This window comes from Lampetra planeri, chromosome 40 (genome assembly GCF_965212315.1).
Source record: "Lampetra planeri chromosome 40, kcLamPlan1.2.h2, whole genome shotgun sequence".
NCBI lineage: Eukaryota > Metazoa > Chordata > Hyperoartia > Petromyzontiformes > Petromyzontidae > Lampetra > Lampetra planeri.
This window is the reverse complement of record NC_136146.1, coordinates 1,363,457-1,435,545: the sequence shown is the minus strand read 5'-3', so window position 1 is coordinate 1,435,545 and position 72,089 is coordinate 1,363,457. Positions and strand designations below refer to the sequence as shown.

The 72,089-nt window shown below is 43.7% G+C and overlaps 1 protein-coding gene across 4 annotated transcripts; it reads left to right on the top strand.

Annotated features, from left to right (window-relative positions):
- The first annotated feature begins 55,966 nt into the window (after positions 1–55,966).
- Positions 55,967–70,527, top strand: LOC144731715 (microphthalmia-associated transcription factor-like). 4 transcript variants are annotated; one of them, XM_078612899.1, is made up of 7 exons: positions 55,967–56,099; positions 58,880–59,009; positions 62,677–62,733; positions 63,160–63,235; positions 63,960–64,013; positions 66,597–66,744; positions 68,902–70,527. In XM_078612899.1, exons 1-7 carry the CDS (start codon positions 56,037–56,039, stop codon positions 69,466–69,468), a joined length of 1,095 nt encoding a protein of 364 aa, XP_078469025.1. In that variant the 5' UTR covers positions 55,967–56,036; the 3' UTR covers positions 69,469–70,527. The 4 variants fall into 4 exon arrangements, with proteins under 4 accessions (XP_078469025.1, XP_078469024.1, XP_078469026.1 ...); XM_078612898.1 differs by having other exon boundaries at positions 63,960–64,019; XM_078612901.1 differs by lacking the exon at positions 55,967–56,099 and adding an exon at positions 56,108–56,634 and having other exon boundaries at positions 63,960–64,019.
- Positions 70,528–72,089: the final 1,562 nt, after the last annotated feature.

Below are 72,089 nucleotides of genomic sequence, written 5' to 3'. Positions count from 1 at the left end.
CTTCAATAGGGCGCAATGCTTACTCAGAGTTTCCTTGAAGGAATCCTCCACTATTAGAGAAGTATCATTGGGCAGCGGTGTGAAAAGCACAGTTGAAATGGGGGCGATGCAATGCATTTATTATTATTATACCGTTTTGATGAAGAAAAAAAAAGACATCTCTGGGTGTTTTTCAACAGAGCATCACGGAACGATTTGAAAGAATCGCAGCCGAGATGTCGGTGGGCACCTGGAGGTCTCCCGCATCTCACTGCCGCCTGTGCCGTCAAGGCTGCAGAGAAAGTGCGGACGTTGAGAGGGTCGGAACCCGTTCAGCGACATCTCAATACGACCAAGTCTTCTTGGTTCTTTCGGTAAAGTCACGTAGAAGGGAAGTAATAAAAGAATAAAAATAAAACACAATAAAATAATTCTCACGACGTTTCGGCAACAACGCAAGCAGCCGTCTTCAGGTGAAAACGACCAAGTCTGTGTGCGTGCAATTTCTTCAACCTGAATCCCAGCTGCTGTTTTAATTCATTTTCATGAATTTTTTTTTTCTGTCAATGAAGCTAAAGCTGGTCGAAATTGAAGGAGGTTGTAACAGCATCAGCACCGAGTGTTCGTTGTTTTTGATCGTTATATTATAGCAGGCAGTAATAATTCATAAACAGACACTTTCTAGGAATGCATGAGTGTTGGAAAGCGCTCCAGAATTCATGCATATGCATGATTTTTCTTGTTTGTAAAAAAAAAGCGCTGCAACGCCTCAGCCTGCACACATCACCAGGTGTCCGTGTCATGCTGGGTTCGTGTAAAAAAAAGGGCTCTGTCCACTCACAGAAGTTGAAGCGTAGGTCATCTGGACAGGAGTTTGACCTCCGATGACAGACGATGCTTTCTCCCAGTAGCCAGCCGACACACGGCTCTGGATCAGCCGCCGTTTCTCGTCCGAACAAAGTTCACCGCCAGTGACCGCTTCCAGATCGATTCCGGTCGAACTTTACCAGACACTCGTTGCAGTGCTAGGTGGAAAGTTACGAATACATTAAACATATATTGACACAGCTGGTCGAGGCGGCTGCCTTGATCCAGAGAGGTAGTGCATTCATCTCGACGACCGATGTCCACCGGTTGGAGCGCCCACCTGCTTTACCCAGAGATTCTGTTTGTTATTCCAGACACCGCATAAAAAAAAAAACTGCTCGCTCGCTTTGAGAAGTTTGGCTGCCTCCTCCCTTCCCCGTGGACACGTTTCCGTGACAGCTTTAAAGCTCGCACGACGGTTTTCACTGCGGCATTTGTCGCAGAGATACCGATGACCCCCCGACGCCCCGCCCCACCGGGGCACTGCATGAATGTGTTTCTAATAAAGAATTTTGGGTTAGATCGCGTAATTATGAATGTGTCGAAACCCTCCACCACCCGACACAGCCAATCAGTGTGTTGGAGAGTGAATGTTGTGGACTCGCTCTACAACACACCGGTGGGCTGAAGTAGTAAACTAATTTGCGTTTTGTTTACGTGACAAATCCCTTACTGATTGGCTATGTCGGGTGGTGGAGGGTTTCGACGCATTTATTCTAACCCAGAAACCTTTATTATGAATAATATTGGTCGCGAAAGCCTCTGTGTTAAAATGAATTTGTGTGTTTATACAAAGCGGTTGATTTTTTTTTGTTTCAATTTACTCGCCCAAACATCGATTTGCCACATCTAATTTAGCGAGCCGTCATTTTGGTGGTATGTAGGAGCGCATCCGTAACCCATCTCAAGCAGACGTTTCTTTTCCGGTGATGGACTCAAATTGCAAGTCGTCGGTGCAAATTACGAACAACATTGCGTTAATTTAACTGCGCATTCTTATTCGTACAAAAGGATTGATTATTAAATTACATCACTGGTCTCTGCAATACGTCCAGAGGTGGCTTTTTATTTACTCACATATAAAATAAATGTAGCGATATTTACTATTCTGCTTGTAAGTGTGTGTGCGTGTGCTGCTTCACAAATGCACTTACCATATGGGCATGTGCCAAACATTATTCATTCATGCTTTTCGTGTGGGTTTGATTTCCTCTCTTGGCATACACTACCAGCAAGCAAATGCCGCTGCCAAAGATTATTATTCGAAAATAAACAAGTAATTACGAACGTAAAATAAACCCATGCCAGTTTATTCCATTTGGACAATTAATAAATAATGGCTTGCATTAGACGCTTTGACAATGCACAATCAGAGTATGAGTTGTGCGCCTTTTGGCGTCATCTGGTCCAACACCATGTGAGACTAGGCTCTAAGGAAAGCTGTCTCGGGTGTGGACCAATCAACTTCAAGGACAGTGCACATTATCAGAGTTATGTTTTTTGTTTGCATTATGACTGCAGGTATTGTGGTCTATGCAAACATGACTCCTTATAAAAAAAAGTGTCAGTTTTGTTGCCAGATAGAAGGGTAAAAAAACAATTATCATATATTTTACGGGCAACCTCCGTCGCCTTGCCACGCGACCTCCAGGCCGCACTCCTGCTCTGCGGTGGTCGAAGAGCTTGCCAGGCGGCTCCGTCCTGGCAAGCCGCTTGTTTGCAGACTCTATCCAAGCTCTTATTTTTCACCTGTTCTGCAACAGGGAAATCTGACCTCTCGTCTCACTCTCTGCCGCCAAACTCTTTGTTCGTGCTCTGACCTTCACCCAGCCGGATTCCCGCAACCTCCGAGTAGCACGGTTGGCTACGTGCAGTGCGAATGACGTTCAACACACATACGTGCGTAGTGTGATTCTCTTCTAATGGGTCTACCTGCCTATGCTCTCGCTGCACTCCGAGAAATTCGAAAGGCTTCGAGCACGGGTCGTTTTCCATCTACGCTTTCATTCTCACACTTCTCATCTCCTTTTTTTTACGATCAGAGGAAACAAGAAGATGCTCGGTGTAGTCGGCACTTTGCTTCGTTCATCATTTCGTTTTTTTTTATGATTTGCTTCATGTAAACCCTTTTTAAATTAAAGATTTCACAAAATATGTCATGCTCTGCTCTTCTTACCCCTTCCCTCTCTATCCCTCGCTGTACCCCCTCTCTCTCTCTACCCCCTCTCTCTCTCTACCCCCTCTCTCTCTCTACCCCCCTCTCTCTCTCTACCCCCTCTCTCTCTACCCCCTCTCTCTCTCTACCCCCTCTCTCTCTACCCCCTCTCTCTCTCTACCCCCTCTCTCTCTCTACCCCCTCTCTCTCTACCCCCTCTCTCTCTACTCCCTCTCTCCCTACTCCATGTCTATGTTCACCCTCTGTTTCCTATGCAATATTTGTAATAAAAAAAAACTTCCCATCTCCTTCAACGTCACTGGCACGCCGTTTACTACCGCTGCCTTTTCAGATACCTGACACCAGTCTCAACGTCTCTGCGTGGCTTTGCCCTGCCTCGTCTTGCCTTTCTCGTCTCCTCGGTGCCCCCTCTCGGCCTATTTGTTCTCAATCCTCGCTGTCTCTCTATCTTCCTCCTCCCGGTGCACAATCCTGATTTCAGTCCTCCTTTGCAACCCCTCCACTGGAATAAACTTGCCCTGTACGTTAAGAAGTCTACCCTCCTTACACTCCGTCCATTCCTCTCTTAAAGCTCACCTCTTCGCAATTGCCCATTCTCTTCATCTTCCCTCCCCTCGTCCCCCCACTCCTTCCCGTCCCTCCCCTGCCCTTTGGTGTCCCCCCCAACTAGCCTCTATGGCGGTCAATCATTCCTTAACCCTTGCACACCACAGCCATCTAAATCATTCTATTTTGCTACCGTTTTTGCAACCATATTAAGCGCCTTGAGTGAATGTGCTCTATACAAAAACAAGATAGGAAGCTAAAAAACATCTGGTGCGACCTGAAGCCACGCGGCAAAGCAATACAGCACAACCGCGAAGACTTGCGCGGCAGTCTACTCGAAGTCGTCACAGGTTTGTATCATCCACGTGACTCCTGCATCTCAAAATAATTTGACAGCTGTGAAGACTCTCCAAAATGTGCAAACCGAGGCACGTACAATGGCCAAAAATGTTCAATCCTAACATTTTCTTTTATCGTAAAATGCAGACGAAGATATGTGTTCACAGCGAGCTCATCTTTTGCCAACATGTATAATCTTAGGGGGGTTTATTTAGAGAGCTGAGCTGCATAGTTTGCTCATGATTGTGATAACAAAACCAAAACACGAAACACACTGGGATACTCAAGGAATCTTCCACGGAGATGTGGAACTTGACGTGAGTTGACGCAGTGTGACTATGCACATCTGTTGATGTCTTGTGTATCCGCAGGAGCATTCACTGCCATGTTCCTACGAAGCATTACGCTGACAAGCAGCGGTCGTGCTGCTCATACGCAAACTAATAAGAGCAAGTTGAGAAACACTCAATAGCTCAAGGGGGGGGGGGGGGCGCGGTCAGACCTTTGTGACGACGTGTGACGAGGGGGGGGGGTTGAGAAATGTGACGTCACACACAGGCAACTGCACATTGTTGGATTCGAGGGAGGAGTACGGCACAGCGCTTAGCATGTTATACAAAACCATGAACCCGGCGGCTTTAGTTCAATTCTCATCCACATCGAACATCAGTGAAATCCGAACCTATCCAGGTCGCTTCTGAAAAAGATCTGTGCAGTGTTTCCCTCGTTATTCGCGAGCTTGCTTTACGCGATTTTGGCCATCCGCAAATCGCATCGGGAACTCGACACATCGACTGCATCGAGAGGGATAGAAAGAGATGAAGAATGTGATAAGATAAGGTGATGAAAGAGAATGGGATGCTAGAAAGTTATAAGATAAAGTGATGAGATAATGTTCATGCATTTAATAGCTTACTTTCATGGTAATTAATTATAAAAATATGTTTTCGTAGACCAATACCATTATACACGAAATGTCTGTTCACGGGCATCTCCAGAATGGATACCTCGCGAATAACGAGGGAATACTGTATAGTCAGTCAGTGGACCTTGCCTGATTAAATAGAAAATAGTTCACAGTTTTATCATTCCCCCATTCCTCACCCTCCCCCCCCCGCATCCTCCTTCCCCTCACTTCCCACCACTCCTCACAACCAACAGTGACCAGTGCGGTGCCTGAATTGATGCTTAGTCACAAATTCTGTACGAATGCACAACAATCCGGCCATGATTCGATGCGTACAATAAACTGGTGCTCTTGGCTTGACGTCATGAATCACTTCTCAGTTTTTTTTTTAAGCTGACGAGAGTGGAAGGCCGTACCTCTATCGCACATGCACAATGCCACCATGACAACATCAGCAATTAATGATAAATATATGAACACAAAACGTATCACTTTTTAAACATTCAGGCTTCTGGGAATAAAAAGAAAGGCATCGCTTTGAAGAATCAGCATTATGAAAGTCACATGCTGTTCATACAGGGGCGTAAGTTAAAGTCCATTATGAGATTTTACGGGGTTTCTATATCCTGCCAAGTTGGGTTTTTCGTGTGTGTATGTAAAGGACATCTGATAAGCAGCGCATGCTGGAAAAGTCTGCTAATTCAAGGGACTACCAAAAACGAACACGTGCAAATAGCATTAGCTGCTTTCATTAAACAAATTATATATTTTTGACTAAGCCAGCAAAAGCCTATGTTTGTCCCGCACCCACCCGACCATCCATTCTGTGCCTCACCACATGCCTCCCTCTCTACCCACATTAGCGCAGTTGGCTCATGCAACAACATTGTCAGTTTAACACGTAGTAGTAGGCTTTTGCAACCAATATTATCCATAATAGAGGTTTTTTGGTTAGATCGGGTAAATAAAAATGCGTTGTTAAACCCGCCACCACCCAACACAGCCAGTTAGTAAGGTTTATCACGTAAACAAATCATGCCAATTCGGTACTAGTTCAGCACACTGGTATGTTGGAGAGAAAAAGCCACGACATTTACAATTCGAGTACGACGTTTCACCGGTAATTACAACCAGCATCATAAGGCAACAGCGAGAGTTGTGGAGAAATCCTCCTGAACTAGTAACAAATTGCCGTGTTTTGTTTGCGTGGCAAACATTACTAATTGGCGGGTTTGACGACACATTTATATTTAGGCGATCTAACCCAAAAGCTCGATCATGAACAACATTGCCCTTTATTTTCCTGCATGGCAGCCCTCGGCCCCGTCCTCTGTTTCAGCTCACCGTATTTCACTTTTTGTTTTCCCCACCAGTTTGTCCTTGACTCCTTCTTACTCGTCAGCATTGCTGAGTAAGGAAAGACGTAAAACAAACCAAAAAACCACTAAAACGATAACTACAACTCTAAAAACTGTTTGAGTAAAACAATATTTCCCTACTCGAATGAACAATGAGGTCACGCTCCTCTCCTGTTCACATTCCCAGCCAGTGCTGGAAATTCCTCATTCTTTGGTGGCACTGATTTTATCGACTCCAGACGAATGATGGGCCGAGTCAAACCCCAGCCAGGATTTGAACTCGCAAACCTTCCGATTGCGAGCCGCTCGATCGACCGTTGCACCACCCGGATGCTGCCACGGTTTGATAGTTATCAGACTAGACTTGCAATCCAGATATCTCTGCGTCCATCGCCTTTGCTCAGCAGCTGAAACAATGGGCAATTTATTGGCATACCCCCCCCCCATCTCTGTCCAGACAAAATCTGTGAATGGGTATACGAGGTTGTGAGTGGTGGGATAAACTATTGGTGGGGGCACCTCTTCTGAAATGCCTGACAAGCGTGAAAGAGTCGGTCGAAATACCGTTGGCCTTCTAGTGCCCCCTCGAATGAAGTGGCGTGAGCCAGCGACATCTGGGCTGCAACCTTCACCTTTGACTCGGCGCGCCCTACATTGCATTTCATGTGAGCAACTGTCTTGCATATTGCAATTCTGCCTAGAATATTGGCAATGGGGAGGACATTTCCGTGATAAAACGAAAACCTGGATAACGAAAAACATGTATAAGTTAAGGTATTCCAAATGTATTGCTTACTGATGGAGGACAGGGGTGAAGACATAGAATAAGTCCTGTGTTTTAATTGTCTTCTTTGAAAAAAAATGGTTACTTTCTGACATGTTTGCGATCATGTGGACACTGATCTTAACGAGTGAGGAGCAACTGTTAACCCTTTCGCACGGAATCGGAAGAAAAACTAAAATAAAGGAACGTTGTCGGTACGTCTTCCGAACCGAAGAAGTATCGGACGCGTGGCACAGTCTGCCGCTAGCAAAACAAGAGTGTGGTGGCCGTGTCGCTACAGTTCTCTATGGTGAGTACAATGTCTTAAAACACAAATGCGACATGCCTCTTTAAATAAAATGAACGCTGAGCCGATTCAGCGGTGAACGGGACCCATCCTTTCCCATTCCAAGATGTCTCGGAATGGGAAATGATTAATAGAAGCAGCATGTGTACGCCATTTTATTCTTCACAAGCACAGTTAAATTGCAATCGGCTAAACCGCCCATGAATACTCAAGGGTTAACCGTAGCCATTGTGATTATGAGTGAAATGTTGGGCTTATTTTTACAGGGATGAAATTCAATGCGTGGTTTTAATGCAGGAAATTAAATCAGACATCGTGAATTCACTTGTTAAAAGTTTCAGACAAGCACAACTATTTTATGAACGTATTGCAAATGTAAAATCCCCAAAGTAAGTTCAATGCAATTGTGCAGCTGTTTATTTTTTTACATCACAAAATAAACAACCCAGTGGTGCAAGGGTTGCAGTCAAACCATAGATAATTGCAATTGCACGTGCCAAACTTCAAATGCACGTGGCAAAAAAAGTGGTCATTTTATTTCTCAATCGAAGCTTGCTAACGTCTCAATTTTTAATCACGACTGGTTTAATAATAAAACATAAACTCCTCTTTCCATGACACAAAGTCTATGAGGCTAGAATTACATATTTTAAATCTCTCTTTGAAGATGTTCTGGGCAGTGTTAATAATCATGGGGAAATAGTCAGATTGTAAAAAAAAAAAGATATAATAATCGAGTATTTTTCTCTCCCAGAAAAGCTGTGGAAAACCGTGCTTATTATATGCCTTGTTTGTGTTGTGTGACAAAGAAAGTTCTCAAAAGGAATAAAAAAACAAAATGTATGACTGTGGAATATCGAGAAGCTTTGTGTAATGTCTGGCAGATGCATGCTTGTCACAAAAAAAAACATTCACGAGTGCTATTTCCTTTACACATGCGTTGCATGCGACTAAAAAATGTCAGCGTTTAAAACAAAAGTATATAAATATAGATTTGCAACACATTGCTGAGGTCGTCAGCGACGGCTCTCGACTCGGCGATTCGTGAAGGCAAAGTGGGGAGGGGACTGTGATGCTCATCTCCTGCGTTGTTTTTGGTGGTCATTATCAACATGCCAAACAGGGCAATATATTTTAAAAAATGTAAACACACGACTGGATGCTTCTCATGAGCCCTATCAGCTAACCTAAACCATCCTATTCCTAGGCCTAACCCTTTTAAGCCAGGGCTTGCAATTACAACTGCTCCGACTCTATATTATTACACACACGTGGATATGTGACCATCCGCTATTGTCGCTATGTGTGTTTCATGTATACTTTTAATAAAGAAAATAGAGGCCTAATATTAAATGACGTTGTATATAGTGTTAGTGGTGGTACAATGCATCCATTAAATTCGATTCTTAAGGCCATGAAGTAAGCAATCGCACACGCAAGAATCAAAGTTGTTCAATTCATAATGGGTATCGTATGAAATAGGATTGTCTGCCATGCAGACACGAGAGGCACTGCAATTCACAAAAAAGGTTCGAAAAAAAAATGTGCTTCTGGAATCGCGACCCATACTGTATTCTCATTCACACTGTGTTCCACCGCCACACAGTTGGCTATGCACGGTACATGTTTTATGCATACTAAATGCATAAAACATGTGTAGTGGGTTCACTTGAGAGACACACTAATCTAGGAGGCAACAAGTTTATTCTACGACCACAACGGGATAACTACATAACCGGTAACCACCACGGAGTAACTATATAAACGGGTCAGGTCAGTCGGCACACTGCCTGACCCACAATGCCGAGCACGAAGACCGGAGACCGAGGAGAAGACGCAGCACGGCGGGTTCCATTCCAGCAGACAGCCCCGATGGGACCCCGGGACCTCCCTTTTATGCCTCCCAGCATGGCCTGGCTTCGGCCACGGCCACGCCCCCTTCTGGAACTCACCATCAGATTCTGGGCCATACACCATGTGTCCCTTCTGTCACCTTTGGCCCACATCCTTACCCTGTCCTATCACGTGTCCTTGCCAGCCAACCGGGCTGCTACGTCCTCAGATGACCCCTCTGCCAGCCACCAGAACCATGCCCCCGAGGGACCTTTTCCCATGACATAGCATACCCTGCTGGCAGAGAGGGCTACTGCACTCCCAGTTCCCCTCTCTATCAGTAACTGGCGCTAGGCGCCGTAGTGACCCATTATATGTCACTATTCATGCATACAACATACATACAGATAACATACAACATACATAAAAATACATAAAACACACATAAAACATACTTACAACATACATACACCATGCATACAGACAACATATATACAACATGCATACAACATACGTAAAACATACATACACACAATTTACATACAGGCAACATACACACAACATGCATACAACATGAATACAAAACATACATTCATACAGAATACATACAAAATAAATAGAAAATACGTAAACACACACGTAAAACATACATACATAATACATACATGTGTAGTGTTAGTGATTCAGAGACGAGGTTTATAGGAGGAACCTTCTTTATTTAGAACATTCACGGTCTCGCCTGCACACTCTCCACAGTTGCTTAGCCTAGCCTATACACAACACTAGGCGTCTAACACTGACGGCGCTGACTGAGATAGCCAAGAACTTCCAGCAGGACAATATCTAGCAAAGACAGCAGCGACGACGGTGACGAGACGACAGCAACGACGAGACGAGTCTACTCCCAGAACCGGCAGCCCTGAGCCCCCCGCTCTCGGCTCCTTTTATGCTCCCAGTGCGGGCTGGCTCCGCCCTGACCGCGCCTCCCTTCTCGAACCCGCCAGCAGGTCCCAGGCGCATCCAGATGGGGTCCTCCGTGACCTTTGCCCCAGTTCCTCTGCCCTGCCAACACACCCGTGCACACGCTCACCGGCGTGTGTGCTGTCTGTCCACCACAGTTTTCCGCTGCTGTCCACCAGTTAGCGCTATTATGTTACACATGCAACATACACAACGACAGCATATAACATATGTACAACATACAAAATACATACATGTATAAAACACACATCAAACCTACATACAGACAACATTCATACAACATACATACAACATAAATACAGACCACATACATGACGACAATATACATACATACAACATATATAATTCAGGTCACGACCCATTTCCATTTCTGCTTTGTCCTTAGCACTCCCCGACGTTAGAATTGATTCCCATTGCAGATTCCCTCTAGGTCCCACAACCTTGTTCTAGTCGAGCAATGTATTATTATCTATTACAATGCCGATAGTGCTCTTTGTTGCTGGCCAATTATACTTAGGGCCTTTAGGCCTATGCTCAAAAATTATGGGAAAAAAGTGTCGATTCATTGAATTTCCAGCGGTTGAGTCAATTTACCCCTAAACATATATCTAGCAACAGTATATTACGCTTGTATTTTGCAAATTCAATTAACAAGCAAACAACCACGCACTCTATGGCCAAATGATGCGAACGAGAGCGAACCGAAGCCTCCGTAAACAGTGGGATATGCATGAAGGAGAAACTTCCCAAAACTCCCCAAACAAAATATTCCACTTTCGTTTACTATTCTCTGCATCGAGGCTACGTACGACAAACACAGGGGGAGCCTTTTTGAAGAAGTATATTTACACATCACCCTGCTGGATCATACCCGAAGAGGCAACTCAAGCAAATAATTTGATAGGTCAAGTTAAATTTGAGTTTCTGCCATGAGATGTTAGGATGTGAGAGTTATGAAAGATAACAAATGCCTTCACGACCAGCGCACTTCACGAACGCGTGTCCCCGAAAGTTACCCAAGTCACTCCGAAGCCGATTCGATTCTGTAGAAATTCCAAAGGCTCCAAAAAGCTTAAACTGAAGCGCCACCTCACTGCATGGCCGTCTTGTCCTGTCGTTTTTTTTTTATCTCGGATGATCAAAGCTTCGATAGTGGACATTTGCATCACGCGCTCTACTTGTGTGCGAGGTTCCAGAAAGTGCGACTGAATATTCAAACGGGATATTGAGCGCCAAGTTTAATGTTTTGTTCATACTCACTCGGTCAGTCGCCACCTAACTGCCCTTCAATCACGACTGCGATGGTTAGTGTTTCCGTGAACTTTACTTACTGATTCCTTCTCCCGTGTCGACAACTCGCTTTCTACGACAGACAGTTTCGTCCCGTCAGCCACACCGTGTTCAACTTTTCTCGTCGTGTTTTGTTCGTTGTCCACCCCCCCCGCTCCTCCAACTAGCACGGTTGGCTACGTACGGTGAGAAATAAGTCCGCCGCACTGCAGGTTGACAGCGCATCTCGTTATGCTTCTTAACCTCGCGTCGCACAACTTTGCAATTCTCTCCCGTCTCGCTGTGTTCCCAAACCCTTAAAACTCTGCGCGATTTAATAAATATTTTGCTGTGTCTCTCATCTATTACAACTTTAATAGTGCTTCTAGACTTGAAGCTTTCGTGACTGCAAGGACCCATACTCTTGGTTTTTTCGGTAAAGTTACGTAGGTAAAAAATGAAATAAAATTAATAAAAATAAAATAATAAAAATCACGACGTTTCGGAGGCAACACAAGTCTCCGTCATCAGGTGGGACCGTCACAGCCAGATTCGCCCTCACTTGATACAGCAAATCTGGCTGTGACAGTCCCACCTGATGACGGAGACTTGTGTTGCCTCCGAAACGTCATGATTTGTATTTTTTAATTTTTATTAATTTTAATTTCATTTTTTACCGACGTGACTTTAATAGTGCTGTTTGTTTGTGGCCGCTTGGAATTGTTGGACTTTTGGACTGGACATGTGCTCAGCACCCGTGCTAATATACATCTAATATGCTGTTCACAGGTTTGGCCATTGTTTCTTGTAGGACATGCGTAAAATAATAATGACAACACTGTGTCCTTACACACTTAACACGGGCAACTCTTCCTCATCGCTACGGGCTACTGTTACTTATATTTGGAATACATTCTGCCAGCTGTTCCCCCACAGCATTCAAATAGCGCATTCGTAAACGCTCGCAACCAACGATCCATGAAGCGCGCGTAAGTCAGCGTCAAAGCCGTACTTGTCAACATCGGTCTTCAAGAGAAATTGTTTTTATCCCGTACGTATGGCTATCGGCAGTACACTATCGCAGTCTTGTTGTCTGCTGTGAAACGAGAAAGGATGATGGCCTATGGTCAAGGAGAAAAAGAAAAAATCGGAGTGGTGGCCAAGCAATGGAATGAGTCCAAGAGGACTCCGAATGAGGCGGGTTGACATCAGTTCGTGTGTGAATTACTACAACGCAGGATTATGAGCGGTGGCGGAGGTAGCTTAGGGGAGGTTTTCATCCAGCAGTGGATTGACCATGGGTGGTGGTGGTGGTGATGATAATGGATTGTAGAAGCTTTGAACAATCCATCCACGGCACTCGAAAAATATGGCCACGTAGATTCAAGTAAATGTGAAATTCATTTCACTTCTCTGTGGAGGAAGAATGAATCTATGTATGGTGCTCGTATAACACACGGCAGTTGACAGGATATATTACTCATCGAAATTCATCAAGTGTGACACTTCGCTTACTTGCCTCTGTGTTTCTCATTCACGTGTGATATTTGCTTTCAAGACCCTCACAATGCAAATGAGCCTTGCATGACCCATCGCCACCAGATAAACGTTAACCTCGTAGGCTCATTGTACATTGCTAAGTAAGGCCCTACCGAGCTACGTAGCTTTGGGGCCGTCCATAAATGACGTCACGCGATTTTGGACGATTTTTGAACCCCCCCCCCCTCGTCACACGGCGTCACAAAAAGTCAGACCCCCCCCTCAAATATGACGTCACAAAGCTCTGCCCCCCCCCCCAAAAAAAAAAAAACATGCTTCAAATCGCTTTAAACTATTGTCATTGTAGTGCGTATTTAATGTGGCGCTGCACTCTGATGTTGTAGGAGAAAAGATGTATTACAAAGTCTATTTAATTAAGTAGAACGTGTTGTATATATTTATTTAAAGTTGTGCACTTTGATGTAACGTCACATTTTTCAACCCCCCCCCCCCCAATCGTCACACATCGTCACAAATGTCTGACCCCCCCTCTCCTCTAGGTGCGTGACGTCATTTATGGACGGCCCCTTTCTTTGCAGAAGCGACCTGGCCACAAATGATAGGTCAATGAAGCGGCTTATCCACGTGGACATTTATTGCAGCCAAATACTCTCCACGAACGTTGGTTCTAAATGCGTGGGGGGAAACAAAACCCCCAAATTAACCGGAGAAAAGTCCACGCGACCACGGGGAGAGAGACGTGGAAAATCCAAATATACAGCGGTAACCGGGATCGAACCAATGACCTCCTGCATACCAGGGGAGGTAGTTATCGTCTCGCCACCGTGGCTCCCCTACAGCCAGGTGAACCCCCCCCACCCACCTATTCCAACCAATGCACGCGAATAAATGCAACTACCGCTTTTGGCTTTAATAGCACTACTTTTAGGTTTTTTCGGTAAAGTCACGTAGGTAAAAAATAAATTATAAAAATAAATTATAATAAAATAATAATAGAAAAAAGAATATAAATATTTATATTGTTTAATAGAATAAAGTATATAAATATTTCTATTAGTTTTTCTATTATTTTATTATTAATATATATTTTATTATTATTTATTTTTTACCTACGTGACTTTACCCAAAAAACCTAAGAGTATGAATTCTTGTAGTCACGAAAGCTTCAAATCCAGAATTTAACAGCACTTCTCGTCCCGCCCTTTCACAGAGCCTCCTTGTGGCCATTGTTGATACGACACGAGGGATGCTGTGATAAGCCAACGTTGACTCGATGTGAGCAGCATACTCGGGTTGAACGATTATTCGATTTAAAATCGATATCGTTACTTGAAACAATGCGATTAACGAATCGCAAAGGCTGAGATTTTTTGCGATTTTAAAAGTCCTATTACTTTCTTATTGGAATAGATTTATTTTATTATTATAACTTTATTTATCTAACTTAACAATTTTTCTATGTTTGATTGTTCTATTTCAATTAAAACATTTTAATAAACACATGTTGGAAGCAATTCATGTATTGTAAGTTCTCATCCTGGCATTAGAATATATAGAACAATCTTGATTTGTAGCTTTATAGGACAGTTCATATTTTGATGGTATCATGTTGTAAAGCTCCATCACATGTTTAAAATCTATTACACAATGCATTTTGAACTGAAGCTTGACTTTAATTTTTTTATCGCAAATCAAATCTCAATCACAATATCTGTTAGAAAATCGCAATTAGTTATTTTCCCCAAATCGTTCAGCCCTACAGCATATGCCCCCTCTGTGTATTGTGACCTAAGCAATCTGGCGAGTTTGGTCTTATTTGTGGGCGGGGGGGGGGGTACATGCTACTAAATAGTTTGTCACTACTTTGCATGCTCATTTGTTGTCTTAACAGACACGGTTAAACTCTCAAGAGTTGAATCCCCCCTTCCATGTCGTCACCTCTGGAATGGCTCTTGGTAATGCCACGCGGGATGGAGCGTGACCTCAGAAATGCTCGCTGGCTACTGGGGGTGCGTGGCGATGGCGATTCGAGTATACGGCGAGTTTCCAAGCGAAAACAATTTGCCAAGGCCTCAAGTGAAGCGGCCCACTGCTCTCTTGGGTGGCTCGACAGGTTTGTTCCACGAATGAAGAAGACTAGTTCCGAGGCGTTCACTTAAAGCTATCCCACTGTTCACGATGACGTGTTTCTGTGTCCGATCGTGCCAATGTGTCCGCACACCCCACCTGTGGGTTTATCTTCTTGGTTCGACGTGACTTTACCGAAAGAACCAAGAAGATGAATCCCTGCAGTCACGAAAGCTTCACATCGATATTTAGTGCGGTTTGTCACGTGAACGACACGTGGCCATCTGTCACTGCGAAGAGTGGGTTCACGACGCATTTACATCGGCGCGATGTAGCCCAAGAAGAAAGAAAATGTTAGAGAGCCTCTCGAGAGGGTATTTGGCCTACCCTTCCATGCTGACCGGACATCGTGGGAGAGGTAGGAGGACCCACGTTTTACCCCACCACACAGAACCTGCCGATCGACTCACTTTTGGCACCGTATGCATCGCAGAAATCACCGCGCTAAGCCCATGACAAGTGTTTCTTTCCACCCAGGCACCGTGTTTGGATGTCCTTTTGAATAACTATTTTTTAAAACATGTGAAGATTTGTTTCAAGTATTTTCTCCAACGTGGGCTTAGCTTCTTCTTGGTTCTTTCGGTAAAGTCACGTAGAAGGGAAGTAATAAAATAATAAAAACAAAACATAATAAAATAATTCTCACGACGTTTCGGCCACAAAGCAAGCAGCCGTCCTCAGGTGAAGAATGAAACACCACCAAGTATGGAGCGTATATTTAAGCTGGGTTGGAGGGGGGGATGTGGGAAGAAGAGCGCCTTGACAAAATAATTTGCATATCAAGAGGAGCTTAGCTTTTCAGACGTAAAAATGACAAATACCATAACAGCTCCCTGACAAACAGATGTTGTCTTCGTTGGTTACAACAATCGAAACACAAAAAGCAATGATAAAGAAGTGAGTTTTTAATCTAAATTATTTAAAAATGCAAAGTTCCTGTGGCTTCCAAATATGAGAAGGAGGAGCGTTCCAGATAGCCGCAAAAAGCGCACCAGAAAGCGCGCGATGCAGTGACCGTTCTTTTGTTCGATGGCCAGCCAAAAGCCGCTGCGAGGATGACCGGAGTTTGTGTGATGGTTTGTGGTCCTTGACGAGATCAGCGAGGTATTGTGGCAAGTACTTGTGTGTGTAACGAGCGCTTCATCTGTTCCCGGTGTCTCTCTGGACACTCTGCTTTGTGTGGTACACATTATGTTCGCCCGTCGTTACCTGGCTAATAAAAAAATAATAAGTGCGAGTGCCAGCAAAAGTGCTTTACATTCTGTGCACTTTAACAACCGAGATACATTTGTTTGGGCGCATACTAATGATAATAATAACTGCAAAAAATACAAAGCCTAATTATGAAGAAAAAAGTTAACGTGATTTCCTGTTGATTTGAACATTGAGGCAGTGCATATACCCCCTGTTTACAGTGCTGAGCAAGTGGGTGGACATTCCTCATCAATTATAACAGGGGCGAGTTTCTTCACCGGACAACCACCGTTGACTTCCACACAAAGTGGTACCTATTTTATCGACCCCAGAGCTGAAGTGATCTACGAATTCACAAGCTTCAGATGACAAGCTGCTCGCTCTACCGCTGAACCACCTGAACAGTTAATTGATTTATTTATTCATGAATAAATCCCACTTTTTTATTAACGTAAGTGTTACTAAAACGTATTCATACTCTTCCGCGTATTAAACTTTTAGTTAATTTAGTAAATGATTTTTTAAAATGTATTTATAACTTTTTATGCTGAGTATCTGCTGCTTCTGCTGCTGTGTCCTGTACAGTGCTTTGCGATCCTTGATAAAAAGCGCTGTATAAATGGAATTATTATTTTATTATTTCAAGTGTTTGCACTTTTTCAAACTGTACCCCCCCCCCCCAAAAAAAAAACATTCGATCTACTTTTGTAACTCAAAAGACGATGTCTTCAGCCTCTCAGATTGCGGTCATTGTGAAAAAAAGAAATCTTAAACATCCATTATAGAGCCATTTCCAGTCATCCATATACTGGAATTACCACCCAGTGAACATGTAAGTATAATTGTGTTGACACATTCCAAAACTGAATCAAAGTCTTTGCTTTAACTGGCTCCTCCAACGCATGCCACCTGGTGGTCTGCACATCAACTCTGAAGTATGTACTTTCATGGATTAAAGGGCTACACGCTTAGCCCAAGCTTAGACGCACTGAACCTTTGTACCCACTGTTACACGCAATATGAACACTGCATTTTTTATGTTGCTGAGCAATCTGCTGATGGCTTTACGCAAGAACGTGCAACCCGTTTCAAAACGTAAAACGTGGCATTCCAGACACGGCGGCTTAATTAACGACTACAACGACGGTGAAACTTTTGCTGCTTCAGCAAATTAATGCGGTGGCATTTAGTAAGGTTTGCCGAAGAGTTGACAGAAGGTGAGTTTATCCTGTAAATTCAGGATGTATGTTGAACTTATTGTTTGTGCCTTACGTAGCCAACCGTACAGACAACACGCAGCGAGTTGTGACAATTGTTTAAGAGGCTTTTTTCAGGACAAAAAAAATGATATTGATGCTTTTCCGCAACAATACAGGACCGAAGATGAACAGAAAGATGAGGCTTTAGTGCTAGGTTCAGCAACCGAAATAATAAGAAGGGATATTTTTTTTCGAATTCCGTAAGACCAAACAAAAAAAAATCGAGTTCATTCCAAGAGCCGCAACGCACGCGGATTGCGTTACAAAGCAGTCGTCGTCCGACCTCTGGTTTAGTGGGAGGACTAAACACATCTTCTTCTTTACCGTTCGGAGACTTGTCCCCAATCCGTTGCCGGCCCACGTGCTTGTCACTGCATCTTCCGTGCGCCGTTTGGACATCACGTAGAATAATGACGGTCACAAAGTGCTCGCCGCAGATGAACCACAATACCTTGTTGATCTCGTCAAGGGCCGCAAAGTCATCGCGCAAACTTCGGTCATCCTTGCAGCGGCTTCTGGCTGGCCATCAAACAAAAGAACGGCCACTGCATCGCGCGAATTCACGTGCGCTTTTGCGGCCGTCTGGAACGCTCTTCCTTCCAATATTACGAAGCTGCTGGAGCTATGCACTTTTAACACAATTTAGATTTAAAACTCATGTCTTAAGAACTCATTTTTGTACGTTTAGTTTGCTGTCCTTCCCCCGCACCTCCAGTTAGCATGTTTGGCTACGTACGGTGCGAAAGGAGTTCAACATCCATCCGTACAGAATATGTATTCATGCTGGAGGAATCCGATGAGCTGTGAATCTCTTTTTCACAGATGTCCAGTAGAGGCGGGTATTAACATGTCCGAGCTGCTGAGTCACGGTCGTCAATCGTAAACTCAACCTCGTCAATGGCCACAAGTGACACAACATCTATTTCTGATTGTAATTGACTAATGATTGATATTTAATGTGGGGTTTTGTCGTTTGTGCAGTGCCCTTTGTAATCGCTTGCAGTGTTATGGTGCAATATAAGTTGTCGTTGTTATATTATTATCCCCCGGCTATGATCTAGGAACTTTTTCTCTTCTTATTTATTTTACCAGTTAAAGCCCAATGAGCTATCTAGCTCAACGAAGGGGCTGATCACGTGGACATTTATAGCAGTCAAATACTCTAAACACGTGTTTCTAAATGTGGAGGGGAAAAAATGGAGGACCTAGACATGAATCCACGTGACCACGGGGAGAGAAAACATGCACACCCCAAGTATATAGCAAGCATCAGGGTCAGGATCAAACCCACGATCTCCTGTATGCCAGGCGAGTTAGTTAACATCTCGCCACCACGGTACCCACCGTGAAAAGTGAAGCAAGACTATGAGGGAGGAGGGGGAGGTCAGAGGGGTAGAAGAGAAAACAAGAGAGAGAGAGAAGTAAATGGAAGAGGTATAAAGGGGCCGTCCATAAATGACGTCACGCGATTTTGGACAATGTTTGACCCCCCCCCCCTCATCACACGGCGTCACAAAAAGTCAGACCTCCCCTCAAATATGACGTCACAAAGCTCTGCCCCTACCCCAAAAACCATTTTTCCATTTTGAAAATAAAACATGCTTTAAATGGCTTTAAACTATTGTCATTGTAGTGCGTATTTAATGTGGCGCTGCACTCTGATGTTGTAGGAGTGTTGTTATAACAATTAGTGTTGTTATAACAATTCTATATATTTTTTAAGTTGCGCATTTTGACGTGACGTCACATTTCTCACCCCCCCCCCCTCGTCACACATCGTCACAAATGTCTGAACCCCCCCACCCCCTAGGTGCGTGATGTCATGTATGGACGGCCCCATAAAGGGTGTCCTGTAAGGTATCCATGATGGAGAAACGATCATCAGGATAATTAACCATATTTCCATTTTGTATTATTCTGAAATGTGAGCTTATCGCCAACCATTTCCCCCAAACAACTAAAGGTCCCATACAGTACCGCAAGAAAACCATACATTTTTTAAAAGCTCAATCATCGTCATTGAAGGCAAATGTAGTACCGTCCCGTGTACATGTCGAATCGTGGCTTCGCGGTAAGATGTGAATAGCCCCGCTACTCGATGCACCGAGACCAGATGAGTTACCGTGGCACAATTCCCAAGATGCTTGCGTCGAGGAGACAGGCCGACTTCGTGCCGCTGCATGAGCCCACAGCAGATCAAGTGACGAGTCGGTGCCACGTGCAGTGACTCATGCAGCCAGCTATGGTTGCAAAGTTTGCTCGCACATGTTATGTATATCGTTTATTAATACATTGGAATCACAGTTCCTATGATCACTGTTTCAATGTTTTTGTAGCTTTATTTTGGTGATTTCGAAAAGGTCCTGGTTTAGCCATATTTGTTTGTTGTAGTACAGAGTTAGACTGATAATCTAAATTGTCTTATGGTTGTTATTATTTGAGTTGCATCCTACTGGGATTTTTGCACACAGCATTGATATACGGTGCTTTATCTGGAAGACTTTGCTGTTTTTTCCTGGATTTTTCTGTTGCGCGTAATTACTTTAAGATGTTTCTTCTTCATGTTTTTGTTTGTTGCGGTTGCACCCGATTCAAGAGCCGAATGGCTCACAGGGCTATACCTAATAAATGAACTGAACTGAACTGAACCTGAGGTGACCTTTTTTTTACGTCACCAATTATTGTGACTTTCGTGATAAGTATATTTAATGTGAGTGGGTTATCAAGTAATTCACTCTTATTAAACACATACATAAATTGGTACTACTAAAGTATGTGGTTTCAATTTCTGTTTTGGCCCATGGACTTTACCGAAGCTAGTGGTAGCAGATTTCTTCAGGAACAAGTACTGGTAGGAACCCACTGGTTCCACCAGCCCACAGGGGATTCTTATGTTAAGTCCGTCGTGCAGGGAGGGGCTGGGTGGGGAGGGAGGGGCTGGGTGGGGAGGGGAGGGTGGGGAGGGGCTGGGTGGGGAGGGTGGGGCTGGGTGGGGAGGGGAGGGTGGGGAGAGCCTGGGTGGGGAGGGTGGGGAGGGGCTGGGTGGGAAGGGTGGGGAGGGGCTGGGTGCGGAGGGTGGGGCTGGGTGGGGGGTGGGAGGGGTGGGGCTGGGTGGGGAGGGGGGAGGGGCTGGGTGGGGAGGGGGGGGAGGGGCTGGGTGCGGAGGGTGGGCCTGGTTGGGGGGTGGGAGAAGTGGGGCTGGGTGGGGAGGGGCTGGGTGGGGAGGGGCTGGGTGGGGAGAGAGGGGCTGGGAGGGGTGGGGCTGGGTGGGGAGGGGCTGGTCACCCCGTGGTGCCCTTATAAAACGCAACGTTTAACCTACTCACGCCGGCTTGTGCCCGCCCTCACAGTCGGGCATATTTGCGGAATACACCACGCCGCCGTTGACCCTGGCCATTGACCGAGCAACCCAACGTTCCTACCAGCTACCTCCGCAGGAATGCGTTTTTTATGATCACAGTTGCGTAAGCTCTAAGCCCCTATATCGCAGGTGCAAATCCTCTTCCAATTACCAATGCTGCTTAGCCCCTCGCTTGCCTCATTATAACCTTGATAGTCCTATTAGCAGCAACACTTCTCAAAATAGTGGAACTAAAACGATGCAGGAACTTTGAAAAGCCACAATGCAGGAGGATTTGTAGGCCTATTTCACCCGATATTGGTTGGACTAAAACATAATTCATCAGAGCCTGTCAGACCAGCAGCGGCCTTTTCATCCCTATTCATCATAGAACTTTACCCTTGGACCTTTGCTTTGAATACAAAGACCAATGGCGCACTCCGTCACGAACTTTCACGCAAGGTAATAGAGAAATGATGAAGGTGCAGCCCTGCAAATGCTTGCTACACGACACGTGCGGCCGCTCGAGAGAGTCCCTTCCACGGTGTACGTTGGTCTACTCTTCCAAGCTGGCCTGACATCTCGGAAGAAGTTGGAACACCCGCACGCGACCTGTCGATTGGCTAACGGTGGTGAACCCGCTCGCACAGCCGGGCGAAGAGCGGCGACGTGTTTAAGGAGTGTGCTCATTATTTCGACTGCCGTGCCAGGTGAGCCAGCGAATGTACGCAGAATGTTTAACTTCTTTCGCACCGTACGTAGCCAACCGCGCGAATCGGAGGTGCGGGGGAAGGACCACAAACTAAACACACGAAAAAATGTTTCTCAAGAAATTCGTTTCATTGGACACTCCCCATTAACCACTGCCCAAAGGTCAGTTATTGCATCTTGCCGATCATCATCATCAGCAGCAGCAGCAGCCATTGTCAATCTACTGCTGGGTGAAGGGCGCCCCAAGCCACCGCCACCTCTCATCGCCGCGCGATGCGACAATCCACTCAGCAGTTTTCAACCTCGACGATGATTTTAACGCACACAGCTGCAGCGGCTACCTAACATCGCAAGGGAGGAGCGCTTACAAACGGCCGCAGCCTTTTGGCGTCCTCTGGTCTAACACCGTTTGAGACTAGGCTCTAAAGAAAGCTGTCGCTGGTGTGGACCAATCAGTTTCAAAGACAATGCATAAACTATGTGTCTCTCCCCCATGTGTGTCTCTCTCTCTCTGTGTGTCTCTCTCTCTCTATGTATGTGTCTCTCTCCGTGTCTGTGTTTGTCTCTCTCTCACACGTAACTTCAAATTTAGCAATCTTTGGAAGAACGTGATCAACCAGGTAAAGTGTTAACCGTTGTGTTAGCCGACTCTCTGTGTTGCATTGCATTACATTTCTAAGTTTACTATGTTTGTTTTCTCATTCATTCATACCTGATGACGGTTGCTTGTGTTGCAATCGAAACGTCGTATTCAATTATTGATTTTATTTTATTTCTACGTGACTTTACCGAAAGAACCAAAGAGTAATGCATATACTGTCAGAGCATGTTTTTGTGTTTGCATTTTCACCACAAGTATATGTGGTGAATGCAGACATGATTTCTTGCAAAAGGTTTCAGTTTGGTGTTTCAACATCTTAACACAACTGTTTTATTTCCAGAAAGGGTAAAACCTATTCGCATATGTATGTATGAATGTTGAACTTCTTTTGCACCGTACGTGGCCAAACATGCTTTTTGGCGTCCTCTGGTCTAACCCCGTTTGAGACTAGGCTCTAAAGAAAGCTGTCTCTGGTGTGGACCAATCAATTTAACACATACATTGCATATACTAGCAGAGCACGTTTTTTTTGTTTGCAAGTTCACTTCAAGTATATGTAGTTAACGCAGACATGATTCCTCGCAAAAAAGGCTTCTGTTTGGTGTTTCAACATCTTAACACAACTGTTTTCTTGCCAGAAAGGATAACACCTATTCTTATACCGCCATCTTTGTTCGACAAAACAGTTACACAGCGGCAGCATCGCGCGACGTATAACACTGCTGCCATTCCAGCAATCGCGGCCTTCTCTCGCCTCTGGTTTCACGCTATATTTGCGACGTGGGATGAGCCTCGCGTTCAAAAGACGTGCTCCGATTAGATCGCTGCGAACTGCAGCCAAAGCGATTTGCTACGAAGCAAGTCGCAAGGGCTCGTTGTGCTACGCCTCATTAATGATGACCCGTTGGGGACCCTAGGCAGACGTTTCTTGTTGCTGGTTGGGGGGGGGGGGTCCCTCATTTTAAGACTAATTTAAGTTATAAACTCCAAGTGAGATGGCATGAAAAGAGATACATTGACGAGACATAAATGCAGTGAAATGAATAAAAATAGAAAAAATAATCAAAATAACACGAAGTTTCGGTCGCAACACAAGCGTCCATCATCAGGCGAGGTAAATTCAAATGTAGACAACAGACAAAGATGAGGACAGATGGGATGAGAGAGATAGAGACAAGACTGATGAGAGAGATGAATTCGCTTTTTGAATCCTAGTTAACACCTACATGCTAATTCGTCTTTGAATTCAAGGCAATATGTGAAAACAGGGGGAAATAGTGCAGATTATAATATGGAGAATATGATGAATACCAAACCCTGGGCAGACGTAACTAAATGCAATATCTCTCACGGCATCCGTCACTCAGAATGTAGCTCAATGGAATGTTAATTTCAAAGCGTATTGACTGTATCCTTTGGCACAGGTGGCGCATCTGCCAGTCATCTCAGGCAATGAATCGACGGTACCTGGGTCTCTCCCGTGACCTCCTTCGACACATCACGTGGCCTTCAAAGTGCACCTAGCCTGGCACAAGCACCGTTGTGGCGTCACCACCACTTAGTGGAGAATGGCGGTTGTTGTTGTTGTTGACTTCATAATCATTGTCTAGAATAAATTCTTAATGGATACTTAAAACGTGCCGAGCACTTTACACACAGGGTGGCCCAAAAGCCAGGCCAAAGTGTTATTTTGTTAATGTTAACACTGGAATTGAAACATTTTAATGGTTTATTCTTTAAGGTAATATTTTATCTTTCATAATTATTCAAATAAAATGTTCTTCTTGCTTGTCAGATAACATTTAAAAATGTACTTAAAGACGAACGAGCTCAAACTATTGCTATTAACTATTGTTATTTTAACAGGTAAGGCCCGCTGAGCTACGTAGCTCTTTTTTCAGAAGCGACCTGGCCACAAATGATAGCTCAACAAAGTGGCTTATCGCGTGGAAATGCATAGCAGTCAGATACGCTTAGCACGTGTTTTTAAATGTGGAGGGGAAAACCGGAGGCCCCGGAAAAAAATCCACACAACCACGGGGAGAACGCGCACACTCCACATATGCAGGCGTCAGGGACGGGATAGAACCCACGACCTCCTGTATAACCGGCGAGGGAGTTAACATCTCGCCACCATGGCGCCAATGGTGGCAATCAACAGTTTAATGCATGCTAACACGTGAGTTGTGTCAGTGCCCGGATGTCATTAGTACACAAGTTTTACGAGTACGTTTTCAGTGATAAGATGCTTCGCGAATTATGCTGGTCACTGGTTCGTCTTTGAGTGTAGACTTTCTCTGGGTGTACGTGCCTGACACCGTTGGCTTGTTTATTTAAAAAAAAAGTTCCTCAATACTTCTTCTCCTGGTGTGGCAGTTGAAACAATGGGCAGCTTTCTTGAATCCAGCACATCTGGGCAACGTGGAAGAGTAGGCTAATTACCCTCTAGAGCTTCCTCCAGGTGGAGGACCTTTTGCCAGCAGTGGCGTGAGTAAGAAATTGCAGGGCTGCACCTTTAACCCGTTACGCTTACTCCTCACACGTTTTATTATTTCATAAATGCCAGCGTATCATCAGAGTATACCAGTCCAAGGGAAATTAAATGATATAACATGAATTGTATAATTATTTTCGTTCAGTAACAACTCATTGCCACGTATGAACTCCATTTACTAATTACTCACTAGGAAGTTATCAATTTAATGGCTTTAAATGTTGTGAATGGTAATTGTATTCAAGTGTGTGTGTGTAAATCTAAACGGGGACAAGGAGTAATGTCACTGCTGTTCTGCGTTCAAAGTTCAATTTCCAGCCATGGATACCATCAGTGGCATGTGGGAATTGGACCTAGTCTGATTCTCCCCTAGTACCTGATGTGATGTCTACAGAATCAGCAATGTGAAGACAAAGGCTCTTTGGTCATAGTAGGGCCACATCAGTAGCGATTGAACATATGGCTGTACCATCCCTGATGGGCGCTCGCTTGTATTACTTTTCACAACAGCTTGTGCATATCGATGCATTGCACATGCAGATGAAAATAAAAAAAAACGAGTGGAACTTTATTTATGTTTCGTTTAGAAAACTGAACTGTCACATTACTGGCCAGGTGGCCTCGTGGTAGAGCGAACGTCTTGCAAATCAGAAGGTCGCGAGTTCAAAGCCACGTTTTGGTTTCAAATGACCTCTCCAAGGTCGACGAAATTTGCAGCACGTTGGGGAATTTAGCAGTAGTCGTTCTGCAAGTAAACTCCGCCCTCCCCCCGCGCTATAAGAATGTGGAATTTGCACCACTCGCTTAGTCGACGAGCATTGTCCCAATGCTCCATTGAGCAAGACATTAAAACAAATCAATGCAGTGTTTTGCATGCTTAAATACACTCAGATTTAAATGTCCCATTTTAAAAATTGTGTATTTTTTGTAGGCTTAAGTATTTCATGCTTACTGTGATTACTTACGTCATGGAAGTTATTTTAATTGAAGTTCTCTGAAACAAAGTTATTTCTAAAATGTTAAGTTTGATATGCTGTCAATTGTTATTGCGCTGTAAATCCCTTCTTAAATGATTAACATACTGTATGAAGCTTAGAGTGCTTTGTAAATCTGACCATTGGAAAATGACCAATTCAGGTATTATGACACTGTAACTCGTTACGGGTGTCTTAATAATAACTCCCCGTATAGGTGTTTGTGTTTTTTTTTACATGAGAATGCCTCCCAACGCTACTCAAATATAATAAAGTTGTATTATTAAAACTCATGGTTCAATGAAAATGGCTTGCCTGTATATCTGAAATTTGCGTGTTCTCCTCCGTGGTCACGTGGATTTTTATCTGGCTCGTTCCGCTTTTTTTTTTGTCCCTCCACATTTCAGAATCAACAACATGCGTTGAAAATATTTAGCTGTTATATATTGCTCCACATGCTAGATTTGAAGCTTTCGTGACTGCAAGGATTCATATTCTTGGATTTTTTCGGTAAAGTCACGTAGGTAAAAAATTACCTACGTGACTTTACCGAAAAATCAGCTTCTCCACCTGAAGGCAGAAGCTTGTGTTGCCTCCGAAACGTCGTGATTTTTATTTTACTTTTATTAATTTAGTTTAAATTTTTTACCTACGTGATTTTACCGAAAAAACCAAGAATATTGCTCCACATGATAATAGGCCACTTCGTTGTGCTATCATCTGTGATATCCAGGTCGCTTCTAAAAATAAAAGCTACACAACAGCTCAGTGGCCCTTACGCCTGGTAAAATTAAACAAATCGTGAATCGTTGTTGGCCTATGTGGGGAAGCTTGGCCAAGTAACCTCAACGTCTGACGGACATGACACTGTGAGGCAGAGGTCGCAAACGGGTTTTGATTCCTTACCCGTACCCGTACCCGGCCGCACCAGGGTCGCAAACGGGTACCCGTACCCGGCCGTACCCGTACCCTACCCGTACCCGGCCGGGTACGGGTAGGGTACGGGTATCGGGTACCTGATTGCGACCTCTGGGATGAAACCATGTTGCAGGCGCGGGTGGGTTGATTCTAGGAACTTGAATTGTGAGAAGAAACAAGACGATGGGAAATGAGTGACAAACAGTTACTCACCAGTGACTCACGGTCTACCCGTACCCGTACCCGGCCGCACCAGGGTCGCAAACGGGTACCCGTACCCGTACCCGGCCGGGTACGGGTAGCCGGGTATCGGGTAGGGTACGGGTATCGGGTACCAGGTTGCGACCTCTGCTGTGAGGCCTCCGTTGAGCAGTGGATTGACAAGGGCGCTGTGAATTACTGATCAAGTTTGATTCAAAATTTCGGCATAGTCCACAATCGAAAATGTGTTCATGAATTTTCTTGATCGGTTTTGTTTTGTGCAGTAACTTAATTCAATCACCTCTCGTGGACCGTGCTGGGCTCACTAAACCCCGCGGTTGGCTACGTACGGCGCGCGACAGAATTTGTTCGATGTACTGATGTGCGTCTGTTGTAAAAGAAACGTCAGTTTATCGTGCTGATTGCGGCGAAAGCGTAACGCGATAGGTTCACAATCCATACTCTTAGGTTTTTTTCGGAAAAGTCACGTAGGTAAAAAATAAAATAAAAATTTACCAAAAGTAATAATATAAATATTTCTATTAGAAATTTATTTTCGAAATATTTATATTATTACTTTTAGTAAATTTTTATTTTATTTTTTACCTACGTGACTTTACCGAAAAAACCTAGGAGTATGAATCCTTGCAGTCACGAAAGCTTCAAATCTAGAATTAGTTCACAATCCACTTCATAGGCACATCCTATATACATATGTACACGTACAAAACGTAATTGCTCGTATCACAAATGGCCACATTTGAAGGTGACAATTTCGGGACAAAATGGCAATTTGTCTGAGCATTTTTCACTGCCACCTTTACCGCAGCACAGCCGCACGAATTAAGTAAAAGCGGCGTCGCGATGTCAAAGTGCAAATGCGCGTGCGAAGCCAACCGCTAACATCAGAGCAGATTCACACAGTTGGCTGTATTAAGCGGCTTCCCAGGCAAACAAAGTAATGAGCAATTTACTTGGGCAAGCTGGAGGTCGGGTTTTCTCTCTCCCGTAGGGTTTTCTAGATGAAAGGGCAGGGCCGTGACGTGGGTCTGCAAGAGCGTCGTTATTTCACGTGAGAGATCACAAGCAGAGTGGTCAGAGCTGGTTAGTGTCTGGGGCCCGCTCCTCCTGTGCGTAGTGGAGCCGGACGAAAATGAAGTGGGCACACTCCCCGGCAGCTGCTACTGCTGCTGCTTGCGCTGTATCCTACCTCGTTGCGATAATTCATTTCCGTCCCTCATTACCTACAATTTATTGCAAGTTTCACTCTGGCTCAGTTGAACTGTGCAATTTCGATACTGGCAATCTCAAACAAAGTTACCCACCCCACCCCTTCTGTTGCAAAAAAAAAAGTTGTTATTTTACTAAATACAGGGCAGCCCAAAAGTCAAGACACATAGGGTTGTTATTATTAATATACAGGATGGCCGAAAGGTTAGGAGACATTGGGTTATTATTTTACAGGGTAGAGCAGAAGTTAGGACACATAGCGTTATTATCTATTTAAACAAATCACAAAGGGTTATTTAATTAATTTCAAAAACGTTCAAACTGACTTCCATGAAAGTGAATGCATGCGTTATCTTTTCAAATGCATTTGGGACTTTTTTTTAGATTGCAGCTGCCTTCTTGAGCACACATAAAACTAATCGACCTCGTTTGTCCTGAGTAGATTTTCTTTCCATTTGTAAACGTCATCTGAAAAGGAAGAAGAAAATTGGATGTTAATATTGACAAGAGATAAAATATTGACTAAAAGAATAAACACGTAAAAATGTTTATTGGCAGTATTCAAATAAATTAAATACCCCTATGTTTCCCTTATTCTTGGGTCACCCTGTGCATCACATTCCAACGCCAACGTATTGTATAGTCTTATTTTTGTATGCTCATTGTTATCTTCGGCAGCCAGGGGGTTATTTTGAGTCGTCGAATATTTATCCTCCCAAATGTTTTAAATTGGGAGTTGCTTTTTAATGGAAGTGACATTAATCTTGATTTGGAGCTTTCGTGACTGCAGGAATCCATACACTTTGGTTCTTTCGGTAAAGTCACGTGGGTAGAAAATAGAATAGATCACGACGTTTCGATCGCAACACAAGCAACCGTCATCAGGTGACGAAGTTTTTTTTTCTTCAGCAGTTTTTTCTTGCTGTGGTTGTCCCACCTGATGACGATTGCTTGTGTTGCGATCGAAACGTCGTGATCTATTATTTTTATACCTACGTGACTTTACTGAAAGAACCGAAGAGTATGGAAGTGACATTATTAACGAGATTAATGCAATCAATGTGAGTACAATATTACACAATACAGGTTTTTGTTTAACTAGATCGTATAACCTAACCGGCGATAGAAACCAAAAAAACCTGTATTATTGAAACTATCACAACCTGTTACTTGTAGTGCATTACAATAAGTGTTTAATTGCAAACTTAATTTGGAGCTTTCGTGACTGCAGGAATTACTCTTTGGTTCTTTTGGTAAAGTCACGTATAAAGACAAAATAATAAATTAAATACTAGCATACGACGTTTCGATTGCAACACAAGCAATCATCATCAGGTATAAATGAAATAGAAACACAAATCTAGTATACTTAGAAATGTAATGTAATACAACAGAGTCGGATAACATAACAGTCAACACCCTACCTGGTTGATTACGTTCTTCCTGAGAATGCTAAATTTAAGAGAGAGATAAAACACAGAACCAGAGACATATAGACAGACATATAAGCAGACAGATATCACAGAGATGTTTAATTACTGCCAAAGTGAAGGAATTTCAAGAATGTCCACGCCTCACAGATAAATAACAGAAGACCTGCTTTGATTTCAATTCTTCACGACCGGCATTGTTGTGCACGTCAACCCTTCTCATTTCACCGCTACAAGAAGGCCACTTCATCCCAAAAAATCTATCAAAGATTTACAAAACGTGATCCCTATTAGTGTAGAATCCTATATAATGCTACCCACATGTCAAACAGAATGGTATGAAATGTGACGATATAGTAATAAACTGCGAGCCACATACAAACAAAACGAAACTTCCATAATACAATTTTTTAGGTTAGATCGCGTAAATATGTAAACGTGTCATTAAACCCGTCATCACCCGACACAGCCAATTAGTAAGGTTTGTCACGTAAACAGAACATGCCAATTCGTTACTAGTACAGCACACCGGTGTGTTAGAGAGCCAAGCCACAACATTTACAATCTGAGTACGACGTTTCGCCAGTAATTACAACTAGCTTCATCAGGCGAGAGCCAGATTTGTGGAGATGTCCTCCTGTTTCGTTCCTTACCTAAACGTGCAAGGCGAGTAACTCAAAACAAAATAATTAAAAGTGGGACATGCAGATGCGGTCACCGGTAATACAATCTACAAATCTTGCTGAAAGTTTTGAAAAAACAAAGATAAGTGCCTTCTATCCAGCTCGAAACCGAAGTCCTTCTATGGACGCCATGGCGGTGAGACGTTAACTACCTTGCCTGGAATACATGAGGTTGTGGGTTCGATCCCAATCTGGACGCTTGTATATTTGGAGTTTGCATGTTCTCACTGTGCTCGCGCGGACATTCCTCCGAATCGTTTGGTTTTTTCCCCTCCACATTTAAAATCAACACGCATTCACATTATTTGGCTGCTGTGAATTTCCACGCGATAAGCCCCTTCATCGAGCTATCATTTGTGGCTAGGCAGCTTCTTGGATAAAAAGAAAAAAAGTGCTAAGTAGCTCAGCGGGTCTTACCTGGTAAGTTTGTTTGTTTTTGTTTAATAGCTTTCCAGAGGGGCCACGGATGTCCAGCAAAAGCTCCAGATCTGAGTGCAAGGTAAATGCGGGCGTGGTCACGAGCCGACGAAAGGGGACATCCCATGGTGGCAGCGGACACCAGATCGGGTCTATCCTGTGCCAGTTATTAGCTGCGTAGTCACCCCGCCCCCCATCTCGACCTCGCTGGAATAATTAAGGAATAACACACAGGATCAGAGAAAGGAGGACTGGGTGCTGGATGCGTAATGCGTTCAAGAATGCCGGTAATTAGCCCCGCCGCTTTTATATGATTATTTATTTTCTGACTCCCTTTTTTCTCTCTCTCTTTTAACCCGGCTTCTCTCGATTCATTGACTCTGCAAGAAAAGCTTCAAGTTCATTACCCACCGGCCACAGGGTTGGGGCTGGAGGGTTTGGCGTTTTTTTCTTTCTTTTTAGAAAAAAAAACTTTCGTGGACAAAGCGGGGATTGTAGGCCTGCCGATGGAGGGACACACAAAAGCACCCGGGGCTGGCAAAGTGAGCACTCGACCCTCCTGGCTGGGATAACCGCTTCAGCAGGGAAGCCCCACTTCATCGGGAGACTAAGCAAAATCATGCTGGAGTACAGCTGGTGCAGTCAGGTAAGTGTGTGTGTCGACAAAAGGTCAAAGTAGCGGATTGCACAAATAACCGTTGGTTGAAATGGTACTCATCTATTAAATATAAACCTTGGCCAGTGGTGGTAATTCCACATGCCTATGGCAGGGGGCCAAATTTCTGCATCGGAACACCATTTGTTGAGTCTCCCACAAAGTGGTGCTAATTTTACAGATCCCCGGCAGGGGTGATGGGCTGAGTCAATTGGTAGGATTTGAACTCGCCGGCGAGGAGTTGGACTCGCTTCATTCCGATTGCGAGCCACTCACTCTTCCACTGAGCCGCCGTACCTGCCTGGTTCCATACCAGGCTGGTTTCGTACCTGGTTGTTTCGGCACCTGCCTGGTTCCGCACCTCCGATTAGCACGGTTGGCTATACGTACGGTGCGACAAAAATGTTTTAGTTTCTTCTGCTGATTGTGCGAAAGGGTACCGCGATAGGTTTATAATAGTCGCCGTGGAATTTTAGACTTGGCCCAATGTGCATGAAGCACATTTAATAAGTGTCTCCGTGTTTTAATTAGGAATGTACGTCGAGTCGAACACATTTAAAAGCTTTGCTTAATTAAATATGCAAAAATAAATGCCCATGTGACTACATAATCACGTATGTTTACGTGGTGTATAAACACTTATATGCGTGTACACATATACCCTAGTACTGTAATTCTTCAAACATTTAACTTCAACCTCAGGCTTCATTTAATCTTTAAAGCGCCTCGCCAGGGGTACTACCACAGTGGTGTAATGGTTCGAACACTGCACTTGCAATCCAGAAGCGACCGGTTCGATCCCCCCCTGCCATGGCGTGGCAGTTAATATAATGAAGCAGGTTCCTTAAATCTCCCCCCGCTTCTGTCCACGCAGAATAATCCATGGGCAGCAACCACAGTTGATCGATCGGCTGGTCGCTTATGGGTGTCCAAGAGGAGGCAGAAATACCCTCCCCGAGTGAAGGCCCTTCTGGCAGGGAGTGGCCTTCACCTCCCATGTACGGTGCCGAAATAAGTTAAACACATGCATACGCGTAACCTGTCACAAGCAACAGGTCCTCGGCTAATTACATTCGGTGCAAAGATAAAGCGGACAAAAACGCGATTAATTATTTGCCTATATATATTATTATTCTCAGACTGGTGAAACGAACACAACTTAAACTTGTTGCATATTGTAAGAATTAAAGTTCCAAAAAACAAACCAGCAATGGTATACATATCCCACTACTGTGAAACATCCGTAGTTTGTCAGCTTAAATAGCTAATATTTAACACTTACATTTGCACAGGTCTCTTGTAATCTGCCCGGGCTGTGTGCTGTGAGAATTTCTTTCTCGAGCTTTGTTTTCGCCACGCCACTAGTGCAAGCATCTTCAGGAGTTGAAATGAAGTCTTCAGCTCAACTTGGGTTCAAATCCTCAAGCCAACTCTTGTGCGAGACGAGAAACGATAAACACGCAGCCCTGCACGGAATCCGCAAACCGAATAATGGTATTCATGACAATCAGGGCACTGTGCCTAGGACCTACGAAATAAAAATGTTGACCGTGGTTTTTTCTGGTTTGTTTGTGTGATAACATTTTTTAAACCAAGATATATTCTTGAATAAATACATATATTTCTCTATTGCAAGGATGGGCAAAGTGTATATACGAAGAGGCAGAGTGATGTGAATGTTAATTGATTTTCTTTTCTCATCAAGTGAGATAAATTAACGCGGGAGATGAACTTAAATTTTGATTTAAAGCTTTCGTGACTGCAGGGATTCATATTCTTGGTTCTTTCGGCAAAGTCACTTTACCGAAAAAACCAGGAGATGAACTTGTTGAGATGTATTTCATTGAAAAAATTAACAAAAGAATCTTCGAATGGTATTTTTCGCACACTCTCATTCTCAATAGAGAGTAAATGCAAGGGAAGACAAGCGTTGTTGTTGCTGTTGTTGTCCTATGGTTGATCGGAGAGAGCAACACGAGCAGCACAGCCAGGAGAAAGCTATCACTGAAGGCTCAACAGAAGTGCCTGTGGCCTACAAGAACCTTAATCCGGCCCTGATTTCAATTAATTCAACAAATGTGCGTTGGACGCAATTGTCAGCTCAGAGCCTACGCACCATAGCACAACATTCACTTTAGCCCAAAGCTTAATTTCTGACTAATCAAGAATGGTCAGTAATTAAGCATTCCGCATGGCACGAAACAGATGGACTTCTCCACAAACCTGGCTGTCGCCTGATTAAGCTAGTTGCAATTACTTTTGAAACGTCGTACTCAGATTGTAAATGTTGTGGCTTGGCTCTCCAACACACATCCGGTGTGCTGTACTAGTGACGAATTGGCACGTTCTGTTTACGTGACAAACCTTACTAGTTGGCTGTGTCGGGTGGTGGCGGGGTTAATGACACATTTATATATTTACGCGATTTAAGCCAAAAATAATCTACTGTGGATGATATTGGTCGCGAAAGCCTACGTGTTAAACTTAGCTCAAAACCTTTGCCTCTGGGCGAGATTAATGCCTACAGCATTAACGCTTTCAAACTGAAAATCACATTCGTGCATGCACCATGCGCATATTTGTTTGATTCATGTGAACGCATACCTTCCATAATATAGTTTTTTTTTTGGGGGGGGGGGGGGGTTAGATCGCGTAAATATAAATGTGTTGTTAAATGTATCATTGAACGCATACCTGTCAGCCCATGCGGTTTAAAAGTATTCTTGTACAGTGAAATTGAGTTTTCAGGTCCATACGGCGTAGAGTCGTTTCAAAACAGGAAACAAAAAAGTGTATTTGTTTGTGTTTCTCCCTTCTGATGGGACGTTATAGGATGACCATTGGCATTTAAAAGGGCACGGGGGGTGACAAATAATATCAGAATTGGTTTCTAACAAGGTCGGCAGCACTGAACAGGTCATAATCGTTGCGTGAACAAGAGAACCAAACGGTGCAGGGACAGATTTCACAGCGCACATGCTCGCTGTGTGGGTTATTCACCAGGGGCGCTCAAATGGCGAATTTTTATTGAATGATAAATACGTAGAAAAAAAGTTACTCCAAAAAAATGTGACATCTGATTTCAGTTGCTGAAGAAGCACGTGGAGAGAATCGTCGGACGTACAATACGTACAATAATATGAATTGTTTAGTTTATAGTTTCAATCGGAGACGATCAAAACCTGCTTACTAAAATAGTGACCAGCAGGTGGCACTACCGCGAATTTGTGAAAACTTCTGTGTGGTCGGCCCTTTGAGTGTGACCCTCGTGTGTGGATATTTCTCCGTGTACTCTAGTTTTCTTTTTCCGCCAACAAGCAAAATAATCCTTAATAGGGATTTGGCAAGATCCTCCTTAAATATATATTGTCCTGAGACTCTGTGAAGTTGCCCTTAATATATCAATTACATCGTTACGATAATCGTTTAAAGGGGCTTTCTAGAGCTCCCTCCAGCGCATATCCTTTTGCCAACAGTGGTGAGAGCGAGAAATTGCATGGCTGCGCCATGCACCTTTTACGACTCTACTAATCAACAGCACCACCACGCACCTGGTCTGATTTCACCGCTCAGTCTCCTTTCTGGATGGTCTCTTGGGTAGTTCTTTACCCATTCAAGGCTAATTTTCTGTGGCGATCGTCCTTATTGCCCATGCAGCCCGCAAGCTTTGGAACCCTTTGCCTTTGCTCGTAAGATTATCAGAGTCGTAAGATAGATGTTTAAGTCTGTCTCGAAAACTCGCCTCTTTAAACTGGCCTTCATCGCCACTAGTTCTGGCCGATTACACTGCAGCTCTGTTTTTTTTCCTGTTTTCCATATACGGTGGCGCATTGGGATCTATGGATGGATTGTACTTTAAAATGTTTAACCATTATGATTACGAGCTTGAAACGGTTGACTTTCGAAAAGCCTCTTTCACGCACCGCTAAATCGACACCATCGGCCGCCACGCAGAACTTTTGTTTGCGATAAAAACAAAAGAGAGTGGTTTTGGCTCACCTTGCGAGCAAAGGCATCGATCCGCGAGAAGCCGTCAATGCCTCGAGGTGACAGCGGCTGGGCATTGGGATTGGGGGGGCACTCACAGATGACGTGGTTCTCTTTACTGGGGCAGGAATTCATCGTTGAAGTTGAACAGTAAAAATATTAATTTGGTAAAAAAAAATAAACTAGTTTTCCAATGCACACACTTTTATTTGCAGTCAAAAGTATAAAATACGTCATTTTGACCCCAGAGTTAATCAAATTTGATGTGCTGAATAAAACTGGGTGGTTTCCTTTCGATATGTTTCATTTTCTTTACGTAAGGCCACCCACTTTTATTCAGGACATGAAATGTATGTAATTCTGGAGTCGAAATAATACATTTTATACTTTCAGTGCAGATTAAAGTGTGTGCATTAAAACGTTTTTTTTTTACCAAATAGATTTTTACGTTTTAGTCTCATTGTAATTTACTTAAATAAGACTTGAACGAACATTCTGGTCAGTAAGCTTATGTAATATTGAAGTCTAGCAAACAAATTAAAGTAGCATTCGTCCCTCTATTATTCCATATCCAAATAAAATGTCAGATTTAATGGTAATTGGTTGAATGCTTTGAATGTCAATAGCTCTAAAATGCATTCCATCTAAATTATTTTGATCCACAAAATTATAAAATTGTATTCGTAAAACACTTTAAAATTAATCTTGTAATTTTAATTGTATTCATAGTTTACAATAAGTACTCCATCATATTTTCTGTTCACCTATTCACTTCATAATTTTAATCCCCTTCGGTCATCAATAATTGCCCAAGGTAAAAGTAGATCTATGTATCCTTCTCTGCTTTCCGATTGTGTCCTTCAAACGATTACAAAACAAATTAACCAGCCTCGTACATTTAAGATAATCATGCTAGGAGAAGGCAGTGACAATTCCGAACGTGGCGAGTAATTTTGACTCGTCATTGTGCACCGATATATATTTAGATATATTGTATCGAAACACACAAACACGCGCGTGCACTGTCATACCATATCGGTAGAGAAAATAAAATAAATGTAAGCTGAAAACAGACGAATCATAATCGAGGCTTTTTTGTGTGTGATCGCGTAAATATAAACTAACCCAAACGCCTTTACTATGGGTAATATCGTTCGCCAAAGCCTACGTGTTGAGCTGAAAAACAAACTCAAACTACGCAATGTTAAACGCTTTATCGCTAAACCCCCCCCCCCCCTCGAGCAATTGGGTTTGGACGGGGAAATTCACCACACGTGCGTCGGACACTATGAATTGAGCGCAGTGTATGCACTGGCATTCGCTGCTTGCATGTGACAGGTCAGTCATGTGAAGGAACACGCAAGCCTGTTAATTGGCAGCAATCAGTCACTGGCTTTCAGCCTTGACGGGGGCGTCTCCTGACACAGATGCTATTGACTCTCCACACTACCGTGGCGGCGGCGTGGGGAGGGGGGGGGTCTTGAAAAGAATGTGTTGTGCCAGCAAGATGAAGAGCGCCGTTGGGATCAACTGCCCACAAGGTCCCGCAATGCGTTGCCTGGCCATTGTGCGTTGATTGTTGTTCTCACCCCCTCTAGTTTTTTTTTGTACCTGGGGCATCCCATCATGTGCATCTGTGCGGGTTATAAACTCGGTCATAAGGGCGCTAATGGACGGGGGGGAAGCTATGGCATGGTAGCAACACACACAATAGGTCCTTTTAACACGACCGCCTTTGCTCTTGAGAAGCAAAAAAACAAATTCCGCCCGACAAGTAAATACTGCACGAGTAGAAAACTACATTCTGAGTCACTATATTAAAAAATGCATATAGAGATATATATACGTTTTAGTCCATCGGTCGATTGGCTCTATCTGCCTATTGGCGAAATTCATGAAGCGGCATTTGTTTAAGAGATAAAACAGCTGGGCCGGTGTTGACCTTCTAGGTCTCATCGAGAATGACCAGCCCCTGTTGTTAAACACAAGATGATGCTGCTGGATTGACGGACTTTACTGGCAAGTGCATTTGAAAAAAAAAACTAAAATATGGGACCCAAATAAATGCAAGAGGAATCGAGTCTGTGTAAAACAAATACGTGCTCATTGTGAACGGGGATTATTCTGTCTGGATTTTAGACACCTAATACCGGTCATATATATAGATTCCATCACATTACGCCATCATCACAATTTGTATTTCAATCACCAATCATAAGAGACGTATTAATTCTAAAAGGTGTAAGCTGAGGTAAAATGACACTCGAGTCCATGTGCATAACATCATTGTATACTATTTTGCATACGATCAGTGCCAATTATCATTGCACGTGTGGCTGTATTTGTTTAACAGACCAACAACAGGTCGGAGACATTCCTGCACAACCGCGCTATCACGATCGAAAAGCCCAATAACATTCTATTCTCATCGGAGTTGTTTTTCAATCTGTTTTTAGATATATTACAAAACAAAGACACGCACGCGTGCGCACACAAAGCGGGACACCAAATGGAGGGCAGAACAATGCAGGAGTGTTATGCATATCAAGCACAGCTACTTCTGTCTCGTTTTACAGCGCCCGGGGGAGAGTCAAAAGAGATTTGAAATTGTCGTGCATGCGTATCGGCAAACTTGGTGCTGATTCGTGGACAGCTTGAGCCAATGGGATCCCCGCGGTCTGTTTGTGTGTATGTATAACTACGGGGAAATGGGTGCTGTCTATGCAATAACAACAAAAAAATACACGTGACAATTAAACTTTATTTTTCATCCCCAGCGGAATTGTAGATTCGTTAATTCTATTTTAAATTGTCGAATTTTTTTTTCTCTCTTTCTCTCTGGTGATAACACCGCTGGTCTCGGGGCTAAAAGTGAGCAGTCTATTAGAAAGTGATTTGAAAACGAGATAGTGCCAACAATGTGGAACACAATTCCAACACTGCTGCAGTACACTGCTTATCATGTGAGTCCTCCAACTTGTGTTTTGCCTCCGTCGCTTGTTTAAAAGTTGCCGTTATTAAATGCTTTGTATTCTGAAAACGGTATAAAGATTTCAAGGATGGTTTCTTTTTAAATTATTTCAGGGAAATGTCAATTATTTTCTGAAAAAAAAATTCCGTTTCAATTGTACAATATAAAGGAAGTATGCTAAATCTAAGCAGCTTTGCTTAATTGCTTCATGTATTGTTGTAAGACAAAAGTTTGATGACAATGTGTGTTAATTATAGACGCTTAAATGATCATTATTTTATTTTTACCAAAAGCAATATTTGTTTCGTCAAGTAACAGTTTTTCAGTAACACCTAAAACTTTGGTCGTAATTCATTATTGCATATTGTAATTTTAAGATGTATGGTTCATTACCTAACCTGTGTGTTTCAAAGGAGACATCTGAACATTTCCAAAATTTAATCTGAGCACCAAATCTTTTACAGAATTTACGTTTGATTTCGCTGAGCAGATTAATCTCCATTTAACATTATATGCATTAAGATTAAACTTAGCAAAAGGTCATTAACTGGATAGCAGTGACGGATTAAGAGCAGTCTTAAAAGATTCGTAAAATTTCATTTCAAGTCAGTGCGTATGAGCCTAAAATTGCGTCTCAAAGCCTTACCCTTCAACAGAAGCGATACAAATTTGGTGTTGCTCCATACACAGCACTCCTTAAGTCAACGCATGCAAAGCTTACCGACGATAGACACTCCACGTTATTGATTTGCAACGTAATACAATAATATATTTGCTCGCTTCGCAGTAATGACGGCAGAGCTGGCCGCAGCCTAACATTACCCCCCAGACCTCCTCGAACATAACACTGGTCAACACACTTTTTCTGGCACAAGGTATTCCAACGGTTTTAAGGTAATTTGGGGTGCTGATTTCCAAATCTGGCATCAGATTGTGTCTATCAAATATTGCATTTTCAATTAAAACTGCAGAAGAAAAATATGAAATAAATGTGGATATCTACATAAAATGATATTATAAACACACTATCCTAAAAATACAGCTCCATATTTTAACACTAAAGCAGTCACTGACTCGCAACAACTTGCAATCATAAGTGACAGCGTTAATTTCGGGTAAAATCAATAAAAATGGGGTATGCCGATAGCATAAAAATGAGATGTGATAGAGCAAATCCGACATCAGATTTGGAATCAGCACTCTAAAATTAGTCTAAAACAGCTGCAAAAGTCCAGGCCAGAAAAAAACATGTTTTTGTTGTTGTTGACCAGTGTATATAATCGACGCTGGCCTGCTCGAATAACAACGGCGGTCGCTGACGTCACAGGTCCCGTCTCACCTGGATGGAGTGGCAGCGACGAAGCTTCACATCGCGTCGCAGTCGCAGCGCCAGCCCCTGCTCAGGCAGTGCTTCCTGCCCAGCCGCCGGTCGCCCGGACCGAGCCGCTCAACGCCGACGGCGGCGAGCGGATCGACGGCGACGCACTCGCGCATGGCGGTGTTCAACGTGCGGCTGCACGGCGAGCATGAGGTGAGGGCCCTCGGTGGATGTGTCACAGCCACGCTGCCAAGTTACAATCCAACACCTGTCCCCCACCACGCCCGCCTGGTTCTCTGCCCCATTTCCTTGCTCCGCCTTCCACTCACCGTGACCCCTTACTTCTCCAGCCCCCCCCATTCCAGTTTGTTCGTTTTCTTCCCCCCCATTACCCGTGTCCGCTCCCCTGAAAAACTGTCACGTCACACCCCCCCCCCCCCGTTCGTGGTCCCCACCTGGGTGGGTCAGCCAGCCCTACCCCCGGTTTCTTTCTCCTTCTGTGAAATGCTGGAGGAAATCTGTGAAAAAATAACTTCAAAGCTCATTGGATTCCTCCAGTGTAAATATTCTCATTCCAATTCATTGGGATCTGTCGAGTCGAGCTCGGGGTTGCTGCCGTTCGCAAAATATCTGTCCCCCCCCACTTCCGTTCGGTGATCGGCGCTTTGTACCATGCTGGTGTTGAAGTTGTAATAAAAAAAAACGCTAATAAATAATCCAACACGTACACAGAGAATGATTGTACGTGTTCAAGCTCTGCGGTAGATTACTCTCGGATTCATTTCCTCCTCTGGCTGCTCTTCCATTGCTACTGTGGGCCACTGGCCGTCAAACCTTCCAGCAATGTGTCCTCCCAAAGCTCACTTACTTCTGTGAAGTCAAAATTACGTCGTGAAGAAGACGCGTGTTTAAGTTCTCTAAACCACGTGTTCATCTTTCAGTCTCCCAATGTAATTCCAAGCGAGCATCTCACCACGCTTCTCTGATGCACACTTTGGAGTTTTTGTTCCATTTGCTTAGTTAATGTCCACGTTTCTGGTCCATGTGCCGTGGCAACGAGCGTGCATTTAGAATTATTCAATTGTTTAAAGAAAAACAATGCATATATAAATGACTGAGATTTGCTGGCTGTTGTGCCAAAGCACTACTTGCACAAATAATAACCTCATTTTGAATTAATACTGCCTCATACGAAACGACAATATCAATAATAACTGTATGTTTTGGGCAATTTCCTTTATTCAGAGCAGACAGGGTGCAAAGACTAATTCGTAATAAACTATTTTTGTAAATGTTGTGGATTCACTCTTCAACACACCGGTGGGCTAAAGTAGTGAACTATTTGTCTTTTGTCAACGTGACACCTTTTTTACTGATTGGCTATGTCGGGTGGTGGAAGGTTACGACACATTTATAAATAACGCGATCTAACCCAAAAACGTTTATTATTAATAATATTGGGCACGAAAGCCTCCGTGTTAAACTGCAAAGACTAACTCAATCAAGAGTTGAATATTGCACGTTGCATATTGTAGCTTCAATCACATTCGGTTGTTTTACTTTTCATTTAAACATTTTAAGGACTCGCTGCTCAGTCTGCATGAATGGAAAATGGTTTTAATGTAAATTCAGCTTTGTGGCGTACCAAGCCACCGCACTGAAAATTGTGATTTCCAACTAAAACTCAGTCAATACTTATAACATTTCTCCGTTTCTGCCATGGTGAAAATCCATTGCCTCGAATATGTTAGCCTCTTATGTGTTTTTTTCTGTTATGTAGCAATGGTCAGCGACAAAGGTGGTGGGTGTTTATTTATTTATATCAAATGTTTCGCAAAGGTTTCAATATCTAGTCAAAATGCGAGTATCGTATGGCTCAATTGAGCAAGTCGTTTGTTAATCACTGGTGGCAGCCCGTGGTGGAAATTCCACATTCTCATGGTGGGGGTCAGATTTCTACATTGGATGAAAGCCACTGTTAGTTTCTCACAATGTAGTTTATATTTTATAAACCGCAGGTGGACGAGAGACTAGAATGTTATACGCAAACCCTTACAACATTTTCAAAAGCATTCTAAGCTCCAAGCACAATGTTACTTTTGACAATAATAGCTGAATATTGTTTTTAGGCTAACCTGTTCGTGTATTAGCCGCATATTGTAGCTGAATGCTGACGAGACGTGTGGAATCTCAATGTAATCAGAGAACATGGGTTCAATCCTCGATTTAACTGCCCGAATGCATGCTGTTTCAATTTGCAAACGCACAGTATTTCTCTCTACATACAGGGTGTTTTAAAAATACGGACCCAATTTCAAAGATATAGCGATTTTACATCGGGTCCATATTTTTCAAACACCCTGCAGATTCATAGCAAAGGTTGAAAAAGTACAGCCGTGCAATATTTCGTGACCCAGTTTGAAGAGGCGGGGGAGTACCCAACGCTTTAACCCACGACACGCCACCTGCCGATCGACCTGCAAGCAGCTGGGGAGAGGAGAAGATGCGTGGGGGGATTTAGGAAACTCGCCCCCATCGTTTCAACTGCCGCGCCAGGGAATCTGATGGAAGCACCGACTGCTGGATTGCAAGCCCAGCGCGCGAACCGTTAGGGGCCATCCATTGAGTGGATACGCAAAAATCTGTCGAAACTTACCCCCTCCCCCCCCTCCCTGTACGCACGCGGACTTTTTACACCCCCCCCCCTACCTACGTATGCCTGACGCACCGCCCCCCTCCGAATCCTATAGAACGGCCGATATTTAATCCACGTAGAAACTATCAAGGATTAATAATATTAACGTATTCTTAGGTTTTTTCGGTAAAGTCACGTAGGTAAAAAATGTAAAAAAAAAATAATAAAAATAAAATAAAAAATAAATTTAAAATCACGACGTTTCAGAGGCAACACAAGCTTCCGTCTTCAGGTGGAACCGTCACAGCACCTACGTGACTTTACCGAAAAAACCTAAGAATATGAATCCTTGCAGTCACGAAAGCTTCAAATCTAGAATTAATATTAACGTGTTTAAGCAAACAGATTGTCCATCGCTGGACTGTCTAACTCATCTGAAGGCCAATGTAGACAAATTATTATCGAGGCTTCACCCCCCTCCCGTTTCTTATGCGTACATTGTCAGTAGACCCCCCCCCATACGTAAGCGTACGCATTTGCGTTAACCCCCCCCTCCCCCCTCCATGCGTACGTACTCACTGGATGGCTCCTTACTCCACCGCAGCATCGGTTTGATACGCTGGGAAAATGTGCGTATTATTGGACAGCCTTAGTGGACAGGGCCTATTTTGCAAAAGAATAAGAGACAAGCAAGCGTTCTCCTATCGACAATCCAAGTCGAAAACAATCATTTCGGCATTCTTAAATGCTGCGGGCACCCCCGCCTCACTGAAAATTACCGTGCAGGCTAAACCGCAAGCCTCTTGATGTGGCCAAGCTGCACATTTTCAATTCTTGCGTTACAAAGAAAATAAGGGTGCATTTCCTTCTGAGTGCTCCAGAATTTGAACCTCATGCCCCTCTCCTCCTCCTCCCTCCCTCCCTCCTCTTACTTCACCAAGTCCTCAGTCTTAATTACTTGTAGGCATGAGACGCCCTGCTGCCAGCCAGATGCCAGTGGCGTCGCTCCCATCCATCACGGGCCAGCAATTAGTGTCAACAGCGTGGAGTCTTCACGTGGTGGGGCACGAGTAGTAGGTGGGTGGATTGACGGCGCTGTCCTGCGCACAAAGACAACAGTTACTCACGGCACTCAGCCACGAGACATGCGGAAAAGATGGATGAGCTCGAGTGACGGATAACTTGATACAACAACAACAAAAAAACGAAATGCATATCATCTGCCATTAGCAATCCACTGCTGGATGAATGCCTCCCCTAAAACTGCCGTTCACCTCTCGCGAACCTGTGATGCGGCAATCCGTCTGGCAACTGCAAACGAACTGATTTGCCATTCACGTATTACAATTGAATATTTATGCGTGTATATGATGGATGGTTTTATGTTGACATCAACATTCAAAACTTCAGACAAAAGCTTCTCATGCCACTCAGCCACAATATTTGTAAAAAAAAATAAGAATGCGGCGGTGTTATGGGCAATCGCTAAAAAAATAAAGTATAACTTATTTTGGTGAGTATACTTACATTTGAAATATTATTACGTCATACAATGAACAAAACACACTAAAGCAGCGTTACTGAAGTATGAAAATTATATTTTATAAATGTATGGAACTATGCATCAAATATATCATGTGATGCAAGTTTAACCTTTCAAATCTAGAATGCTTAATGACAATCTCTACTCTTACACATAGACATAAATACAAACATTCCTGAGTGTTTCAGCATCATGAACATTTGCAGCAGCAGTAGCAGCCATGGCCTATCTACTGCTGAATGCAGGCCTCCTTACACCGGCACCATCCGTTATGGTGCTGGGATGAAACCATCTTGATTATCTCCCATCGCCGCTTCTCAACAGTGGTTGAGCATTCTCTCCTCTGGCTGCAATTTCTCCTCATTATTCTCAACCATAAGCCACTATCCGTGAGAGCGATGTGTTCGACCCAAGCCCATTGAACCCTCCTTGACAGTCAATGGTCTCTCATTAATTGTTTGTGGCCTGATGCAAGCGCTGCTGCTCACCCCTCTCTCTCTCTGTGACATTGCAAAAGCGCGCATCACCCCATGCCTTCCTGCACACCTCTCAGCTTTTCTTTCAATTGCTTTGGCAGCGTCCAAGCGCTCCGATCCGTACGTCACAGCGAGCAGCGTGCACCGACTCAAAACATTTTAACTCATCGACGTTGACATTCTTTTTATCATCAAACAACGTTTTCATGAACGCACCACACTCTTTGTTTGGACACTTGTGTCATCTTCATTTCAATTTTTTTCTTCTGCACGTGTGCAACCCTTTTGTCAATCGACTGCTGGGTGAAGGATGTCACGTCAGTTATGGGGGTTTCATCTCCGAGATCCACCGACCCTGCCCCCCCGCCCCCTCCCCCGCTCGGCGTAACGGCGCTCCCAGGCTTCTACCCTGCGGTGACCGCCACGCTTGTGTCTGCACGGCGCCCAGGTTTCTGAAATGCCCTACTACAGGTGGCCAGAGAACACGCAGTCGATGGAGACTCAGGTCCTATCTGAAGAGCACCACCACCTGTTAAACACAGCCTACACTTTCTCTCCATCTTCTCTCCAGTTATCTCTGTCGTCTCTTTCGTGTCTCTCTCTCACCGGTTGCTTCTTATTTATGTCTTCCCTTGACACGCAACGGCGCTCTGCGATCTATAGCTTAAGGGCACCTTATACATCTAAAGAGTTAAAACTGTTTTTGACCATGCTTCACCACACTGCTCAGTGTGGGTTGGTAATGTTAGCCATGGCTAGGAATCAAAAATGGATCGCTAGGTTCATAATCATCTTGAATACGTACTGAAGCAATAAAGGGGGCGTTATGTATTTTGATATGTACAAGATAGATACAGGATTAGGCGTTTTAACAGGAGAAGTGTTTTCTTTTTGTCCAGACAGCTGCTCAGAAACAACTGGGTTTTATTCTTCAGTTCAAGGGAGCCAACAGCCAGATAATGTTTACGTCCATCTGTCAACCCGTCCATCCGAGAATAATTCACGTGTTTTCAGTAAAATTGTAAACCCCTTAAACCAATTGCTATGAATTGCACAGATATATTTTCGGGATGAGTTTTACATTATTATGTTTTAAATCATATTTCAATGTCTTAAGTACAATATTGTATTTTCTTGGCCGTGAATTTTCTGATCTCTCACATTATGTACTAACTTGATGCGTTTCCCCTTTCACAAAAGTGATATTCACAGATGCAACCTGACATGTGGGGTCATTTTCAATGATGTTACACTTTTAGACAAATTCAAACCACAATACACTTTCGGATCATCTGACATGAAGTATCTACTGCATCTGATTTTTGCATTTTTCAGATTTAGTCCAAAAATAAAATACAGAATAGATATCCGTTTAATATATTAGATCGATTAGAACTTAAACAAGATTTATGTATATATTAATCACACCCTGTGTGTCAGAGCGATTAGTGTGTGTGTGTGATTGAAAACACGCGTGCTGGTTGATGCTCACGTTGCGAATGCGTGGTTCAGTTTGCATGCATTTTTGTGCGTTTCCACGTGCACGATTCGTAATAGAGTTGAACAAAATCCAAGGCTCCCTTAATAGACTAGCTTTGGCAGATTTCTAACTCTGAGATACTGAGACAGCTAATAGCCTTTGATTCCACATTAATGGCATGTTAAATGCGAGAGGCGGGCCGGGCTGTTTACAACAAATTACCTTTGGGCAGAGATATACTGCATTGACACAGACACAGGTCCTGTTGTTCAGAGCCAACAAACAGCTAAAACGACATCTACAGCAACCCATTAAACGGCTGTATTGGAACTTTACTGTGGCAAAATGCCTGAGGCTAAAGACATCTCACTGCAGGGCTTAGGGCACGCGTGAATATGATTTTGCGCAATATAAGTTAGAACAGGTCGGATTTTTTTGTTTGTTTTCAAAGTGGTGGATCTTTCGGAGCATTTGTCAAGGCGTCATGTGAGCAGAGGATATGGGTCTGCCGGCTGAGCCAAAATATCTGGGAGAGGCATCTCGAATGAGGCAAAAACGGTCTGGGAGGAGCCGTGGCCTCTAAATGTTCCTATTGTGGCAGTTGCCAAGACAGTCATGTGAACGGCCTAGCGGCAATCCGAACCCTCAGGAGATTCTCATAACGATTATAATTCTATCTGTGCCCTGAGCACTGCAACTTTGTACTCTCTCCATTAGACACAGCCGCGTTTTTTTGTTGTTGTTGCATTTTTAATACAATGTCCTATCTGTTGAAACGATGAAAATTTTTTTCCATGGAAGGAAGATTAAGTCATTGCATGACTGTGGAAAATATCTGAGAGTTCATCAAGATATTTATATTTCAGCTCATCCTCTTGCATGAATTTGGATTATGATCACGTGCGATTTTTCATTCATTTACTTTTTGTGTGTGCGGTGAAAATAGCCACAATTGAAAGCCCAATTAGTACAAAGTTGTGTTTTAGATTTGTAAATATCACGATGAGAGCCACGCTTTTAATTATACATATTACATATATTAATAACTACAGGTGAGTCAATGTGCAAATATCACAAATTTGAAGGGTTGGTGCCAGGATGTCTACTGATGGGTTACTATTTCGTCATGGCAGAAAGACCTCAAGCCGATACAACATTGATCCACTACCCCCTCTGCTGGTACGAACATGCTCCTTGAGTTTTATTCCAGTACAGCTGCAATGCAGGTGTCTCAGGATAGTGACTCAAGTTACATGTGTCCCGTTTGGCCCTCTCTATACATATGTGTGTTGAACTTCTTTCGTTTTTGGACAACAAACTCATCACAAAAAGCGGTTCTAAAGAAATTCGTTTAATGGGGCCAACTCCCCATTAACCACTGCCATAAGGTCCCATATTTCATTATCCCCATCATCAGCAGCAGCAGTGGAAGCAGGCATGCTCAATCTACTGCTGGGTGAAGGCCTTTCCAAGCCACCGCCACCTCTGATCATTGCGCGATGCAACAATCCACCCATCAGCTAATGAAGAGTTTTATCTACATCTACGACAGACGCCATCTTGGGCCCTTCTTCTGTGGATGCCACTCAGTAGTCAATGGCGAATGAGAGCAGCCGGTTGGAGTTGGTTCATGGGAGAAACTGAAATGTATCCGCTCGAAAGTTAAAGAGAGGTGTCCAAGGTGTTGCTTTCTGGAGGCGCTTAGCAACGCCAAGATTCCGAACAACCGCACGTGCAAATTAAACATACTCAATGAGGATGGTTGCCTTGCTTGTGATCACGTGGCACATCATATGTAAAGAAGCATAATCACTGGAATTCATTTTAATGCTTAACATCGTAAAACAAACATTATGGCTGGATATACTGTACAATAAAGCTAAGATTATACATATACTGTCTAGTATTACAGTGTGTCACATTGCAAACCCTTTTGTTTCTTATTTGGTTCTTTCGGTTAAGTCACGTCTAAAGATAAAATAATAAATTAAATTAAATAATAGAATACGACGTTTCGATTGCAACACAAGCAATCATCATCAGGTATAATGAAATAGCGACATAATATCTAACCAGAAAACTATAGACAGACATATTAGCAGACAGATATCACAAGATACATACATAGCGAGAGCAACACAGGTGACAGAGAGGGGTGATCGTCTCTGTGGGGTGGCCTTAAATAGACAGAGGGGGGGCGGAGGCAGAGAGAGGGAGGGGGGTTAGAAAAAATTAGCATATCAATGAGTGGTCCAAAAGAAAACGTGGTGCTGCGAGTACGATGGCACAGCAAGCAAGCCTGAAAATCAGGAGAAAGACACACTAAAATTAAATAACCTAGTAAAATATCGAAATGTAATGTAATACAACACAGAGGGTCGGTCAACACACAATTAACGCATAGCCTGGTTGATTACGTATTTCAAAGATTGCTTCTCCCTCACACTCACACCCTTCAGCTTTGGAATGTCCTGCCGTTGTCTCTTTTCTTTCCCACAAGCCCCATTTAACCTCGCTCAAATTCAAGAGACGGGTCAACTCTTGCTGGCTGACCAACCCTCCGGTTGGTGAGGCAGACGCTCACTGGACATGTTTGAACCATTGCAACCTTGTACTCAGCAACTGTGTAAAAAAAAAAACATGAATGTTAATATTAAGTTTCTGGTTAGTAAACTTTCTCTTGTCTCGATGACAGTTATTATGAGGGGTACCATGGTGGCGAGGTGTTAACTACCTCGCCTGGTATGCATGAGTTCGTAAGTTCGATCCCAACCCTGACGCCTGCTGTATATTTGGAGTTTGCGTGTCTCTCTCCCTGTGGTGGCGTGGACTTTTTCTCCGGGACCCCCCCCCCCCCCACATTTAGAAACACGCGTTTAGAGAATTTGGTTGCTAGAAATTTCCACGTGATAAGCCACTTCGTTAAGTTATAATTTGCGGCCAGGTCGCTTCTGAAAAAAGAGCTGTATAGCTCAGTGGTGCCTTACCTGGTAACATAAAAAAATATTATTTTAATTGTTTAAAAAGTTTAATTTGTTATCATTATGCTTGTTTACCCAGGAAAGCCTCACTGAGTCTCATGACTCTTTTTCAGGAGGGTCCTGTCAAGTTTTCATTGGAGGGTGCGATAATTGGTATATTTCAATTGTCTGGACCACAGGACGAATTCCACAGGATGGTAAGGATCCCCTGGTGGTTTCCCTCTTTTTAGAAGGGGGAACGCACAGATTCTAACAACTACATGGGTATCTCTCTCCTCAGTGCACCGAGAAAAGTACTGGCAAGAATGATTCGCCTTGTCAGACATGCTGAGGAGAGGCTTGCAAAGCCCCAATGTGGTTTCAGATCAAGGCAGTCCTGCACGGATGCCATAGGAAGACCTACATCTCTGCTTTATTGACCTGGTCAAGGCCTATGATAGATCAACAGGCTAGGGCTGTGGGCAGTTCTTTGTGCTTTCGGAGTCCCTGACTCTCTGCTCATAATCGTTAAGGGCCTTCATGAAGGTGCGCAGGCCCAGGTAAAGCTACGTGGCCAGGAGTCTGAGCCATTCCCTGTTTACCTTGGAGTCCAAGAGGTATGTCCTATGGCTCTCATATTATTTAACATAATTTTTGACGATGTAGTTTGAAAAGTTTTCCATGGCTGTACCGGGGGAATTTCCATCTGGTACAGATACAATGGGAGGCTGATTGATACCCGGGTGCAGTCGACGGTTGGATCCCTATTGGTCAACCATGTTATGTATGCTGATGATCTGGTAATTGCTGCTAACTCACTGGAGGAGTTGGAGGGACTGCTGCTAAATCTGTAGCGTGTCACGAAGAGGTGGGGTCTTACCATAAGCCACACAAACTAAGCACCTACCTGGGTATTTTATGACATCAAACACTCCATCCCTCAACTCCCCATTAATATGGTGGCAGTTTTGGAGAGAGTTGAGCATTTTCCATATCTGGGCAGTGTGCTTATGACTAGCTCCAATTTGACAGCAGAGGTCTCACTCGAATCGGTGGCATTATCGTTTCGTTGGCTGCATAATGCTATGTGGAAGCTACCTTGTTTGTTGCTCCAAACGAAGCTTGAGGTCTTCTCGGCCACACTCATGCCCTCCCTTCTCTATGCGTGTGAAACGTGGACCCCCTGATGGAACATCTGCGCCTGTTATAAATATTCGGGGTTGCCTGCCTACGATCCATCATGAGTTTAACTAGGCTGGATTGTTTGAGGAGCTGACAAATTCTTGAAAGAGCTAGACACATTCTCATCAGTAACCTCCTCTAGCAGGCAAGGCTGCATTGGCTTAGTTATATAGCTCGCATGCCAAGCCACTGCATGCCCAAGCAGCTGCTATTTGGCCGGATAGAGGGGGCTAAACGGATACGACACGGGCTGGAGTAGAGATGGACTGATGCGGTAGGGGAAAATATGGAGCTCAGTGGACTTGCCAAAAACTGGTGCCAGAGGTGTTAAGACCGCTGGCTCGTGAAGGATGCTACGAGTCAGTTGGAGGCAGTTGTCCTCCAATAACAATGGAGGGCAGATGAGGGACGCTCACAACAATGAGCGGAGCGCCAGGTGGCTAAAATACAGAAAATTGTCACAGCATGGGGCACAGCTGGTGCATCTGCCAGCCATCTCACTCAGTCAACCCATAGCACCTGGGTCTGTCCTGTGACCTCCTGTCAGCGAGCCTTCAACACTTCACGTGGCCTCTAAGTGCACCTGGCCTGGCACAGGCGCCGTGGAGACGTCACCGCCACATCGTGGTAAATGGCGGGTGTTATTCAATTGAGAAACATGCAGGTAATTTTTCAAATTTGGCAAATCTGTATAATGAGGCCAGCACACAATGGCCTATTGTCGTGAATTACGTCACGGGATCTTTAACGACCACTTTCCACTTTTAAATTGAGATTGAAAACTCATTTCTTTAGAACTGCTTTTTTGTCTTTATTTTCTTGTCCTTCCCCCGCACCTCCGATTAGCAGGGTTGGCTCTATGTACGGTACGAAATAAATTCACCATACGTTCATACATACAGACATTGTGTGTATTTTGTGCGTGAATATAAACCACAGTAATATCCAAGGCAGCTGTCCGATTCGGAACCTTGACCCATACCACCGCCAACGTTGCACGTGAATAAGTTGAATTTGTCTCGCTTCCCCAGACTTCTGAGACGCATCACAATATCTCATCTCAGGATCGCGAACGATGGCTGCAGCTTGGGGTGGCCTTCATCCAGCAGTTGATTGACCCCGGCTGACATTGATGATCATAAGCATCGTCTGCAATCTTCCATTATTTTGGGAACGTTACGTGTGGAGAAAACACAAATTCTTCCCAATAGACGAAATTTAATTATCCTTCATTTAACATTCATTGAGTTTAATTTGTTTATTTATTTATTTATACGTATCCATCTTCAAAAACCTCCCAGTATATATACCCAAAATACAAATGTATTCACAAGCCCCTCATTGTGTTAGAAATAAAAGCGTGAAACTAAATAAATCAATTTGCGTGCAAAATAATTCATTGGCCACCCTTTTTCCATGATAGGACACGGTATAAAGCTTAGCTTTGGGATTTGCCTGAGCAGTTCATTTCGGGCTCTACTTTCAGTGAACAGCAGACCGCATGCAAGGCACCATTCATGAGAGTGCATTTAGGAGTAAGTAAAACGTTTACTGTTTTATTTTATGTATGTATGTTGAACATTTTTTGCACCTCACGTAGCCAACCGCGCTAATCAGAGGCGCAGGGGGAATGACAACACAGCTAGACACAAGAAGCAGTTCTGAAGGAATTCGTTTTAAATCTATATTTAAAAAGTTAAACTTTTTCAAAAAGTGGCACAGTTGTAAAAAATAAAGATGTTCATAATTTGCATGCCTTCATTCACTAGTGTGTGTGTGTAAGATAATTATCTGACGTTGCGTTGCGTTAAACTGTTTTTAGTGGTTGTTAAAGTGCTGAATTTTGCAATAACTTTTTAAAGAAGTCGCACGGTTGTAAACAAAAAATATGATTGTAATGTCTTCATTCACTTGTATTTTTAATATCATTGTCGTGTGTTCCGTTGTTTTTAACTGTTTTGGCGGTTGTTAAGCAATGTTTGCTATGTTTGAAGTGAGTTTGAACTGTTTCTTTGGGCCTTGGAAACACATTCATATTCTACCTATGTTACTCATGCGAGGTTCAGCCCTTTAATGACTTTCTTATGCCACTGCTGGCAGAAAGGGCCTCCACTACGGGAAGCTCCAAGTGAGTCCCTCTATCGAATGTTTCCATAAAATATGGAATATGTTTGCCTACTTTTCCATTCCGGCCAGACTTTGTTCTACAAAGTGGGAACACCTCAGTTTTCTGTTTTCCCCATCACTCACCGGATCTGCGGATCGACTCATTTGTGGTGAACCCATCTGTACTGCTTGGTGGTCAGAGGCCGTGAGGGGGTACTGGGGAGATGTAAGCAACTTGCCAGTTATTTTAATTGTCACCCTGGAATATCAAACGGGCAACCCCTCGGGATTGCAAGTCCACGGTGCGTTAACCATTGACACCACGGCGGCGTTCCATTTCGCTCGGCCGTAATAAACACAATTTTTTATCAGACTCGATGGGGATCGTGCTCCAAACATGCACTAATATATGCAAATGTCTTGATGTGTCCAAGTAGAGAAACTGAAAAAGAAAATATGCGATTGAAGAATAGAAGACGAATATTGGATGTACCGTATTTATGCGTCCAGATGTTGGAGCTGGTGTTCTTGATGGCTTTCTCAACACCCTGTCCACCAACAAACCATTGTGTTCGGTGAATTGACGTAAAACTAACCACTTTGTTTCTGTAGAGTAACGTTTAACGCACTAAGATATGCGAATAACATGACTAATCTTAGCACATAGTTTTTTTTGCGCTTGTGTAATATAGCGATGCAATGGGTTTTCTGGTCGGAGCGCGTGTTGTTCAGCACGATGTCTGATGTTTCGCTCCACATGCCGAGCAATAAATTGGGGCGCCATTGTGGCGAGATGTTAACTACCTCCCATGGTATACAAGGGTCGTGGGTTCGATGCCGACCCTGATGCCTCAAAATGTGCAATTTGCGTGTCTCTCTCCCCATTGTGGCATGGATTTTTTTTCTTCCGGGTCCTTCGTTTTTTTTCCCGTTCACATTTAGAATCACCATCACGCGTTTAGAGTATTTGGCTGCTATAAATGTGGCCTAGGTCGCTCCTGAAATAAGAGCTGTGCAGCTAAGTGGAGCCTTACCGTGCTCAGAAGTGGTCCGGATTGTGGTATCGCAGGACCGTGAGAGATAGAAATGGCTTGGGGAGGCCTTCGTCTAGCAGAGGAGAGATCATGGCCGATGTTGTAAAAAAAACTTTTGTTGAAACAATATTTACCGTCCTCCTGAACGTTACATTAAAAAAAATGCTACAATTGTTCAATGTTTCAGTATTATGTACAATATGAGTATGAATGTATGTGTGCATGAATGCTGTGCAATAGTTTAATAATTTTGGTCTTAGTATTAATGGTCTTAGTATTATGCATCGTCCGTGCAATCTTGCTATTGTATATTTGTGACGTCCTTTAACAGTGACAATGCTTCTTTTGTTGTTGTTGTTGTTGCCACAGATGGATGATGTCATTGACGACATTATCAGCTTAGAGACAAGCATGAAGGATGACATGGGCAATGGTTACATGGAAACGCCAAGTGTCCAGATCCCCAACTCTGTAAGTGCTGCGCATCTTGGATTATACACCCATGCTGTGGCGGTCACAGGGACGGGGAGACATTAATGGGATCCCCTGGGCTAAACATTTTAAACTGCGCTGAGACGCTTAATTACGGGCCGTTTCTTTTTTGGACTTTTTTCGCACCGTACGTAGCCAACCGTGCTAATGGGAGGTGCGGGGCAAGGAAAACGAACTCAACACGAAACACCAGCTCTACAGAAATGAGTTTTCATTTCAGATTTAAAAAGTGCATAGCTCCAGTGGCTTCCTAATATCGGAAAGAAGAGCGTTCCAGACGGCCGCGGAAGTGCATCTGAAAGCACGCTCGATGCAGCGACCGTCTTCGTAATTATGGGCACAGTATGAATGTGCTCGCGATTATACCATGACAGCATCCAATTATATTCGTTTGGTGTCATTATACTTTTGAGACATCTTTTTTACGTGTTATGATGGATGAAACTGGCAACCTGAGTTCTATAAACAGTCTCCGGCCAAAATAAGTAGCATTATCTGAACTGGTCCTGCACCCCTCCGTCACCAACCCGCGTGGTGATATATGGTCAAACAACCCCAATGAACAACGTGGCGGAGGAGGGGGGGGGGGCTTCGTCCAATGTCGGATCGGCAAAAAGATTGCAAAGTATAAAGCGCTTAAGTGATATACAAACACTTCAGTCAAGTGCATGTTGCTGGCATATTCTATTCATCATTGCACCTTGATGAGGCCATAGACCTGCTATTCATGTTTTACAACATCGCTTATTATATCAATTTGTGAGACAGCCAACACAGCAAAGGCTTCTTTGCAAATGAATGACGGATGCGTGGCGGGTTTTGGCAAATATTTACTTTGTATGTTTTAATGCCAAGGAATTGTCTCTTTGAAACATATGGCAACATTTATGATATTGAGGGTTTCGGATAATGGTTGAGCTTTTTTGTTGTTAATGATTACAGTCACGTTCTTTAAAATACTTTAATATATTACACCTCAAGCAGTTGCACACAACTTCATTACGACGATGCTCCTCGTCGTATCAAGTCATAGTACAAACTTCAAAGTGCAGGGATTGAATTTTTAACTGGGAAAACATTTTTAGAGAGGTCACAGATGTGTTCTCATGTTACTTTTTTATTTTCAAAGACAGATAACAGCTATTTATTCTAATAGTTTTACTCAGGAAAGCATCGGTGAGCCTCAAGGCTATGTTTCAGGAGGGTCCTGCCAAGTTATTTGCAGTCGAGGGCGATGTTGCAATCAGTAATCCCAATGGAGTACTTTTGCAGTTCATGTTTTATCACTGCGATGTTTGGCCAATACCAGTTATGTACGAAAACTAAACTTTTTTTCTTTCCTATTAGTAGGTAAGGCTATACAGCTCTTTTTTAGAAGCGACCTGGCCATAAATGATAGCTAAACGAAGTGGCTCATCAGGTGGAAATGTATAGCTGCCAAATACTTTAAACGCATGTTGATTCTAAATGTGGAGGTAAAAACCCGAGGACCAAAAGAAAAATCCACGCGACCACGTTGAGAGAAACACGCAAACTCCAAATATACAGGCGTCAGGGTTGGGATGGAACCCACAATCTCCTGTATACCGGGCGAGGCAGTTAACATCTCCATACTATATGCATGTCTATTTTTAGCTTCGAGTAGAAACCGAACAAACAACAGAGAAATATCTTGCGGAACGAATAGAGAACATGAATTCCCGCACACAAAGCGCTTCAAACTTCGAAAGCAGGCCCCTTTTGAGGAGAGGCGTAAGTGTTGCTGCTGTGCCACCCTGCCAGTGAGCTGTGTGTACGATATACAAAGTAAAATGAGGTTACAGCAGATGCCACATGAGGTTGAGTCTCTGTGATACATATTGAATGCTTACGTGCGAAAATGGGCTCATCGTTTGTTTTCTTCAATCATTATAAAGTCTGCTGCATTATTGTAAAAGATAGTTCACAAAAGTATATATACAAATCTCAGAAAATCGTAGATCTTTGACCAGCAGTAGAGTGGGCAGCCCCCAATCAGAAGGTCACAAGTTCAAAGCCCAGTTTTTGGGGTTGGCTCAGCCCATCATCATCATCATCATCCCCCCTCAGGATCGTTAAAATACCTACCACTTTGTGGGGAATTCAACAATGGTTGCTCTATGGGTGTACTTGCACCTGCCACAGGACTGAGGCATTTCCACCACTGGCTGAGATCTGTTAACAAGGGGATTTGGGTACCGCCTCAAATGCTCACTTGAACAAGAAATCACGGTTTTCTTTTTTACTTTGAGAGCCGTCAAATAAATACTGAGAAAGCAATTCACAGGGCAGCGATACAACAGATATAAAACTTGTCCAGGCTAATTCAACAATTGCAACTCGCGCTCCTAATGTCTGCCAAAGTCTACTTTGGATTTGTGATGAGCGCAGCTAAAAGGCGTCTGCTGGAGAGTTGGTGGGAGAGAAAGAGGAGAGAGAGAGAGGGGCGGTGAGCGGCTAAAAAGGACAAAGTTAAGAGGGGGGTGAGCGGTGAGGGGCTGGAGAAGGAGGGGATGGGGGAGAAAATAATGGACTCGGGTGAGAGGGGGCCTTAGCAAATCTTTGACTAGGCCCTGACCTAGCCAGGCAAAGGGATCTTACCGGAGGAGGAGGAGGCGGGGGGGGATGTTATGGATACAACTTTTAAAGGGAGGCAAGAGAGCAAAGTCCCCATTTCGGCTGCGTTTATAAAGTAAAAGTGCGGCACGTGCCCACGCATTCACAGCAAGCCGCGGCGGTCTGCAGACGAGAAAGTCACCTTTTTTCTCTTTAACAATGAAGGATAAGCAATCTGCTCTTACTATCGTGCAAATTCTAGACCGCAACAAATATGACATGGTAAGCCCGCTTCACGCGTTTGCTTCGTGCCCGTGTATCGTTGAAGTGTTATTATAATTGTTGGCATGTCCGTGTATGATTAAAACAGGAGGGGACGTGCTTAATTAACCTGCAGTGGCTTCGTGTCATCCCGGTTCTGTCTTAATTGTGCAAAGTCATTTGGGAGCGTCTCTAATTACGCGGCATCGTCGTGTATTTTGTCTCGAGTGTATGCGTGCTGCACTGTATGTTTCACAGACACACACCCTTTGAAACGATTGCTATTTTAAGCCTATTAATTAACAAACAAGGTTTCTGTCAGAGACGTGTGTGCATTGCCTTCACATATACTGAACTCCGCGTGGAAGAGTAGGCCAAGTGCCCTTTAGCGGTGCTTTCTAGGACTCCCTCTGAACCGAGGTCGTTCTACCGGCGGTGACTTGAACGAGCAATTTCAGGGCTGCGCCTTTACTCTGCACCCACGGGAGCGGTGGGCCAGTGGCGAGGGCAGTCACCGTCCCGCGGACGTGGCAAGCGAACATCAAAAGCACGCACAGTGAAGTTTGGTGAAACATTCTCCGCGACCAATACAGCAGGGGGCAAGGCCTTCATACAGCGGTAGATTTAATGAAGGGCTGAACATCGATATGATCGATTTAATTGATTCCGTTACCAAATTAGTGCTGGGGTAATGAAATTAATTCAAAAATGGGTTCGGTGGTTAATGTCAGGACCCAACTGGCACGCGCTAACAAAAAAACACAAAATTGATGCCATGTCTTTCGTTAGTTTGTCCATCCCCCTGCACCTTCAATTCTAGCACGGTTATGCACGTGCGAAATAAGTTCAACATGTTATTATTATTATTATTAAGTTCAACATGCATACGTCACATCCACTAGATGGGCTGTGATGACATTTATCACTGATAGTTGTTGGTCAAAAGCCATAATGTTTTTCACGAAAAAGCACCAGCTTGTGTCGAGTTATTGCATGGGTGTGCAACCTGCCCCGTGGTTCAAACTTCGTTTTTGTCACAGTGCAAACGATTTGATTTTGAAAACGAGTGGAGGGATGTAATGCACATTTATAAATCTCTAAAATGATAAAAAAATGTCACGTGTTCTGAGATAAAAGGGAAGCAAAAACTCATCTGTTAAAACTCATTTACGATGAATTTGTGAAAGACATTGTTACATATATTAAACAAACAAAAATCATATATTTTTAAATATAATTGCGACTATCATCATCATCATCAAATATCAGCTATGATCGATCCACTGCTGGATGAAGGCCTCTCCAAATGCTGCCACCTCTCATGAGCTTGCGAAGTAACGATCCACCTGGCACTTACACACAAGCTGATTCCATCGCTCCATCTCCTCTGCGCGGACGTGCCATTGGATGCGTTCCATTTTTTGGCTGCCATTGAATGTTGTAGTTAACCTGGGGATGTCGTCTGACACCAGCTGCCTCCGTCTCTCTCATCTCTCAATGTCATCGCGAGCATGCATCTCACCACGCATCTTCGTGATCTGTAAATTGTAGTTCCTCACCTCAAGCGTGTCCAAATCGTATGTCGTAGCAGGTCAAAAGCGTTCTACTTTGGGGAGATTGTTACGTTACTTGTCATCGCTGTTAAAAGAACCAAACATTAAAGACCTGTTATTGACGGTTGTGTGCCAACGTGAAGAGTGATGACTCGGCAAAAAAAATGTCGACAAGATGCTCTGTGGCCATGAACGAGAGACTTTGTAGAGGCATTTTTTTATTTTTATGAAGGCTGCTGATTGAAACATAAAGTTTATGGGCTTTGTTGTTCTGAACCTCAGCCCATACTTGAATATAATGAGTAAACTGTCCACCAGCGCACGCGTGCAGCACGGCTATTGCCATTTTAGAGCATCACCTTTGGAAGACGGAGTGAAAGTGAGCTTAAATAAAAGTACTAATCCTGTTTCATCGCTGTCCATAGCTTTGTGACATCTCCGCAAAAACGTATAATTCATTTTGTAGGTTTCACAATATGCCATACTCAATTAACACGCCATTACACATTTTCCACCGTGTAGCTTACTACACTGTAACATATATCTGAGAAACACTCCTACCTTCAGTAGGTAAGAACTTCTATAAGTAAATTTTCTAAAACTGTATGGAAATGTCATTTAAATAAGATATAACATGCAATATATGAGCATTTTTCCTCTGATAAAAATATCTTTCGGGTTTGCGTTTATATAACGTGTTCGCTGTAATTATATCGTGTTGCACTGCCTGTTCCCATGCTTTCTATGCTTTCTGTATTTCTTATTCTGGAGTAAAAATGGAATTTGCAAAAAGAAAGGACATTTGATAATGCATGTATTCAGTAAACATTTGATGACATCAAATGTCTATCTCGTGCTGCCAACTACAACACACGATGAAGCGAGCTGGACTCTACATTTCATGAAAATTCAACACATTTATCAATAACACCACCACCCTAAAATGAAATACTACATAACAGGTGACGTTTCAGGCAATAGCCCTTCTGCATGAAACGTTGGTTATTCCCATATGCATTTTCTTTTGAGGCAAGTGGCATTACCGAATGTGTTTATCGTGTTTGTTATTTGTGTGCCGCTTGCCAATGCAGCGTCGCACGTGGTTTGTTGTTGTTGCTGCTGTTGTTGTCTGTTTCTGGACACCAACAGAACCCAAATTGGTCAACGTTCCATCTTCGGATGTCCCCCGCCCCCGCAAAATATCGATGACGCATTCCTGCGTTTCATCCGTGCCCCTTCCTTGAACAGCTGCCCATCTCAAACGGCCTCCTGGACGGCTACATGGGGCACGGTCTGATGGCATCATCTGCCATGGACATGTCTGGCAGCTCCTGCGCTGGTGGCCTGCCCAGCCTGAAAAGAGAGCTCCCGGTCAGAGGTGATTGAACACAGAAACCCACCACACGTAAACCCAATAAACATTTTTTTTCATACACAACAGAGTTTTTTTTTGCGTTATATCGCGTAAATATAAATGTGAGTCGTTAAATCCGCCACCACCGCAATACAGCCAATTAGAAAGGGTTTGTCACGTAAACAAAACGTGCCAATTCGTTACTAGTACAGCACACTCGAGTGTTGGAGAGTAAACCCCCATTCACAATTTTAAATATTGTGGGTATTGGGATTTTTTTTTATGTGACAAACCTTGCTAATTGGCTGTGTCGCGTATGATCTAACCCCAACACCTCTTATATATGCTTCTGGTCGCCTACCTGTTAATGTTTTTTACCAGTTCAGGTCCCACTGAGCTCCACAGCTCTTTTTCAGAAGCGACCCGGCACATCACAAATGACAGCTCAACGCAATTGCTAAACATCAGGTGGAAAGTTATAGCGGCCAAATTACTCTAAACGCACGTTGATTATGAATGTGGAGGGAAAAACCAGAGGACCCGGATACAAAAAAAATCCACATAGTCACGAGGAGAACATGCAAAATTTAAATATAGAGGTGTCCGGGTCGGGATCGAACTCACGACCTTCTGTAAGCCAGGCGAGGAAGTTAACATCTTGCCACGTGTCAGCCAACCAAGGCACTGTGCATAGAAGAACCAGCAAGTGCAAGCGAAGTTGTATCTGTGTGCGTGTGTGTGTCGTGGGGAGTGGTGGTGTAGCGATTTGGGCGCTGCACTACGAACCCGGTGACGATTTTCTAAAACGGTCATTGGCATCCCCTAGGTCGACTCAGCTTCAAATGGGTACCTGGTACGATGTGTAAACATCGCCACTGGGGAGACAAACGTGGCCGGGCGTAGTGCTGGCCACCTACCCACTCGTGTGTTGTGCCGACCTTCATAGGTGCTCGTTAACAGCACTTACCCCAATAGTCTGTTAAGGCTATACAGGGGATTTTTTTCTTTTGTGTGGCAGTGTGTGTACACGCTATGCTAGGACCATACAACCCAAGTTCATTCCGCAGCCATAGTTAACATCAGTGACGAGTTAAATCAGTTTTTAAATGAGTACCACCTCTCACACCCTCAACCCATGATTTCATGAATAAAAAAGCATTTGGGTTCATGATTAGAATCAATACATCTGTTACGATTCACAATATATGTTTGGATAAAGACACGTGATTCCTGGTTTGGCCAAACATTCATTGGCTCTAGGGGCTTAAACTTGTACAGCTATTAAAAGAACGTGAACTCATCTTACAAATTTGAACGTTGCATTTTCATTTGCATACCTTTATGATGAGGCAATTAGAACGGTTACCAATCAAACTTTGCTGCTCACAATTTAAATGTTGAACTTCGTGCCACGATTTCACGTGACAATTTTGACACGGGCAACACTTACATTCTTTATTGCACAATGTATAGTTTAAATTTTAATCACTGTTTAAGTGATTTGGTTTGAACCCCTGCCCCGTACCTGTATGACGAGTTTTAAAACATTTCGCTATCTAGCACGGACACGCGAAAATGGCAGATACAGACACAAACATCGTATATATATATTTTTTAACTATAAAAACACATAGCAGAGAACAGAACATGTTGCTCACAGAAAATACTCGCGAGCATATTTATAAAATGTTGACCACTTGCACTGGCCAAGATGTTTTTGGAAATGAAAGCTTAAAAAAAAACTAGAGACAGCACAGAAAACATTGACAATGGAAGCATTTCACCATCTATAAATGCCGGTAATTATAAGAGTACATTTTTGGCTTGTTAATCAATTTCAAAGGGTTGTTTTTATGTGGGAAAGGGAGGGGGGTGGTGCAAAGGGGGGGGGGGGGGGGGCGGGGAGCCTAAGGCACATCCCAAGAGAGGAAGAAAAAAAATCTCAATCAGCAAAGGCATGCACAGCGTGCGGAACCGGGAGTCCTCGAACAACAAAGTGGATCCCCGATGGCACGGCGGGGTGGGTGGTACGCGTCGACACGGCCGGGTTTTGAGAGGTTCCGCGACAATCCGCAGAGCCCGCGCGCACTCTCTCTCTCTCGCCCCCTTGCACCGACGACGATGACAGGAGAGAATGCACGCACGAAAAAAACAAAAACACAGATCGACCTTTGTTTTGCGTTCCCCTAAAGAAAAAGAAAAAAACCCTTGAGGCACCAAAACGGACGGAACGTTGAACGCGACGCACGCACCACGCGCACATTTTGTGGGAAATGTCCTTGCTGTTGTTGTTGTCATTTAACCTCCATTGATTGTGAGTGTTGGCGCATGTGATGCACGTGAGTGAACGCATTCAAGTCAGCACGCTGTACTCCTCGTGTGCATCATTGCGTGCAAGTGCGAATGCACGCACGAGCCTAGGCATGCGTGGACTCAAGCGTATGCAGAGCGGTGGCACAGTGGTTAGCGACACTGCTCTACGAACCCGGCATCCCGAGTCCGGTTCCATGGCCACGGTTAACATCAGTGGCGGATAACTGCACTGTGCCTGAGCCATCCCTTGAGGTCCACTCAGCCGTCAATGAGTGCCTGGTGCAGGGTTTAAACATCAGCACTGGGGAGATTGTCAGGCGCAGGGCTTACTCGCTAGCTGCACTTGCCCCAACATCATGTGTGGGTTACATGGGCCATTTTTATCTTAGGTTAGTACGTGATGATGTGGCGAGAAAGCAGTTAATCATAATTCCATATTTGAGCAGCAATTAGCCGTGTGGAATCCAGCCCAGTTGCATGGTGATCTGTTCAGCGAGCTGTGTATAGATGTGCGTGCAACCGCTCGTTTGCTGGATGTGTCTCTGCGCTATTTTTGTGGAATGTCGCTCTCTGGCAGAGGGTTGCTTGCGTTCTAGGCGTGTTTATCTGACACTGGGCATAGTGACCACAGCGTGGTTTTTAAGGCACGTGATAATAAGGAGCACCGCCGTGTTAAGCATGCCATTGTGTGGGTTTTAAACGTAGGTATTCATTAATCTGTAAGGCTGCAAATAGCCGGCGCTCTGACAGACGCCGTGACTCGTTGAATAGAAGACCTCGCGGTGAATATTTCCGTGAGTAAGCCTTTCTCGAGGGGCTCTGTAAAGCTCCCTCGAGTGGAGACTCTTCTTACCAGCAGTGGCGTCAGAGAGACATTTCAAGGCTGCACCTTTACGGACTTTTACCCTTACGTGTTTTACACAAATGCCCACCAACTTCTCAGGCTCCCCGCTGCTAATGCGGGGGCGCCGAGGTGGCGAGATGTTAACTACCTCGCCTGGTATGCAGGAGGTCGTCGGTTTAATCCCGACCCTGACGCCTGCTGCTGTATATTTGGAGTTTGCATGTTCTCCCCGTGGTCCCGTGCATTTTTCTTCGGATCCTCCGGTTTTTCCCTCCACATTTAGAATCAACGTGCGTTTAGAGTATTTGGCTGCTTTACATTTCCACGTGATAAGCCACTTCGCTGAGCTATCGTTTGTGGCCAAGTCGCTTCTGAAAAAGAGCTACATGGCTCAGTGAGCCTTACCTGGTACAATAACAAAAGGCTCGTTGAGTTAATACTTGGGGTAGCCTGGCAGGAAATAAAATTATCTTTCACCCATGTGCAAAAATCCAAGACGTGTTCTTTACTAATGGACTTTTCTTCAATCTACAGAACCTGAGGTCAGAGCTTTGGCCAAGGAAAGGCAAAAGAAGGACAACCACAACCTGAGTGAGTTCTCACAGAGTTCACGCACTGCGCGGTCACGTACACACAAAGTTTAGTTTTTTTAGGTGGCAGGGTCGCGCAGTGGCAAACACACTTGTTCCTCACAGCAAGAAGGACCTGGGTTTGAGTCCTGATTTGGGTAACCTTTGTGCGTGTGGTTTGTACGTTATCCCTCTGCCCTGCAAGGGTTTAGTCGGAGTTCTCTCATTTACTCCCAAAGTAAATAACGACAAAAAAACCGATGTCATTTGAATGAAGTTTAAAAAACGAATGCAACTTGTGTTGGCCAAACATCCGAATGCAGAACCCCTCCTGAAAAAAAGCATTCGGACTTAGTGTGACATTCCTGGGTAAACGTAAATACATTTAAGTGGTAACAAAGCAAAGACTGCGGTCCTCTGACACTCACCCGTGCCCCTGTGTGACCAGTTGAACGACGGAGACGGTTCAACATTAACGACCGCATTAAAGAGCTCGGCACGCTTATTCCGAAATCCAACGATCCGTGAGTATTTACGTGTTCATTGTTTTTTACTGCCTACGTGTGCCTCTCCCCATAAAGCACGCGATGCTCACCGTAATCAAAACCGCTTATTGGACCCTAAGTTTTTTTGTGTTTGACTCTCGAGTGTTGGCAACAGCGAAAAGAATCTTCACCCTGACTGTTTATGGCACAACCTCAATGTCCAATCCACCGGCTGTTAAACATTTTACACATTTATACGCAATGGCTCTTTCGCCAGGTACAGGAAATAAAGCGATGCAATAAATGTTACAGCTGCCGCCAGACAAAAGGCAATGATTTATCGTCCGCCCAGTTCAGCCAATGTGTCTCCTCTTGGCTGTTGACTCACTAAACGCTTCAAGGAATGTCCAACTCAGAAGGGTAAATAAAGTAGACCAATTAACCCTGCTATTATTTAACAGTGTCCATCAAATGATGAACGGCTCACAGTCATAATACTTGGATTTAAAAAAAGCACTTATGCCGTTGTCAAAGCCACGTAATCAATAACTGGAGACTTTAAAACACCGTGTGACAGAGATGGCAATTAATGCATTGCAAAACATAGGCCAATAATGGAAGCAAGCATTGTCTGATAGTAAATTTAGATCCACATGAGATTAGTTTGGTATATTTCTGCACGAAATTGGGTCATGTAAAACGAAAATAATTGTTTAGCATATAAGGCATGCACAATAATAATTTCCAATCTTGTATCAATCAGCTGCTGGATGGAGCCATCCCATGGGGAACTGTCTGATCACGCTCCATCATCCTGGTCAGTGTGAGTTCTTGAACAGAGGGGCACAGAACTGGCTCCGATTTCACCCACCATTGGTGTTAACCCTGGCCAGGCACCAAACTCAGGTCACCGAGATCAGAGTGCAGTATGCTAGGAACTGCACTAATGCTCCGCGCAAAACACACAGCTTATATAAATGTGGCAGAATTGTACATACGTGCTTTTTTTTGTTATGCCAGGCTAGAGAGCACTTACATGTTAATGTCTTGGTAGTTTAAATGGGCAGTGCACTACTCTTGATAAGTAAAGTGACAAACGTGTAAAGTAAACTTGGACTACTGAATAGAATGCAAAACAAGGATGGAATGCGTAAGGATAACACCAGATAACAATAACAAAAGCAGACAAAATAATAAAGATCCGGTATTCTTACATTTCTCCCATCTCATCAGATTTCTAAGCCAAGCAGTTCTGAGCCGGGTTAGTCCTTTGTTAAATGATCTCTGGGGCTTGCCGGGTGCTGTAGGAGTGAGGGCTGCAAGGTGCCCATAAGGTGGCAGATTTGAGTGCCACCTTCTGACACCCACGAAAATTCCTCCCACGTACAGCGTCCTCTTGAAAAAGGAAAAAGCCCCGATACTCAGCCAATGCTTTCTGGGTAAATAATTGGCGCAAGGTCAAGAAGGTGCGGAGAGCGTTTCATCTTAACGGAAGTAGAAGCACGCGTCCCCACTACACAGCGCGGCACGCCACTCTTAGAAAGAGTAAGCCATTGTGTGACCTTATCTGTCAAATTTCACCTGTACAGGAATAAGCAATACTCTATATGATCTTCTTGAAAGGGTAACCCATAATTTAGTGCTATATTGTGCTACCAACCGCTTTTATCTTGAACGCTGCGACCTTCTTTTTACAAGGGGGCCCTTTCGTTTTGCAACCGAGCGATGCCATAAAAAAATAAATGCAAGCCCCCTTTTTAGTTTGCACACATTGGAGAATTGGCGATGACTTTGGTTTGCTCCATTATTTGTGAATGCCTTCACTTACGCAAGACTGCTGGAGGAACATTTACCAACGCACAGACGGCGAAGGCGTTAAATGCCTCGGAATATTCACGACGCCTTCCATTGTTGTCCGCTAAGAGGGTTCTAATTTTATCGCAGTATATTTTTTGTGCATGCGTTGCATTAATGTACAACTTGGCAGGCGTGTGCGATAGCATTCATGATGACACAGGCACACTTCAAATGGAGTGCAATTGGATATTCCACACTTTTTACAGGCACGCCAGACTCTCTGGAGCATTGTATTAAAGCGCTCGCGAATATTAAAGACATGTAAACTGATTTGTTCCTCCGTGATTGGATGTTCTAGTGACTTTGTGCAGCTAAACATCCATTCCCTTTTCATTTGTATGCGGCTACTTTCATTGCGACATAAATGTGGTTAGTGGCAAATACTGAACCTGCGTAATGGTCTGAACCTGTCCTACTCAAACCGTTTATCTCCTGGGTGGTAAAGCGTTGCAAATGACCCAAAGTTCACAGGACAGATCATAGTAAAATTTACATTCAACCAGTTTACGAGCCCACAAGCAGAAAATACTTATTATTTTTTATAAACCCATAAATTATAATCGCTCTACAACAAAGGAGGGGGTTTTGCCTGAAGCCTCGCCTAGTTTATGTTGGCCTTTTAGGGCGGCGTGATCGACAAACATATTGATTTTCTGTTGTCTGTGATTATTCTTCACAACCAGTGCATCATCATCATCACTAAAAGATACTGGAATTAAAATGAAGTATTATACATTTCAGCGAATCAGTCGACTTGTACGGGAATTTCCGCTACAACCCCTCACCCTCCTGCTGTTAATTTAGCTGTTTAATCATCGTGAGATTCATCCTCATTGCACCACCTCTGTGAAACACGGTCCCCAGGTTTTTTTGATGCAGTGTACAACAGTGGGTTCCCAGTGAAAAAAAACAAATACTAGCTGCAAAAAGGATATGCCGTGTTTATAGCAACTGACGTTGAGACAAAACACAACATCAAATCCTGAATCAGTGGCAGAGCTAAGAAAAAGTAATTGTAAATCATTATGCATTATATAAGTCTTTTGACTACCAATGAACACCAACATTACATATTTTCCTTCTTCAGAGTTAACATTCATTGACACTGAACACCTTAAAAGCTCATTGGCTTTCACATGCGCTATCCACCGCTGAGTGGCCATTATGTTAAAACTAGTGACACTCACGAGTGACTACCCCTTGGCTTCCACGGCCGTCTGGAACGTGCTTACTTCCGATATGAGGAAGCCACTGGAGATGTGCATTTTTAAATAGCATAGATTGACAACTAATTTCTTCAAAACTTATCGTTGTGTTTAGTTTGTCGTCCTTCTCCCGCACCTCCGATTAGCACGGTTGGCTACGCACGGTGCGAAAGAAGTTCAACATACGTACGACAACAGCTAACAAGCTTACTTAACTGCCGCTCCGAACCAATTCCCACGCCGCGCACCGCAACTCTGTCCCGTATCCCGCAAAATCGAAGCAAAATTGGCGACACTGCCAGTGGCCGCTTTTAATCGACGCGTGATGTCATCGCCAGGGACATGCGGTGGAACAAGGGCACCATCCTGAAGGCGTCTGTGGACTACATCCGGAGACTTCAGAAGGAGCAGCAAAGAGTCAAGGAGATGGAGAATCGTCAGAGGCGTCTGGAGCAGACCAACAGAGGCCTGATCATGCGCATGCAGGCAAGTCTCCATCACGAGTGTCTCTTTTTTAAACGACCGTCTCCAGATGACGTGGGAGCTTCCTTATAACTTTTGAGAACATGGGTGGCACTTCACTGTGGCGAGGGAGCGGAGCATCGGCGGCATTGCTCGAAGGCGAAGGGACGAAACGACAGAATTTGGGCGACGATTCAATTCGTGGACCGGACGGAGGATAGGAAGGAGTCAACAGGCTTACTTTAACAAGTACAACTGAATTTCGATTTAAAGCTTTCGTGACTGCAGGGATTCATCTTCTCGGTTCTTTCGGTAAAGTCACGTAGAAGGGAAATAATAAAATAATAAAAATAAAACATAATAAAATAATTCTCACGACGTTTCGGCCACAACGCAAGCAGCCGTCCTCAAGAACAGGTCTGTCGGAAAGACAGCGTCTGAATGAATGCTTGCGTTGTGGCCGAAACGTCGTGAGAATTATTTTATTATGTTTTATTTTTATTCTTTTATTATTTCCCTTCTACGTGACTTTGCCGAAAGAACCAAGAAGAAGTGCCACTAACATACGCTGTTACGAATGTAAAGATTGTTTGACTGTAATCATATTGATAGTGCGGAGACAAAACACACAAATATACAACATGTTTGCCTGAGATGGAACGGGGAGGACAGCCTGCGGGTGGGGGGGGTTAAAACAAAAATATTGAGAAGCAATGTTTGAGTCGAGTGGTTCTCGACCCGGGGTGCACGCTGCACCCCCTGGGAGTGCGAGATGCTCTTTCTCGGAGCGCTAGATGCGGCCAGATTTTGGTTAGAAGGCGAATCGTCGAAAACACAAATTTAGCACGGCGCACGTAAGTGCAACTAATACTTTGTTTAATCAAACCCATGTGTGTTTATTAACATTGCAACAATTTTGTAACAATTGAGAACCATAGGGGTGCCAGAGGCTGCAGGTAAAGGTTAAGAACCACTGCTTGGGACTGTTCATCTCAAAACGTCGCCTGTGCAGCCGAGGTTCTGCGTCACCAGGGGGCGTCACGTGCCACACATGGTGGCTTGAATCGGGACCACAGAGGCTGGGTAACCAATCAATATCGGCTTCTTTTCCGATGAAACTCCACTTAACGTTTTGCTGTACTACTCGCTACGCATTAATGCGCGACGATTAATCGCTTAACGAGAAGGATTCTGGGTTCCCCGCACACATCTTAAAGTCACGGAGACACAATGGGCATCGCCTAACCCCTATCCGTCACACACATCCCATGGAGTCGGTTGTAATTTCAATGGCACATCACGTGCATCATAGGTGCCTTATGGAAGGGCACTCGCTACATTGTTCCATAAAAAAGAGGATTCAACGTGGGAGATTAATGCAAATGAGTGCATTGGGCTTCCACTCAAACAAAGCGGATCATTTCTGGGATTTACATTTAAGGCAAGTAAAGTGCTGTAATCGCCACTGCTGGTACAACATTTCTTCCTGCTTTGATACTGCCACGTACAATGAAAGTCCAAGAAAATGCATCAATGTCCTTGGTGATAATTATGACATTGCGTCATCGTCATGATAAGCCATGAGCGATCCACTGCTAAATGAAGGTCTTTCCAAGCCATTGCCAAGCTCTAGCGATTCTCTGCTGCAACAAATATATGACATCATATCCCGCGTTCGCATACCCGCACTGACCAGAGTGGTAAAGTATGGCCATCCAATATTCTCGAATGACGATTAAGTTAACGGATTATTTTTAAAACAACCCACTTACATGACACTCATTATTGTGCTCGACAATGCTAACACATTAAAAATCAAACGCTTTGTCCTACCACATTTCAGTAAATATATATTGTAGTCCCATCAGCCCGTTGACTCTCCCGACCGATATCATCAAGCAAACTCTTGCGACGTGCGTCTCATCACGCAAGCAAACGCTCCTCGACACCGAGACACACAACAACTTCATCCTCTTTGTTTTTTTTGGTAAAAAAAAGTCACGTGGGTGAAAAAATAAAAATAAAAATGAAAACAACTAAACGAAATCAGTTGTTTTCATTATTTTCACCTACGTGACTTTACCGAAAAAAACAAAGAGCATGGATCCTTGCAGTCACGAAAACTTCAAATCTAGAACAACTTCATCCTCCGCGAAAAACCGCCCCACGTGTCGGCTATAGGAGCTGGAGATGCAGGCGCGAGCTCACGGCCTTCCCAGCAGCTCCCCGACGGGCCTGACCAACGGTGACCTCACCGGGCAGCAGCTCATCAAGGCAGAGCCCGAGATGGGGGGGCTGCAACGTCTCGACTTCGCCCTGCAACACGCCGATACCGCCGTGTCGGGCATACCGGACCTCGGAGGGGGCATCACGATCCTCGACCTCAACGAGGGGACCTTCGGCTACACGGATCCCCTGAGTCACCATCACCACCACCAGCAGCAGCAGCATCAGCAGCAGCATCAGCATCAGCAGCATCAGCAGCATCAGCAGCAGCAGCAGCACCAGCATCATCAGCATCGGCTGCCAACCGAGCTGCTCACGCACTTAGGCGATCCGGTTGACCAGTTTGCCGAGTGCTACCCGTTCACAAATGGGCTGCGGCTCAGGGACTTTCTTCTGGACGACGGCCTGTCACCCGTAGGGGGCTCGGACCCCCTCCTCTCGTCCGTCTCTCCCACTGCCTCCAAGACGAGCAGCTTCAGCGACGACGACGATGATGACGACGACGACGCCGACGGGATTTGACGTCGCCGCGCTGCATTAGCTTATGACGGCCTGCCACGATCTGTTTTCTTTTTGTTGTTTGTTGTTGGTGGTGGTGTACCTTTTTAAAAAATGTATATACAAATGTACATTGTATATGTATATCTTCAAAGAAGATCGAAGCTCAAGTGAATTATTGAAATGTTCAAAGAGAATATCTGCCTTTGTTTTGAATTTAGTTTAAATTGACTGTTATACCTAATACTTTGTTTTTAATACGAGTCTCTGCCATCTGTGTTTCACTTATGATAAAACTTGCGGCTCTACGGGTGAGGCAAGACTGCCGATTCAGTGTGGCCATGGTTTTGTTGAATATAAAAAAAAACAAGTGCTCGGTTCATGGCAGATTATTCCGTTGGAAATGCAAATCCACTTTTGTCAAGAGCGAAATGGCATGGGCAGCAACCCTTACTCATTGAGCCGTTCCAAAAATAATCATGGGTGAAACATAATAATTTTTTAAATTTAATGTAGACCTTTTTGGTAAAAAATGTTTCTAGAATAATAATTTTTATAAATGCAAAAAAAACAAAAATATTGAAATGCCGTAGCAACACTGCCCAATTTTTTTTCTAAAATGTTTGAAAAACTATTTTACTTCAGGAAGAGTGGGTGGTAATGAAGGTAGATTAATGTGCATCTCATATATATATGAAACACAATTTTACAATGAAATATTTTTCGAGGATCTAACACTGGTTATAACTTCAGAAATTTTTAAGATACTACACTACAATGCAGATTTGTTCTGAAACTTTTATGAACCAACGATTTGACAAATAATTTGACAAATGTTTCTATTGATGTGGGAAATGTAACGGTATTTTCGTATCAACAGCCCTAACCGAAATTGAAATGGCATGTTTAGGACTTTTTAAATGTTCCAGTTGATTGCATACATGGAAGTATTTATGATTCTAAGATGAATGGATAATCATTAAAAATGTCGGAATTATTTTTTTCACATTCACTTTTGTATGTTTTTGTAAATTTCAAATGAGAAATGTTCACATTCATTAAATTCAATGTTTCACAAAATTATGCCTTACCGAGTGCTGTGCATTTTTGTACACTTTTTTTCGCCCCTCAGAAATGACCATATAATTTAGCATTCGTTTAATTGGCACATCATGAATGCACATGTGCAAAAACTGCCAAAGAAAATACACTTACATTCACCTCCTTCGGTTAATCCACGGCTGGATGAAGGCCATCCTGGTATATGCCATGCCAGATATGGGGTTTGCTTGACCATCCTTCACCACGCCGTTCAGTGGGGGTTGTTGAAGGTTGTGCCCAGGACCAGTTCAACTATCCCTCTCCACTGATACTAGCCATGGCACGGAATATAATTATTGTTGCCGGCACTTACCACGATGGTTCTAACCACCTGCATCACCACGACATCGCCCTCCTGTGTGTAAAATGAAATTGCACGAAAGTTTATGCTGCATTTTAAAACTTCCTTTTAAAATTCTAGAATTATCTGCTTCTACTATCTACATGACAAAGGCTCAGTCCCAACAAGCAGCAGCCGTACTAACCATCTCACAACAACTCCTCTCCCGCGGCCCGTCCTGGCTCCTCCCCCCTTAACCAGTATATATATACAAGGTCGGGTCTCTTGGGACTTCTCTTTACTTGATACAGCAATTGTGCTGTGACGGTTCCACCTGAAGACGGAAGCTTGTGTTGCATCCGAAACGTCGTGATTTATTAATTTATTTCTATTATTTTTTCTATTATTATTTATTTTTATTCTTTATTTTTTTACCTACTTTCCTTTTCAAATTCACCTAAAAGTTGAATGCTCGGCAAAGCTGTCGTTGAGATAGTTTTACTCTTAGTGAAAGTAACATCGTATTAAGACTTCGGAGAATGGACGATTCAAGCACAATCGATTCAGCACAAAACTACACACGGTTTATAATAGAGGTGTTTTTGGGTTAGATCGCGTAAATATATAAATGTGTCGTTAAACCCGCCACCACCCGACACAGCCAACTAGTAAGGGTTGTCACGTAAACAGAACGTGGCCAATTCGTCACTAGTACAGCACACCGGTGTGTTGGAGAGCCAAGCCACAACATTTACAATCTGAGTACGACGTTTCGCCAGTAATTACAACTAGCTTCATCAGGCGACAGACATATTTGTGGAGAAGTCTTACTGTTTTGTTGCTTATATAGAGGCGTAGATGTGGTGGTATCCCAAGACGAGCTGAACACTGTCTAAAGAACACCGACTTCTTGTGGCAAGGTGACTTCTATAAACAAAAGGAATGAGCAGCAATGGGCTCTCCTTTGTCTCCTGTGATAGCGAATTTGTACATGGAAGATTTTTACACAAAAGCAACAGTTTCAGGCACACTAAAACCATCTTCTTGGTTTAGATATGTGGATGACACATCGGTGGTCTGGCCACACGGCAAAGATACACTGAACGCATTTCTAAATCATCTCAACTCGCAAAACCTATCCTTACAGTTCACCATGGAAGTGGAAGCTGACAGAACTCTACCATTTCTGAATATTCTGCTCGGACGGGGTCGAAATAGTAAAATAACACACAGTGTTTACCGAAAGAAAACGCATATTGACGCC

What these genes read in the sequence shown, in the direction of transcription:
- LOC144731715 (XM_078612898.1), top strand. Translation starts at nt 56,037, where the DNA reads ATGAAGGATAAGCAATCTGCTCTTACTATCGTGCAAATTCTAGACCGC. An exon ending in GCTCCATCATCCTGGTCAGT is followed by an intron (nt 64,020 to 66,596) that starts GTGAGTTCTTGA and finishes TGTCATCGCCAG; the next exon opens with GGACATGCGGTGGAACAAGG. An exon ending in GCCTGATCATGCGCATGCAG is followed by an intron (nt 66,745 to 68,901) that starts GCAAGTCTCCAT and finishes TGTCGGCTATAG; the next exon opens with GAGCTGGAGATGCAGGCGCG.